This window comes from Ammospiza nelsoni, chromosome 2 (assembly GCF_027579445.1).
Source record: "Ammospiza nelsoni isolate bAmmNel1 chromosome 2, bAmmNel1.pri, whole genome shotgun sequence".
NCBI lineage: Eukaryota > Metazoa > Chordata > Aves > Passeriformes > Passerellidae > Ammospiza > Ammospiza nelsoni.
In genome coordinates, this window is record NC_080634.1 from 114,383,595 (window position 1) to 114,455,547 (window position 71,953).

The 71,953-nt window shown below is 42.0% G+C and overlaps 1 protein-coding gene across 1 annotated transcript; it reads right to left on the reverse strand.

Annotated features, from left to right (window-relative positions):
* Positions 1 to 17,483: 17,483 nt before the first annotated feature.
* Positions 17,484 to 59,769, reverse strand: PDXK (pyridoxal kinase). The gene is made up of 11 exons (XM_059493338.1): positions 59,634 to 59,769; positions 40,782 to 40,836; positions 33,964 to 34,068; positions 30,455 to 30,538; positions 28,666 to 28,712; positions 27,724 to 27,809; positions 26,882 to 26,927; positions 24,089 to 24,200; positions 22,994 to 23,130; positions 22,360 to 22,426; positions 17,484 to 21,616 (listed from the first exon to the last, which is right to left on the reverse strand). Exons 1-11 carry the CDS (start codon positions 59,718 to 59,720, stop codon positions 21,504 to 21,506), a joined length of 939 nt encoding a protein of 312 aa, XP_059349321.1. The 5' UTR covers positions 59,721 to 59,769; the 3' UTR covers positions 17,484 to 21,503.
* Between the last annotated feature and the right edge of the window lie 12,184 nt (positions 59,770 to 71,953).

The window sequence follows — 71,953 nt, forward strand, 5'->3', positions numbered from 1 at the left end:
AAACCACACAGGCTGGGCTTATGAAGAAAAAAAAATAAAATCAGGAAAAAATTAATGATAAGACCTGTTATTAAACATACTAGAGGTCACAGAAAGAGGCATTTGGAAGCTGCCCAGGCTGTCCTGTGTAAAAGCTGCCAGGTTTTTGCAGCGCCGCCTCTGCGGCTGTGCCCAAGGCACCGCTGGCAGGCTCAGCCTCCAAAGCTCATTGTGGGCAGCCTGGCAGGGACAGGGGGTTTCTGGCAGGTAAACACAGCTCTGGTGGCTGGCAGGCCTCTATCAAGAGCGTGGAAGCAGGGGATATAAAAAGAAGGATGGTTTTGGATCAGCTGGAGTCACAGGTCTGTGCCTGCAGACGAGCTGCAGGTCACCCTGTGGTGGGGACAGCTGCTCCCAGGGATGCCAGCAGGAGCAGGGTGGGACATCCCCTCTCCATGGAGCCAGTCTGGGTCATCAAGGGTTCTTACTAGGCCAAAAAGAAAAGAAAAATCCACCATATGTCTTCCAAAGCTGCTGTACCTCAAACCCAGTTATGAAAGCGCTCTTTGTTTTATGTAACAAAACCTTTTACTTTAATCTTTTCATTTCAAAGTGCCTGGGGTACAAAAAAAATGAGCTCTTGTGATAAATGCTTCAGATTTCATGGCAACTTAATTGAGTATTTAAGTCCAGCTAATTTCTTACAAGGTAAGAAAATCTCCAGTGACACTGGATTCCCTTTGTTCCCCCTCAGGCACTCGGTGCCTGGTCTGTGCTCTCACAGCAAGAGTTTAGAGCACCTTGAAAAAAAAAAAAACTCCTGCAGACTTGTGGAGGAGGAGGCAATCCTTGGTTGGAAAACATAATTTTTTGGTAAAAAGCAGCCTTTCCCCCAGCTGAACCCTGAATCAGTGGTAGTCACCATCCTGGTTGAAGAAGCCCTCCTGGGTGTGGGTGTATCATTGCCTCTGCATTATTCCTCTGCCTGATATCTTGGGAAGGGCTTGGGGTTTCATCACTGAGTAAAGCAGACTGTGTTAGCCTCCTGGATACCCAACACGCCAGGTTTTTTCCATCTTCTGTCCTTTTTGATCAAATGAGGTTCTAGGTGTGAGAAGAGAGGCAGACCAGCATCAGATGACTTTGATACCAGTTTATTTGTTAACAAATCCACACAAAGTTCTGCTTTGATGGAGAAATCATCAAGTTTTCCTGTTAAGTATCCTCTAGCTGGCATTCCTGCCCTTTCAGGAATTCTGTTCCTTGGGTCACAGAAGCTTGTTCAACCCTGTGGCCGTGTTCACAGGGGTCTTAGGATGAGGGAAGAGATGAGGATCTGACTCCATGTTTCAGAAGGCTGATTTATTATTTTATGATATATATTATATTAAAACTATACTAAAAGAATAGAAGAAAGGATTTCATCAGAGGGCTAGCTAAGAATGGAAAAAGAAAGAATGATAACAAAGGTTTGTGTCTTGGCTCTCTGTCCAAGCCAGCTGACTGTGCTTGGCCATTAATTACAAACATCCAACATGAGCCAATCACAGATGCACCTGTTGCATTCCACAGCAGCAGATAATCAATGTTTGCATTTTGTTCCTGAGGCCTCTTAGCTTCTCAGGAGGAAAAATCCTAAGGAAAGGATTTTTCATACAAGATGTCTGTGACACAACCCCTTTTCACATCATCATGTACATACATTTACACATCCCTACCTCCAAAAAACACTCAGTTAAAAACAGTTCTGCACAATGTTGAGGTTAGAATCCTCAATGTTTCCCTTAACTAAGCCCATCAAGAGGACCAGACCCAGCTGGGCCAGTTAACCCTGGATAACAGGGCTTGAATTCCAAGTCAGGAAGCCATCCAGCTTATAACAACACTGAATACTAAAAGTCCAAGCTCTCCCTGTTAATGAGCACAAGCATCAAGAGGCAGAGCAGTGACCTGTGCTACCTGCCACACTGACTGCTGCTGCTAATGAACCGATGAAAAGCTGTTCTCTCCTCTTCTGTCCATATTAACATTCTGAAGGAAGTTCCTCCAGTAAATTAAATCTTAGGGGAAATTGCCATTAGAGGGTGTTGGTCGTTAAAGTACATCAGAAATCTGCTAAAATGGGGGTAGAGTTGAAAGTACTTTTAATTAATTTAGGGTCAAATTGTCCCTGGGATGTCAAAATGGTCTCTCAGTATACCCCCCAAAACTATACTTCCAAGAGACAGGTGAGGAAGGTGTCAGGATTTCAGGATAACAAGTGGCAGGAGGTAATTAGCAGCTCCACTTGTGAAGATGAAGCAGGGAGAGCAGCACACAAACAGTCTCCCCAGCAGAAGGTGAGCCAGCGCTGACAGCTGGGCTGTGGCTGCTCAGGCTACCAAGGATTTCTTGCTTCAAAGCCTGTCAGCAACACTCAGGGTGCCAGGAGCCTCCCAGAGCTGGTTTGGGCTCACAGCAATGCAAAAGAAAAGCCTTGAAATGGTAACCTGACCCTGCAGGGGATGTGGCTGAGAAAGGCCAGTGTGTCAAGGGATGTGGTGTATGCAGAGATAACTGAAAACTCCACAACTTTGTGAAAGTTGTAAAGCTGGTATGGTTATTACAGCATTGGGTGCGTGTGGAGATTGCTCTTTTTAGAAGACATGCATACTTCTGGGAACTTTAAGTGTCGCAGACATCTTTTGTGAAAATCCTTTTCTTTAGGATTTTTTCCTTCTGAGAAGCTGTGAGGCGTCAGAAACAAAATGTAAACAATGATTATCTGCTGCTGTGGAATGCAACAGGTGCATCTGGGATTGGTCTCATGTGGATGTTTGGAATTAGTGGCCAGTCGCGGCAGAGCTGGCTCTCTCTCTCTATCTGAGCCACAGACCTTTGTTTTCATTCCTTTCTATTCTTAGCTTAGCTAGCCTTCTGAGATGAGACCTTTTCTTCTATTCTTTTTAGTATAGTTTTAATGTAATGTATATCATAAAATAATAAATCAAGCCTTCTGAAATATGGAGTCAGATCCTTGTCTGTTCCCTTATCCAAAGACCCCTGTGACCACCATCACACTTTAGGTTCTTTTTCATCTTCTTCTCAAATACATATGTATATAATTTCACAATAGGTTCATACATATTCATTTTGACGAATTTCGCCTGACATTTGCCAGTAGTTCTTCTTTATCAGAAAGAATTTTTAGGTTAGGTTGACTTACTCTCACAGCAGTCTCTTTGTCTTTCTTTATCACTTTCTGTTTTTCTCTTCTTTATCTCTGTCTTTCACTGAAGCAGTTTCTCTGATTTAGGCTTTTGCAGTCAGGCTAAATAGCTATATTTTCTAACCTCAGACTCAAAAGATGTACATTTCACTTAAATCAAAATGGATTTCTACTCTGGAGAATTTCTACTCTGTCTCAGTGGCTGACAAAGGGCCTTTTTCTTGCAAGAGAGCCAGGTGAAATGATGGAGAAGCAGGAGCTAAAAGTGACCTTTCATTCCCCAGTGTAGCCAACGCTGCCCCATCCTCTCCAGGCATGCAGTGATGGGGTGAGTTGGTGCAGACTCCAGAAGTGAAACTCACCCATCAGGCACGTTGGAGATGTGAGGGAAAGGTGATTAAAATGCCTGGATTTTTGCGGATTTGATAAAAGTGCTAATCTTACACTGCAGGATAGATGCTGGGAGCCTGCCTGAGCTGCAGCCCAGCATTGTGTTAGGGAAGGAGCCAACAGCAATGTGTGTCCCATGGCAGGCAGGGAGTGCTCCCACCCTGTGGTCCTTTACCCAGATAACACATTAATCATTCAGGCTCTGCAGAACAGAAGGAATTGACTTGCCTTGCTCTGATTATTGGGATATGCTAATGAGTTTCAGTCATAGCTAGATAATTGCAGGAAGCATCTGAGACCTTAAGAATTGCATCTCTAAAACCAGATGTTTAGATAATGAGGTCCTCAAGAAACCCAGCTAACAGTAATTAAACAGATAACAAATTTAACATTTAACAGCACCAATTACTATTTTTTTTCCTTAGCAAACTACCACTAAATTAGAAATAGCCATTTCTTTGCCCTGGGGCTATTTTTTAACTCAAAATGACAATGGGGGAAAAATATAGCATCTCACAAAGCCTTTACTTCTCTCTGTTTTCACTGTGTTTTCCCCAAAGCAGGGAAAGGAGGGAAGGCAAATAAATGTCACTGAATTAGAAGTGATGAGTGCTGGGACACAGAGAGGAGTATGTGGAGAATGTCAAATAAGAAATTTCAGGAATGTATCAAAGAATTACAGTAAATTGGGTGGTGGTGACTCAAGGAGAGCAAGGTCTCAATGCTCCTCATAGGAATTACCAGTGCCTGACAACAAATGCATCCTCAGCAGGCAAAGGTGATTGCACAGAGAGAGAAGTCAGGGACCCCTCTGAGGCTGGAGAAGCTGCAGAACACATCAGGGCACCTGCTTGGCATCAGGGTTTTAAATCCCTGCCCCCAAATACACACACTTGCCCTGGTAAAGCTGGAGGGTGGCCATGGGAGAGCAGGGATATAAAAAGTCAGATTTAAATTCAGGCTACATCAACATTACAAGGACAAAGAACTGCATTAATGCTGCTCTCTATTGACAGATAAAAGCAAAGCTCAGGGAACATGACTTGCAATTCTTTTCCTTTTTCTCTTGGGAGCCTCTGGGATGTTATAATATCATTGGGGGCTGTTACTGGAGAAGGTAACAAACCCAGGGAATTTCAGGAATGAGGGAAAGGCTGTGCTGAACAATGGATTGGAGTTTTTTTGCTGCCAAATAATCCCACAAAGGATGAGAAAGAAGCAAGCACAGGTACCTGAGTTAAGGTTTGAGTACAGCAGGGGCTGTTAATTATTGCCTTCAGCATGTCACGATCCACATTTGCTGAAATGGGAATATCAGGAGGGAATATCATGCACAGCCTGCGTTCAGGCAGCCTTTGCACCAGCTGTGAGAGCTCACTCAAGGATTTAATGTGTTCTCCTCTCCAGTTTATCTGTTCCACCAGCCCAGGATGTCACCCTGCTTGTTATCAGATTGGATGGGGTGGGGTTTGGGCTCTGATTCTCCCTCTCCACCCCAAAGTCCTGTAGTTTCTCCTGGTTTTATACTGAGTTTGGCTTCATATTCATATTATTGTCAGGGTGCCCCTCTATGTTTCCATCCATTCTTCAGGGGGTGTTATTTCTCTAATCTCTGCAGTGTCTGGGGATCAGGACCCTGCATGTTCATCACCTCAAATTTTCCTTCCAACTTTTCATTTTTTCTCCTTTTCTCCCAGTTCTCTCCTGCCCGGTTTTCAAAGACAGTGATAACTCAGCTGCTTTCCTGCCTTCTATTTCTTCCTTTAGGTCCTGTTCCCTTTTAGTATCATTCTTCAGCCGTTGGATGGCTGCCTAACATTTTACCAACAATTCCACAATTCCATTTCCTTCCTCTATGTGATCCCTGGCCACCTTTAGGTGTTCTTGCACAGCTTTCCAGCCATCACAAGTGCACTCTCCTGAGGGCTCAGGACTTGGATTCCTTCCATGCTTTTGTAAGGAGTCAGGGATATCACTTCCCATCCTGCCCACTCTGCTGACTTGTTATGCATTTGTGGTTTCAGGTTGCTCAAAGTTTCACCATCAAAGGTATTTAGCAGAAGTAGGTTCAATATAAATTTGTAAAAGTGGGACTTGAACAAAATCTGATGGCAAGGGTCACTCTATTACTGCACTGATGAAACACACAAAGGAAAATTGAGTTAAAATTGACTTAGAATGATTTACACAGAGTCTGGAGATGCAAAATGTCAAAGGCAACCCTCCTATTGATCAGAGAGGAACCTCCTTTACCCTCTAAACCCCTGATAAAGCTTACGTGAGCTAGGTCCAACCTTAGTCTCAGACTTCATCAATAGTTTTATCTAAAAAACTTTATTTAGCAGCACTTAATCATTGACTAAACATTTATGGAGTGAATCAATAGGATTTAATACAGTCACAACAGTGATTTAATTATAGATCTGGATCCCAATGCTTGTACTATACTTGCTATAGGGATTTCAATCAATTAAGACATCCAGACACACAAAGAAAAAAATAAAGAGTAATGTATGTATGAAGGATCATGTTATATATTATATACATAATAGATAATATAATATTATGTGTATAATATATAATTTATTATATATATATTATATAATATTATATATAATAAATTCTATTATATATTCTAATATATAATAATTCCTGTTAAAAATCCCCTTGAGTATAATATATATATAATAATATATAATATATATTATATATATATATATATATTATACTCAAGGGGATTTTTAACAGGAATACCTTTATATAAAGTATAATAATATAATATAATTATATATATTTATATATAATATATTTATATATATTTTTATACTTATATATATTTATGGATATATAATTATATATATATAATTATATATATAATTACATTATTATAGATTATATAAAGGTATTCCTGTTAAAAATCCCCTTGAATTCAGTTAAATATTTCAAATGTCTTGGTATTTCTCAATGGGTGAGGGTGGAGCTTTGAGGAAAGAGGAATTTCATCCCAGGCTTTGTCAGCTTTTGATGGCCATCCTCCGAGTATGGAAACCCTGAGGGTTGGAGAGCTCCAAGTGTCCTGATCTCTTGCTCTTCAAGATAATCTGGCCCACATTCTTTAATCCTTTCATCATCTTCCTCTGAAACAGGGAGTTTCCACATTTCCAGGCCTTTATCTCCTCTCTATCTTCTGGTTACTCCAACATTCTTGAAAGGCCATAAATTTAAGAACCCAGATATCCAATCTTCAGCTCCCTCTGGCTTTGTTTGTTGAAGCTTATCAGGGTTAGTTTCAGCAAACCTGAGGTTTGGGTGATTTCATGATGAGAATTACAAGAAGGATCTGTGAGAAACTCCCAAGTGCTCACACAGGCACTGGCAAGATGATGTAAATTGGGAGGATTTTTGGCTGCTCCACCTTCCCTCCCCAGGGCTTATGAAAGATTTCCCCAGGCTGACCTCACAATTCTGAGGTGGGGTAAGAGCCTTCCAGAAAAAATGATGAAGAAACCCCTAGTCATTTAATAATAGATCAAGACCAAAATAAATTTATAATCATTGAGATCATGAGGTAATGCCTTGGGTTGAGGGATGCAATGCTCCTAATTTTGGAATGGGAGCCACTTTGCAGATCTTCTCTCAGCCTTTCCTTGGCCTTTTGCAAGCCCCCCGGGCTGTGTAGCAGCTAATTTAAAATGTCACTTGGGGATGCAAAAAGGATAAAAGAGCATTCCAAGAGCCAACTCCTCTCTTCCTCCCCTGAGCTCTCATTCTGTACTGCAGCTCCTGTGCCCAGGACAGCACCCAGGACTGTCCTGTGTCCTCAAAATCAGCACTTTAGAATGAGCCCCAAGAACTGCTGAGGCACAGCCTGAAATTCTTGACTGCCCACACCCTGGGGAGAGATGAGCATCCCCAGCCTGGCACTGCAGGAGCTGGGGTCTCCCATGGGGGCTGAAGCTTTGTGCAGGCTTTGCCCAGCAAGGTCAGATCTGAGGGAGCCTATTGCTTTATTCTGATTTGTCCTGTGTTTCTGCATCAGAGGACAGTCTCCAGCTATGTCAGGGAAGGTATAGGTTGGATATTCGGAAAAAAAAAATAACTGAAAAAATAATAAAGTGCTGGAATGCCCTTCCCAGGGAGGTGGTAGAATCACTACCTCTGGGTGTGTTCAAAAAAATACTGGGCATGGCACTTGGTGCTGTAATCTGGTTGTCTGGTTGAGGTGTTAGGGCATAGGTTGGACTCGATGATTTTAGAGGTCTCTTCCAACCTCATTATTCTGTGATCTTTATTATAGTGACAATTGGCCATTTTTAGATTAATTTTGTTTAGTCTGGGGCAATTTCATCACTCAGTTGAGGCAATTTTGTGTTACAGTGGGAAGAGTCATTCACTTCTGAGGGGAAAATTCACCAGTTTCAGTCCAAATGTTTGTGAGAGACTTTGGGAGGGAGAAGGGCTAGGTGGGGTTGGCCTGGGGATGACCATTTTTAGCAAGGAGGGAAAAAACTCCACTGTCCTGTTTTGCTTTGGAAGAGTTGCCCAGCTGGGGTGCCTGGAGGGAGTGCAGCACTACCATGATAGACCAGAAAAATGCAAATAACTTCCCTGCTTTTTTCTAAAAATAAATAATAAATAAATTTTATTTTATTCATTTAAAATAAATAAAATAAATTTTATTTCAAAGTCAATAATAAATTTTAATATTAAATAATAATTTTATTATTATATTAGAAATATCAAATTTTAAGATGAAATAATAAATTATAAGTATTATAATAATTAATATTATTAATATAAATAACTATATAACTAATGATAAATAATTATTAATAAATCCTTATTTTATTAATGATACATAATTAATATAAATAATGTAAATAAATATTTTTAAATTTATAATAAAGTTTTAAGATAAATTGTCTACATTAAATACACCACAATAAAGAGAATTTTATTTTTAATATTCAGAAACAAAATTCAGATTTTTCTTTCCATTTAAAACTACCTTATATTCTTCTTTTTATATTTTTGTCCAATTAACATTGTGGATGTTTTCCTGCTCATTTCCAGTGCACCGTGCCCTTGTTTCAAAAGGTTTTTCCCACTCGTCTTCCACAATTTTGGGTTTCCAAGTAGGCACCTCTTGGGTTTATCCACAACCCTCCATCTCAGGCAGTGAGGAGCATCTCCCCCCTCAGAGGAGGAAGAGCAGCCCAGGTTTTTGGGGGTTCCTGGGGTCCCTGGGGAGGGGGAACAGAGAGGGAGCAGCTCCCTCTCCCTGGAGCACTGGGACAGAACAGGGAATCCATTCCCCTGCCAGGTGCCTTGCCCAGGTTTGACCATCAGAGCCCCTCAGCATGGCAAAGGTGAAGTCAAACATTTCCTGCAGATCTCATGAATCAGCAGCTGCCCCATTTCCCAGCTATTCACCATTGTTACTTCATGCCTTCCCCTCTCTGCAGGAATAAAACAATCCCTGTGGAGGGTGGTGGGGTAAATCAGCTCCACCAGACTCCCTCAGAATATTCCCCAAAGGCAGGGCTGGGGGACAAGGCACCTCCCTCCTCCAGAATCGTCCAAAATCCCCAAGTCCTTGGTCCTGAGAGAAAGGCAGGGACAACCCACTCCTGTATCTCATTGATCTGTCTGTATGGAGTGAGGATCTCACTCTCTTTACAAGGCCCCAAGAAATTTCTTAAATATCTGTGCCTTCCTTCCAGCCCTTTGCCCCTGCCCTATTCCTGGCAGCCTGGTGGCTCAGGAAACTGATCCAGGTGAAAAGCAATGCCATTTTTTGCTGGCTGTGGTTTCCACCAGGATCAGCTCCCTGAAACAGCTCACTGTGGGCCTCCTTAGCAGCTGAAGGAGCTGCTTTGAACTATGTGTATTTAACCTGTAGCAGGTGGAAATTTCACCACACACCTGAAAACCTTGTCTGTCCCTGTCCCTGCCCCCCTGACCCATCCAAGGCACCTCTGTTGCAGCCAGTGCTGCTTCACTGTCTGCTGCAAGAACCTGAATCGTGTCAAGGGGGTAAAAAAGCCTCAAGAGTACTAAAGAACTATTCAGATCCAGGGAATAACACAGATGGCCTCTAGAAGTGTGCCTTGGATTATTTGGGTGTGTTTGCTCTCACTGATAAGGGCACCTGGGGTTTTTTGTAGTAGTGATTTAGCAAACTGTCATTTAAATAATAAACACAAAGCTCAAGCTTTGCTAGCATTAATGGAGTTGGGTTTTGCACTCCAATAGCCTTGTTGGTCACCAGCACAGCCCAAAAAACTCAGAATGAAGAAGGAACCTGAATGCGTTGATGCTGCAACACCAGCCAGGACCCAGGTGTGAAATGCTGGATGCTGGTACCACTGAAGGGAGATGTTAAATCCCTGCCTGGTTTTCCTGCAGCTGAGGCATTGCTGACAGCAGATTTAATTGCCTTTGTCCTAGCAGGCAGCTAATGAGCATTACGAATAATGCTGTGGCTTTCCAGCCCTCCTGAAGCCATTTGTGGGACCTGACTCATAATTCAGCTTGAATCAAAAGGCTGCCAACCTCCTGTATTACCCTTCTGTTCATACTTTATGCTTATTATTCAGGCTAGTCTTTGGGGGGGGGCAATGGGATAGGGAGGTGGTAGTAGCTTTTGTTATTTCAATAAATTCCTCCTGGTTATGTGGCCTGTAATGATCTTCTGTTGTGTTTGCAATTAAACTTACTTATCAAAGGAAATCAGGGGTGAAAAGAAGTCCAGCAGGGGGTAAGCAGCCCGCTCCATGGGGAGGGCTGGGATTTGGGCAGTGCCAGTCCATGGCTGGGAAAGGATGGGAGCAGGCAGCCCCTTCCATCCTTCAGCACTCCTGGGGCACCAGCAGGGCATGCAGAGCTCAGAGGCACAGTGGGCCTTTCTGTAGCAGGTAAACTCCCTGCTCAGGGGCTGAGTTATATCCAGAAATTCTCCCCAGAGTCACACCCACCTCCTGGGTCTGTTCCTCCTTACATTTTGTACTCCCTGCTGTGTTCTCTGCACCGCCACAGCAGCATCCAAATCAAGCAGTGTTTCTCACCCAGTTCCTGATCCTCAGCTCTCCCAGCTGACTCAGGGAAAGACCTGGCTGCCCCAGTGAACTCCTTTTTTTCAGGAGACACTAATTATTATTTTTTCACAGAGCCCCTGGGGTATGTAGATAAATACAGATATAGATAGGTAGATAGATAGATAGATAGATAGATAGATAGATAGATAGATAGATAGATAGATAGATAGATGATAGATAGATAGATAGATAGATAGACAGACAGACAGACACCATATAATCTCAGAATGGTTTGGGTTGGAAGGGATCTCAAATATCACCCAGTTCCAACCCCCTGCCATGGACAGGGACATCTTTCACCAGACCAGGCTGCTCAGAGCCTCATCCAGCCTGGCGTTGGACACTTCCAGACTGGATGGAGCCCAGAGCATCCACACGGATGGATGGAGCTCTGTACAAATCTCTATATAAAACCTGATGTTTGCATCTCTTTGCCTGTGTGCACCCATGTGAATTGATTGTGATTTCATTGTTATCATGGATCTATAATTTAGTCACTGTTATAATTGTAGCTAATCCTATTGAGTCACATTTAAGTGTTAAATTAGTTGATGATTAAGAGTTGCTAACCCCCTCTGCACCCTTATCTTTTTGTACCCATATCCTCCACCCCCTTACCCTTCTGCATTTCTGGTCTCTGTGTAAATCATCCTAAATTGCCTCTAATCTGATTTTCTTACGTGTGCTTCATCCATGGCCTAAGTAATGGAGTCACCTTTGCCACTGAACTCTAATAATTAAAGTTGCACTCTCATAAATTCATGTTAAAACTTGCTTCCTGCCAACATATCAAATATTTAATAATATTTAATATATAAATACTTGCTTCTTGCCAACACCTCTGACAAAAGTGGCTCTTTGAGTGCCTTAAGTGCTCATTCTCACAGGGCTGAGGGAGGGAGCAGCTTCAGCACTTTCCCCTAAAATACTCAAATATTTTCAAACCCCTCCCCAGCTGCTGTTTGTATGAGAAATAGGAGAAACAAACAGGAAGCACTGGGCAGCTCCCAGAGATCTGATATTTGGTTTTGGAGAGACTTGGAATGTGTCCCATGTTGGAAGTGCTGGGATGGAGGGTGCAGGCTCAGGAGAGGTGTAAGGGACAGGTTGTGATGAGGTTGCAATTTGTGATGATGTGATGAGGTTGCAGTTTGTGATGATGTGGTTCAGAGCCTTGCAGGGGGATTAGAGGGGATGGAAAAGACAAGAAATTTGCAGTGGGTGTTCATTACTGATGGCCCAGCATCAATCAGTTGTTCTATAGGCACTTAGGAGAGGCTTCTGGACCTTCATTCCTGTGGAAGATTTCAATTTCCCAGACACCACCTGGGAATGTCATTCTCCCAAGATAAGTGGATCTTGGAAATTCCTGACTTTTGTGGGAGATAACTTCTTATCACAGACACTCAGTGAGACAAATGGCAAAGATGCCCTTCTAGGCTTGCTCTTTGTGGCTACCACAGGACTTTTGGGGGATACAGTAGTTTGTGGCTGCCATGGCCACAGCAATCATGAAATGACAGAGTATAAAATGTTCAGTGTAATGAGAAAAATATTCAGTGTAATGAGAAAAAAAGACAGCAGAGTTGCTACCCTGGACTGCAGGAGAGCAAATTTTAGGCTGTTTTAATGGAGCAGAGAGCTGTTTTAATGGAGTACACTCAGAATCTGCTTCTGAGGGTTTAGGGAGCCCACAAGTGTAGGTCAGACTTTAGGAACCTCTTTTAGAACCACTGGAGCAGATTATTCCACTGTGGTTTGAGTCAAGCAGAAGGAACAGGGAACTCCTCATGGAGCTCAGGAGGAAGAAGAAATCATGCAAGGTCAGGCTTTAGAAGGCACAAAAAACCAAAGCTCCATTAGAGTTGAAAGAGAAACATCACCAAGGGAAAAAACCAGAGACCCATGTTTAGGAAAGGAAATGTATTTTATTGAAAAAAAAGGTTACATTTCACTTATACACCATGAAAATACTGAGTTGTGTGTTATTTTCATAAGAAGAGGTCAAGACTTGCACAAGAAAACCACATTCTTTATTACAGCATTACTCCATGAGATGAGGCTCTGGTGGCATCTGCACTGGGTGTTTTCACTAAACAGTAGAGCAGGGCTAAATGTGCTTTGGGCAAAAACCCTAAATATTGGCCTCTTCCAGTGCTACTGCCCATTGGAGACATGGCATCCATTTGGTCAATACTGAATTATTTCTGAATTAGAGACAAATCTCATATTCTCTACTCACATAGTCCTAGGCAAATTCATAGCTACCCCTCCTCTCCATTTTTAACAATCTTGTTTAGTTTTCCACATTCAGCCAGATAAAAGCATGTTAAAGCAGAATATGGGCTGCCAATCCCCACCTCCCAGCAAGAAAACATCACTGAAAGGAGATTCATTGCACCAACAACCACTGACAGCAAATCCAGGATCACTGGATGGTGCTGAATTCTCCAGGGATTCCTCCCATCACTGCAGCTCCAGCAGCAAGCCAAGTTTCCTCCCTGCCAAGGCATGAATTCACACCCAGCACCTGTCAGGCATGTGAACACAGGTGCTGTACCAAATGCAGGGCAGGAGAGCCTGCAGGTGGCATCCCAATGCCATCTGTCACAGCTGTGTCCCAAGGACTGTGCTCCAAGCCAGCTGTGACAGGCTCCATCACACCTCTGAAAGCCCCTGTGAACTACAGACCTCTGGGGTGGAAATTCTTATCAATCTGTCAATGAAAGTTAATGCTAATGCCACATAAATTCTCAGGTAACTGTCCTTATTTATTTATAGATTTATTGATGTCATTTTTTCCTTGCTTAAAGGGGGTGGGAAGGAAAAGAGCCAGACCTGGACAACTCTGACACCATGCAAGTGCTATAAAAACAAACTGGACATTTTCTCCACCTGGATCTCCCCATTACATTCCCTGTTTAGAGCACTGATTTATTCAGTGCTATTTCCTGCTCTGATAGGCACAAGCACCACACAGATCATTAAGAACAGCCACACCAATTTTTTCAGTACTATAATATTTTTGCTACACAGGGGATGGGATGGATTGAGAACATCAAACTCTGATTATTGCATCTCTAGCTCTTCCTTTAAGTGCTTTGCTCACAAAGATTTCTTTTCTTAACCATTAACCATGCAGCTCTGCAATTAGTGCTCAGCCAGCACCTCACTGCCAGGGAGAGGCAACTCCAGTCTCCCTCCTTTAGAGCAGCTGCATTGTCCCAGACCCTCTCTAGCATGGGCACTCATCTGTTCCCAGCATGAGGGATTAAGGGAACTAAAGATTAAAACTTCAGGAGTTTTGACTGCATGAATTCCCATTGATTTTAGCTCCTTCATGTCCCTTGTTATGGGGACAGGTAAATCAGGGACAGCAGAGATGATGGGAGAGGAAGGTTTGGGCACAGTTTTGTGGTGTAGCTGAGATGGACAAGTTATATCTACCACAGCAGCTGATAATTCTCTACCTTTCTTTCCAAAAGCACAAAAGCCAAGCCTGAATCATCTGGATAATGCACTGCCAGAGTCTCTTGGTTCTCCATGGCCTGCAGGAGAAATTTAAGGGAATTATGCCACGGCCAGAGAGCTGGGGGCTGCACACCAGGAGTTTTGGGGTGCACAAGAGCTGTGCTGAACCACAGCCTTGGGACAGCCCTGCCCCACAAACCCAGCAGCTCCACACCACCCTCAGCTCAGAGCAACTCCTCCACATTCCCCCACAGGAGGATGCAGGCAAAACAGCCCCTGTGCCACCACCACGGGGATGCTGCACCCACAGATTCCCAGGGGAGGAAAGGCAGGCACAACAAACCCCCAGCACTGCTGTTCCCTGCCACTGCCTCCCTCCTCAGCATCAATTATTCATTCCAGTGACATTTCCACTGCTAACTTAGCAAAGCAGAAGTGCTTCTTTTTTAACACATCCAGAAACTGGGAACTCTCGGGAGAACAACTCAGGATAAATTCTCCTCTATTTTTGCAGCGGTGATTCATTCACAAGAGTGGTGAGGCTGCGGCCATGTTAAATTAAAAGGGACATAAGTGATCCTCAGTTTTGCCAAATCACCAACTGCTCTGGTAGGTAATGACATTTATCACAGGACAATGCTCCAAAAACTCCTTTATGATGCAGACCCTTGTGGTTTTTACAAACACCCTGAAGTTCAACCAAAAAAATGAACCTGGACTGTTGTGCTTTAGCCCTGGTCTCCCAGCCATAACAAACAAAGACTCACTATGCTTAGCAAGATGAAAACACCCCGCTCTGGTTTGAACCCTGTGAGCAGCTTTGCCTTTTGACTGAATGGGATTTTATCAGCAACTCAGCTCTCCTGAAAGGTATTTATGAATTTGAATTCGGCACAAACAACTGAAATTCTTCATGCTATTACAGCTGACAAACTACAAGGGAAAAAAATCTTTGTTCAGCAGTCTGTGCACAGGTTTAGCACAAGCTGTGAATTTGCTTGATCAGCTCCATACAATGGAACAAGCCATTTTTCCCCATATTTTTCCCACCTCTTGGCTTGTCCATGTTGCTATTAAGCACTTTTAAGACCTCCCTGTTTTATTTAATTAAATAAACAAACCCATCCCAAATTTTTTATCTTAGATGTATTTGAAACTTCTTTTCAGTGCAAAATTCCAGGCTTATACCACAAAGCTTACCTGATTTTAAAGTGGATAAGGTAGCAATATTTAGGGTTTTCTTTTTGAACAATGGTTATCTACCATCCTATTGCCTCTCTCTACAAGGTAGAAGCCTTACTGCAGGAAGGATACAACTTGTAATGGCCAACCGGAAAAATACACAAACACTAGAAAGCCTACAGTTTCATCAGAAATTAAATCATTTGCTAATACACAGAAATTCATTGTTTTTCTGGCACAGAAGTTGTTGAATTACTACACACACCTCAAGGACAATCATTTAAGATGTGTAAACAGATAACAGGTCCACCTAGTCAGTACAAAGCACCACACAAATTTTAAGTACATAGAAAGTTTGCTCATAAATATTTCTTTGTTTAACAATTCAGCACTAAAAAAATATGACTTAAAAAGGCATCTTTTATTAAGTTATTCAGTTTGTCCAGGGCTGGTGGGGTTGTACTATCCCTACTATATTACAGCCACCTGACTCTCTTTCCAAACCATTTTACTTCTCTGGAAGAAAAGGCTATGTGTGGCTGGGACCCAAAGCTTCAGCACAATCTATAAAAATATAATTCTTTAAGACCTTCTGCTCGCATCCTGAAGGCCTACTCAGCCAGCCCCCCAAATTCTGCTTCCCACCCCTACCACATTGCAAATAAAGCTTCAACATACACACACACACACAGAGTACATAAATTACACTCTTCTACACACAGATTTTGTTTTTCTAAACAGCAATGCAACCACAAGGGCAATAGGTAAGTGTGATTTCAGTGGTAACATATGGCACAGCCTTCTCATATTGCTGGTTTTCTCTCTCTCTGAATAATGTGCTGCCTTATTCACTGGGATTTATTACCATTATTTGTGGAGGCACTGATCAGGAATGGGTGCACATTTAGGAGCATCCCACCTGCCTCAAAAGCAGCAAAAGCACCAAACTGGTGGCACTGGGTTCCTGGTGAAGCAGATGGGAGTTTTCCCTGGCTGCTGGATGCCACACCACATTCCTCCCTTCTGGGGAATGCTGAGGGCTGGCTGGGTCTCTCCTGAAGCAGAGCCCTGACAGCAGCAGCCCTGGCTCAGGGCACACTCCTGCAGTGGGTGACTGAACCTTGGGGATGTACCTGAAATCTGCTCCTGCATGCATGTACAAACTCACTGGTTTGTAATAAACTCATTTATTGACAATAATGGACCTTCAAGAGTTTCCATTTCTTTCAAAGAGCTATTTTTGGGCTGTGATGGAACATGTCGAAGCTCAGTTTCCATGGCTGACAAATGTCTCCAATGGAGGTGGTGCAGAAAGCTGCAGAGCTGCTCAGCAGGCTCTCACTTACCAGGAACATGGAGAACATGTGCTTGCAGGAAGAACAGCTCTCTGGGTATCTAATCCTGGCATTTACAATGACTACAGCCAATAAGCCAGTACAGCAGCAAGGGGATGTAAAAGGGATGTGTCTCTCTTTATGAAGAAATATTTCAGTACCAGAATGACCAGAATTTGTACCAGAGTGACTAAAATTTGTAACATGTCTCAGCTTTTAAAAGCATTCTTCACCTGGACAAGAACCTTTACTTGGAAGAGATTTTTTTTTTTTCTCCAGTATAAATAGAAACCAAACCTCTGCAGGACACAAATGGAATGACACAGCACCTCCTGCTCTCCTTAACCTGGATCCCTGCTCTGCTCCTCCTGCAAACCACCAGGCTGGCAGGGACACTGCTGAGTGCTGGCAGAAGCTCCTGTTCCCACAGGAGGAACATTTGTTTCCCACTCTACAGCCCCTGTGTGCTCTACCCTACACAGTGAAGGTAAAAATTCAGTGAGTGGAGTGCAGTTAAATGCTGCACAAGGATGAGATCTCAAAATGAGTTATGGTTCTTACTCCAAGCCCCTCTTCTCACCTTGTCTGCAGGAAAAAAGAGCACAACACAACGAGGTCCTACACCTACAAGTAAGAGGAATGCAAGGGAGTGCTGCAGAATGCCATAGATTATCTTCCCATGAAACCTCTTAGGAAAATAAATTAAGACAATGATGATGTTACTTCCACATCCACATCTTACAGTAAGATGATTAAAGGGCACAAATGTGCTCTCTTCCATTAACTACCCTTTCTCTACCCTAGGACATAACTAAGGAAACATTTAATTACATCCACTTTATTCAGCAAGACTATCAAACCATTCTTGTGCTGTTTAATTCTGAAATGATTAACATATTTAAAAATAGGATCTAAACAATTTGTGTGTGCACAGTATAATAAAGGTAGATGCTTTTATTACAATCTTCCTTGCCACATATTTTAAAATAAAATTAATCAATACAATCACCATAACAGTCTCAGACAACAAATTAACACCATCCAATCAAGACACAGTTAAGATACTCAAAAGGCAGTATGAGTAGCTGGAAACCTTGGTCCTCCAATTCTTTTGTGTAACACATGGATTATGGATTTCTCCCCATCTGAGATAAAAATCGGCACACAAACATCAACAATTCATACTGCAGGTTTCTGAAGTGTTTCTATTGAGTGTGAGTAGCACTGATTTTAGCACAATGTCATTATGCACATCTCAATTCTCAGCATGTAGAGACTAATCCAGGCCCAGAGTCCATGGTTTGTAAACAACTTTTGGTCTCTCCTGCACAGGTGGCTCCAAAAACGAGTGGGTGGACTTGAGCAGTGGCCACAGGCACTGCAAATCGCTCCAGGAAGAGGGGACCTGACACAAATTCACTCCAGAAGGGAGAAAGAATGTGAGGGCAGTTGAGTGGACACAAACACAAAGCATTCTCCTCTCCCAGAGCTCCATGTGCTGCCAGGAAAAGCCTCCTGTGCCTCTGAGGTCACACAGGTGGCACTGAAGCCACCAGTGCCCAGCAGGGTCACACCTTCCATGCTCCCAGGATGGCCAGGGAAGATTATCCATCATTACAGACTCCCTCTCTGGGCTAAAGTGCTTGTTCTCCTGCCATCAATCAGGACCTAGGCTAGTTGAGATTAACCTTTTATCTTTAACTAGAGGTTTGCAAGTGAATCAGACAATGCTGGTCAGTCTCCTTCAAGCCCCTAAATGAGCAGTGGGCACTGTCTAGCACTGAGACAGCTCCATGAGACAGACAGCAGGAACTCAGGGAAAGATACAGGTATAATATGCAGGAGAGGAGGGAATGGAATATTACACAGGACTGTGCTGAGTCTTTGAATTTTGTTCTGCACATGAGCTTTGTGTAACTCTAAACAAATAAAAATGTGTACCTTGACATTCAAAAATACCTGTTAGCCTGCTGTGGCTACGGCTACAAAACATTAGCTACAGAATATATTTACAGATCATTTCTGATGTTTGTTCCTGGCAAGAGATGTTAAGCCCAATTCTTCACTGAAGATATAAACCTGACCTAATTTAGACCAGGTCAGTGGGAGTTTAGAACAGGTATCACATGAGCAACCCTCAGGGACTCAAGCAGAGGAAGCAGCAGCCCATTGCTACAGGATCCAGCTACTGTGAAACAGAACTTCTGCAAATTGAGCACATTAGTATGAATATTCTTTTTTTTTTTTTTAACATGGGTATGTCACAGATTCTGAGGAAGGTGTGAATTACTGAACAGATCCATTCTCTATGAAATGAGAAAAGATTACACCTGACAGGTGTAAACTGCTCCAACAAACATATCACTTTGTATCTCATGTTAAGATCACAGCTCATCGTGGTTTATAATTAAAATCTTCTTTGCAAGGTAGCTCCAAGCTTCCCAAATTCCAAGCTTCTTTATTTCAGAGAAAACAGCCCTTGCCTTGCTCTCAGTCCTTTGTGAAGTCTGTTTATTCTAATGGCAAAATAAAATTGTGCTGCCTCACTAAAAGGGCATTGACCATTGTCTGTACAGGCAGGGAAGTTCAGGATGTGGATCTCTCCTTCCTAAGAGGATAGCAGGGATTATACACTTCCACATGAAATTTTAAATTAAATTTTAAAAGATTAATAAACTCACAGTTATGTTTGGAATATGGCATGCAGCACTTGGTTAATCAATGTTAGAAACAGTTAAAATCCTTTTCATGTTCAACTGCTGAAACATATCACCAGCTACAGTATTTAAAATCTTTGCTGAAAGCAAGTATCTCAAAAAAGGTAATTGTACTCCTGGCACAGCTGCCCAAGCAAACAGCAGCTTACCTTAAAAGGGGGGAAATATTATTATGAGTATTTTCCAGCCCATCTGGAAGTTTGTGTTGCAGGGAGGACAAAATTTAGAACTGTAGAGCTGCAAAGAAAGGTTGTTCAGTGTGCTCAGAGAATCATGGAATGGCTGAGGTGGGAAGGGACCTGTGGAGATCTGCTCCAACCTCTGAGCAAGCAGGGCCAAGTTCAGTCAGCATCTGAGCATCTCCAAGAACAGAGACTCCACAACCTCTCTGGGCAGCCTGTGCCAGTGTTTGACCACCTTCACAGTGAATTACATTTTCCTAATGTTTAAATGGATTTTCCTGTATTTTAGTTTGTGCTCCTGTCTATTTATCACTTCCTTGGGCACCACTGGGAAGAGCCTGGTTCCCTCTCCACTGCTTCCCATCAGACACTTGCACACACTGTCAAGGGAGGTCACAGCTTTTTACAGGTTGGGTAGCAGCCATGAGCTCATATCTCTGCTATTGACTGCTGATTTTAGCAACTGTGCACAACACCAAAGTTATTGCTAGAAAGTTATTTCATTACAGTGGTTACTAGAAACTGGCAGTAGAGTCTCATTTTGTAGATAAATTCCTGCTGATTTTTTTTCCTTAAATTCTCAAGTAACATAATTTTTTTTTTCACTTTCGATGCCAAATGCAGGAGAGGAAATCAATCAGAAATTCAATTTCCATCCCCTTATGTAGTCTGAGACAAGAAAAGCTCCTCAGCTTGATCTGGATTTAACACCACACTAGACTTTATCTTGGGACAAGCAAGAACATGGATCCCATACAGAAATCCTACACAAGTGCGAGTGTCCAATACCTGTCAGCAGAGCTGCCCTGCTGCTTTGGGATGTGGCTATGATCCACAGGACATTGAAATTATTTAAAATCCCATTCTGATGCCTTATCAAGCAGAATTGTGCATTATTAATAAAAATAATAATGTATTTCTGTAATCTCTAATTGGTGTTGCTTGCAGAGACTTTATGAACAAGTTAATTTTTCTGTTTCACGGCATTTGGTAAACACTTGTAACTGACCAGATTTACTAAACCAAAAATACTACTTTTGCCACATTGCTTCATTGCTGAGGCTGCCAGCAGTGCTCACTAATGTTAAGGGAAGTGCTCATGTAGTTTTTAAGTACATCCACCCACAATGAATAAACCAAGGCAGCCAACTCCATGGTAAGAGCTGCTTTCTCTTTTGCCCTTAGTTAAAATCAAACCTGGCCTCAGAGGCCACCTTTCTAACCAGTGGTACTGAATCAAGGCATGATCTTGTTGATGAAGATGCTTCTGGAGCAGCTTTTGGAGGAAAATCATGTGGGCACCCATGGACATGAGAAATAAGCAGCCAGGACCTGTGACAACTGAAACTGTGCAGCTGTTCATGGACAAGAAACAGGAGCAGAGATCAGCAACATGAATGACACCTCAAGGTCACTTCAGAGTACTGAACATGCCAAACATCTTCAAAGTCCTCCTACACACGAGCAGAACTGTGTGTGTAGCTTTAACCCTGCTTAGTTTCATAGCAGCTGAGATACTGAGGTACTGAATACCAGGGTAGGTAACCAGGTACCTCCAGGAAAAGGGAGCATGGAGCCAGCTCCATTGGCACTAGATGCCATCTTGAAATACATTTTCCAGTCAGTCAAGCATTCCATTAGCAAATTCACATCTACAGTCTTTGGCAAGGCAGGAACATTGCTCTTTTGCCCTGGGTAATCAGACAGACTAAGTGAATCTGACAGACATTGGGATACCTGGGAATATGCTTCAATGCACACTAACTGTTCTGGATTTAAAACTGAGCAAGGCCAGCACATATGTTTGAGAGTGGACATCTGCCTATGCTGGGCACTATTTCATGAAAGTCAGGTTTCTGTCACAGATCTAAGGCAAATATTACAATTTACAGGAAAGAAATGAGGACATCGATACATTGTGCGTTATTGGAGACGTGGAGCCTTTATAACACGGTGGCTTTCACTATGATCTCTGGGTTTTCTATGTCCTTTTTGCTTTGGACCATTCTCAGTTCCAGCTGGGCTGAGTTTGGTTTGTTTCCTTCTCCAGCTTGCACTAAAAAGATGACATCAGAATGTCATTAAAAACAGCAGTATTACATTACAAAGTTACATTGTTTTGTTACCCCACGATTTTCTCTACCTGCCTCCCTTCCCCATTTTCCCTTACTGCTCCATGCTAAAAGCTTCCAATGTGGAAAATCCAAGTCAGCACTGTGATTTCTTATCACCACTGTTCCACACCTCTCTCCAGGAAAGAAACACAGCTCTGCTGTTAATTAGGAAGTCACACAGACATGCTCAGAGAACACACAGATTTCCTTAAGAATTGAAAGATGGGAACTCCAAGGGGAGAGAAGCTGAAAAAAAAAATCACTCCTCACATGGGCCAACACAGCAAAGAAACTATTATTAGTTGATAAACCCCTTTCAGTGCTAAACACACACTCATAGGGACAGTGGGTGAGCTACACTGAAGCAGGAGCTCTTTGGCACACCAAACTCAGCAAACATCTCGAGTTGTGCCAGGTTTGCAGAGCTGAGTCAGGCACAGTCAGCACGACTGCCACCCAGCACAAGCTAAACAGTGACATCTGCAGTCAGCTCTGGTCAAAAATGGCCCTGGAGGACACAGCAGGAACATGCACACAAAACTACCAAGCTCTCATTCTGTAAATCTCTGCCTGCTTCTGCAGTGAGGGGATGCCTTTAGTCAGGAAACCCAGAAAGCTCCTTGAATATTTCTTCTGATTCCAATCCAGACAACACAGGAACGAAGTCTGGATGAATTTAATTTACCTTTTGCACTCTTAATGGTCCTTTGCAGAACGTGCTGCATGGCTGACACAGTCTTTTCACATGCCACCTGCAACAACATATTCAGTGTTTAGTAAAACTTCAGCTACCTACATCAATATTACTAAATAATAACTAATGCTAGTTCAAAAATACTGCTATTAGAAGGAAAACATGACTGACAAAGCAAACATAGTGACAACTATGCAATGCAGAGTTTGGGATAATTTTTTTTTTTTTTTACTTAATTCTCCCTAAACAGGTATTAGAAATCATACTTGTATCAAGGACTCTGTGTCCTTAAGGGAAAGAAAGATGGATTTGAGAAATTATTTTCACTGCTTATTATGAAGTGAGGATAAAAAATGTAATTGTAAACATGGATGCAGTCTGTCTCTCTAAAAAGAACAACATTTTATTTGGAAAAATTAAAAAATCAATCTAACTGAAATATGACAATTTAATGTCCCTTTTGGCCAAAGGGAAATTCCATGGCTTTTCCTCTGAGGTGAGGAAAAAAAAAGACAAAACAGAAGACAATATTTAAATAATGTCACAGATCAGAATTAAAAAAAAAAAAAAACTCAAGAGAAACAAGGTCCAAAGCTGCAGAGAGATGAGATAACTTCTTCCCCACCTTCAAATTGTTTGGGTGCTTGTGTGTCCATGCCAGAAGCATAGCAGCAAACAAGTCTCCTGTTCCCACAAAGACAGCATCCACTTTGGGAGACTCCACTCGAATTCTCTGTGTTATCCTGGTACCATCTGCTTTAGCTACAACACAGATCCACAGTTAAGTGACAGACCCAGCCACTAATACAACAGCAATCACTAGAATTTAAAAAGAATTTTTTTTAAAAATCGTCATCAGATTTGAATGTTTGGAACATAAAGGAGTATTGTAAACTTTGTACCAGATCTTTTAAAAGGAAAAGCCTTCCAAAATTTGGCCAGCTTGGGACAGCATTTATAACTTCTATACTGTATATACTTTATTTGAGAGGGAGGAGGGAGTTACCACCTTCATTTTTCATCCTTCATAACTGTAAGCATCAGGTGGAAACATTGTGTGAACACACTGAATCCTGGTGACAGCACAAAAGGGGACACAGAGAAGAAGCAGGAAGGTATTTTATAACCTATCAAGGAGGGTATTTTATAACCTATCAAGGGAGGAACAATCTGCTAACAGGAAGGAGAGAGTGACTTTTCAGGAAAGCATTCAAATATGCCAAGTTCCTGTTTTACATCCTTACTACCAGGGTCAGTACCAGGGGCTGTAAGAGTCCCAAAAAACCTTGCCTAGGACATTCTCTTCCTCCTCCTCTGCCCAGGAGCTGCATGGAGCTCAGGCCTGGTGCAGATATTCCTGTGTACAGCCCTGCTGCCCTGAGACACTTACTGAATTTTCCAGATATATCTCAGACCTGCCTTGCCTCCCTGACTCTGGACTGTCACTGGGACCTGTCTGCCACCACCCCCCTGTCCTGCTGACCTTATTCAGGTCCCATGGGTGGGGACAGAGTCCTGCCAGGGACTATGATCACACTCAGCTCCTGTCCTTTCTCATGGAGCAGCCCTAGTCTCACCACTCCTGGTATTTATTACTGCAGGACAAGGGGCTCACTTAGGAATCTGTGCTCCTTCCATGCAGATGGGCCTGGTAGAATTTCTTCTTCAAGCACAGACAGGTTAGAAGAGAGCAGAGGTAAGGAAGGAGCTCTTCACTTACTTTTTTGGTGGCTTCCCAGAGCAATCAGGTAGTCATTTCCCAGAGGCGCCTGTAGATCTGAGCTTGTGATCACCACAGTCTCTGGTCCCATGGCATGGAGCATATCCATTACCTGTCCGTGTGCAAAAAGGCAGCAATCAGTGACTGCAATATGTGTGGATTAAACTTTCATTCATAGTACTGAGGATTTTTAACAAACACCTTATTTTGGCATCTTTTGTAAAGAGAAAAAACACCAGTCTCTATTCAAATAATCCACTTGAATTAGGGGCATTACTTTGAACTAGGGGAATCAAAACAGCCACATTTAAATGTACACACTTGTTAAAATATACAAGCATTTCTGTTTGTGTTATCTTTGGATGCTCCTCTGGAAAAATACTCTGTTTCAGCTGGGATCAGAATTTTTGCCTGCATCATGTTTTCAGAACATACTATCAAAAGAATAAGAGAATAAATATACAGACACTTGCAACTTATCTGGCATCTTGAAGCATTTTCTAAAAAGTCCGCAACACCAGGTAATGAAATCTTAATTAGCTACTAGTTTTAGAGTTACCAAAAATTAAAAAACCTAAATCAGAGGCAGAAGCGTGTCTATCTCAATCTTCTTTTCTCATTCTGTTTCAACCCCAAAACTACAGCTGTAAATTATATACCTTTGCAGATGTATTTCCACTCTGTCTGTTCCTCATTAAACTCATTAATACTCTACTCCTGACATCACAATTGGTTGTTACAGACAGAAGTGATTTTGATTTCACAGAATAAAGAATGACTTCAATAATGAGTTCAGTATAAAACATGGATAAAATATTAATTCTCCCAGAAGAGTTTAACTAAAAACCCTCTCAGGCTAGCTATGACTCATGAGCAGCTGGATGATAAGGATTTATTTCTGCTATTTTTTAATACTTTATTGCTTTTTTTTCTTGTCTAAGCCTCCAAGTTTCTTCAGCTGTCAGACCTCTTTGCACAGACATCAGTGGGGTTTTGTAGAAGCAGTAAATCCACCAGCACACACTGACACAATCAGTCTGTGCAGGAATATTAAACTAAATTTCATTCCTCAGTCACAATTCACCAGGACCCTAATCTCCACTGTCTCTAGCTGTAGGACTTAGTCCTTTCCACATTAATATTACATCTTGCTAAATTTTATGTCAGAAGACACTACTGCCATCACAGGTCTTGTTAGGGAAAGGAAAGCAAGCATGAAATCATGGAAATCAATGCCAGAATTCCTGCCACCTTTAAAAGGGACAAATTCCAGCATGAATGATTACTCAGACCCATATATGACATGCAGCTGGAAATAGAGACAGATTAAAGTATAATATCCTGCAAACAACTTCTTTAAAAATGTTTCCATTTCTAAGTATAATTCCACCTCTTTGGGAGAGATTTTTTTTAAAGCCCATCACAAATCAGAGCTATGGCATTAATCAGTCAGAAGACTAATTGGCAAAACTGTTTAGCACAAGCAACTCAGGTTTGCAGTTGAAATATGCAAATTTAAAACTAATGGCTGCCCAGCTAATTATGTTCTTCTCAAGACTGGTTCCACTGGTGAGATGAGAAAAGAACTGAGTTGAGGTTGCTGTTACTGGCATGAAGCACAGCTCATCATCCTCACCCAGCACAGTGGGGTAATGCAGAAATGGGGGCAGAGGAAATTCAGAGATGAGATCTCTGTAGCTGCTTCCTGCTGTGAAGGGATGGTGACCAACCTGTGGTGTTTGACGTTGCTACAGCAAAAAAACAACAAACATTTGGGCTGAGAGATCCCCAGCTACTCTCCAGGGTGCCACTGCAGCTGCTGCTTGTTTAAAGATTTTGTGTTCTTTTGAAGTTCAAAACCAAACTGGAGGGAATTACATCAGCCCATTATGAAAGCACTTGAGTAGTCAACAAAACAAAGAGCTCAGCCTTTCTCAAGACATCAATAAAACTGGATTTCTATTTTGTCCTTCAGCACCAAGCCCTACAGGTTTTTATTTTCTTCACTTTGTGTGAAAGGGCAAATCATTACACCTCCATGCAATATATTTGCAGGCCATCTATCAGCTCTGTATGGCAATGACAGCAGCTGTCAATGCTGTGGATTTATCTGGGAGAGTGAGGAAAAGCTGTTATCACACCCAGCATTGCTGAATGTGGGCAGCAGAGCCCCAAACAGGTTCCTAATGCCTGGGGTCCCCTGGGGTTTTCACCTCAACCAAGTAATATCCACAGAGTGGATTATTATACATAATAATGCACTCTGTGGATAATGATATATTATGATATGATATGATATGATATGATATATGATATAACCAACAGAGTGGATCATTATATATAATATATTTTATATAATAATATATTATATATATAATTAGATACAATAATATATAATTATTATAATATATATTATCTATCCTTGTAGATAATTATATATATTATATTATATTATTATATATTATATACACTATATATTATTATATTATACTTTTTTTTTTTTTTTTTTTTTGCCATGTGTGCTGCTGCCACTCCTCCTTCACTGCAGAAAGTAAGTTCAGAGAGATGTACTCACTACCACTGTAATCCCTTTCTCTGGAGCTCCTTTGGGAAGTTTCTTTGGAATTCTGACACTGAAGCAGGAAATATTTTGTGCCTGAAGTGTACAAGCTTTAATGATAAACACATGGCAAGGACAGAGGCCAAAGTGACTCCAAGGTTGAAGGCAAAGTGCAGCACTGCAGGCAGGAATGCAGAGATGTCACACACCCCACCCACCCTTTGCCCACTCACCTCCAGTGCATCTTTTTCTGTGTAAATCTTCCTGCCTGTGAGTAACCTGAAAATGAAGCAGAAATGTTAAAACAGCAGGAATTCTCCAGGCAGTGATTTTTTGTTTGCCCTTTCAGAGGAGGAGAGCTGGGACTGCACCAAACAGGCCAAACCCATCTGTAGCTCCACGGTCTGCTGGAGCAGACCTCAGTGTTGTACGTGCACAGTGCACTCACACCAGTCCCACCCTGCCTCCTCCAGAGACCCCTGCATCACAAAAATCCCCTCACAAGTGTTTTCTCTCCCTCTGCCATGTAGCTGCTGCCTCCCCTTTAGGGCACAGCCTGTGCTGCACCACCAGAGTTTATCTCCTGACCAAAGAGTCACAGCTGTGTAGACAGGACACGAGGAGACATTTAAATTCTTAGCTGCCCTGAGATGCTGCCATGGTGGTAATTCTGAATATATTTTTTTTTGTGGGGGGGGAGGGAATTGGAACCAAACTATTTCAGTTCTGATATTCTGGCACATAATTAAAATGTTCATACTAATGAGTAAGGATGGGGAAGGTATTTTTTAACCTGTCCAAGAAACACGCCTCTGGTGATAATAAGAAATAATCATGAAAATGAGACACTGAAGAAAACAAGAATAATCTTTTCCTCACATAACTCCTGGGTTTTTTATTGTTTTCAACATTCAGCAATTGAGGTCATCTGAAAAACACCACTTTAAACTAACAGTTAAAACCCAACACATACATACAAAAGGCACTATATTGAGACAAATAAAATTAAGGGGTATCAATGTTCCCTGCTTTTTTCCACAAGTTTATTTGGCTAGAAAAGGAAATAAGCACTTACTCAGCTTCAAACTGGTTAGGAGTGATTATATCTGCAACAGGTACAACTTTGTCCCTGTAGACTGGCAGGAGATCCTTGGGCACATACTGGGGAGAAAAAAACAGAGTCAGAAGTTCTCAGAGTGTCTGAGATGTGGGACTGCAGCTCTCCCTCCCTCACCCACCACTCCAGCTGCCACTGAGGGACCTGACAGCTCCAAGCTCTGCAATTGCAGTGGCACAGCATCCTCCAGCTGGGGACACTGTCACCATCAGCCCTTTCTTCCCTGGAGGGGATGGGAAGCACCGTTTTTAAGCAGATGGACCTAAACTGGCAGCATTAAAAGGAAATGATGTCTGGGTGAGAAATTTTTAAGTTCTTTCTCACCAAGGTGACTCAGCAGCATGAGGAAGTAGAGTGTCCCAGCTCACTCATGTCCTTACCTCCAAACCAAACTGTTTTGTTAAAAAATTTTTGATTAAAAATGAATGGTTTTTTTTGTCAGTGTGCAGCCTGGTACTGGCACACAGGATCTTTCTGTCACCGATCCCAGCTCAGAGCCCAACAGCTGTCAGATCCCACATGAAATAAATAATCTTCATTTAGGTTCCAGGGCTGTGTCCATTCCCCAGGATGACTGACAATGGCAGCCAGGCTACCAGCCAGAACACAGCTCTGGACAGGTGATGAGAGAACTCCAGAGAGACAGGGATGGGGGATATTTTCCTGTGGACAAGGTCTGTTGTCTCAGGAGAGAGCCAGAAACCATCCCAGGGCTGGGCAGCTGTCATTCTTTCCAGATACCAATCTCATTCAAAACCAAGGAATTTAAGTACTAACTTACTTGATGCTGGGATCCAAAGCACCTTTTTTTGTTGTTGTTTAAAAATAATAAATCTTTATACACCTTTATACCACAAACATTCACTACACAGAGAATCCAAGCAGAAGAGTACTACTCACCATAGAGCCTTCTCCATTCCACTTGTCACCCATCACTGGATCACACACTGGAAAAAAATTTAGGTTTAGAAATAGGGTACAATTATGAAGACCCTGGTGGGAGAGAGAAATTTTAGGTAACAGTGATGGCTACAAAACAGCATTGAGCACCTCAAAGCTTACACACTCTCACAGCTCTTGTAGCACACAGAAATTTGTATCTGGTGGCTGCCTATTTTGAAAGAGTAGGTCATGTGTCTTAAAAAGTTGTCTGGAATGGCAGTATGAAGGGGAGAAACATGGGAGAAGATAACACCTCTGAAAAGAGTCCTGTTTTTACTTTAGTATGAAAAAATATATTCCAAATGTACACACCAAAATGCTCTGTGTGTATTAAATAAAGAAACTATTATAATGAAACAAGAAGACAATTCATGCCAAAGTATTTGGTATAATGATATTTAACACATGTTTGGAACAGGTTCTGGATCACCAGCAGTACTAACAACACACTCCAAGAGTCCTCAGTGAGGATGGAAACAGCCTGGCACTGCACTTCAAAAAGGAACATTGTTCATTGTATTAACAGATCTTTAAGCAAGATCAAAAAGAAGCACAAATCCAAAGATATCAAATCAATGTCAGTATTTCAGGAAGTTTCTATGAGTAAAAAGAGGGCAATTTGTTTTACATTTTAAAAATATTTTCTTTATGTTAGAGTCTATTTATTAAACATACAGGATCTTAGAAGCCTCGTTGTGCTCTCACCACCTGACCACTTCCTTCCTGCTCTGCACAGTGAGATGTCTCTTTCTGTTCATATTCCAAAACACTTTTTAGCTTTTACACAAGGCTATGAAGAATTTGACAATCCAATAGTGTAAATAAAGGCTAAAAAGCAACAAAACCCAGACGAGATTTCTCTGCTATATTTTGCTAATTAAAACCTATGCTTTGTTAATTTTAAATCAGGATCACAGCTCAGTACAACACCCTGCAAACCCTGCCAATCATTCTAGATGATTCCTGGCCATACTGTTTACTGAGCCTGAAGATGACAGCTCAAACCATCATTCCCAGCTTTTTATCCCACTAAATCCTCACTGATTTTGCCCTATCAGCTGAAATTCAAGCCTATGCTGGTTATTCCTGAAACACTCAGGAAAGGAAGGAAGGGAAGAGAAGAAATCTTTTCTCCCAGGTTGAAGCCTGATGTGACATTTTAGTGACAACAGCTGCTGGAGCCTCCTGCTCCCTGGACAGTCCTAGGGAATATTAAAATAAGCAGAGCTAAAAAAGCCCTGGAGTTCAAGGTAAATCATGAAACTCATGAGGCAAAGCAGGACATTTCTGGGATGTGACAAGGAACCATGGCAGGGTGACATGGGAGAGCCTGTCCTGCCCTGGCTGACTTGGGAATCAAGGAGAGGCTTCATCTGCCAGCCCACACAGCCTCTGAACTGTGTTCTGTGCTGAACTGTGGCTGTTCTGAACTCTGAACAGCCTCTGTATCAGCACCAGCTGGATGGGAATTTTATTTTTTCCTGGATACAGACAACCAGTCCTCAAGGCACACTCTCCTTTGGATGGCATGATGCAAGAACCACACTGAAAGGCAGCAAATAGAGAGATAAAACCCAACACCCTGACCACCTAAAGCTGAAATGAAACATCACTGAAGGCCCAGCTGGCTCCAGACAGATCAGAAGTGTTGTGTAACATCAGAACAGTGTTTCCATCCATCCTAAAATGTGAAAATGATGAGCATACTCAGTGAGGGAGTAGGAAGGATTATAATGCACATCCTTACCATACACGAGGTTGGAATTCTGTTGCTTCAACTCCTGGACAATATCCACCACCATTGCCAGAAATGATGTGTCTCTTGTATACCCTTTCAGGAAAAGAAAAAAAAAAGACACCTTTGAAGTCCAATTTCTTGAACACTTTTGCTGTTTTTAGTTTTGGATAGGAATGCTGCATACTTCTATTCTTTGGATAAATGCATTTTTAGAACAAAGGCATTTATTTCAGTAGTTGACTCAGGAATAAAAGGTTGGAATACAAATTCAGACAGTGCTTGCACAACTACAAGTACAACCTTAAAAATCCATTTACTGAGAATGTTGTACAGGAAAGGCTCATATAACTTCACAATGCTTGAACATATATGAACAAAGGTCAAGCTAGAAGGAAACAACATTCCTTTTAATTTTGATCAGTATTATTTTTCATGCAGTAATAAGAAATTTTTCAAAATTCCATATACTTTTCTCATATTCTGTCTTGATGCAATTTTTATTATTAATAGTGTTCCTGCTGATAGAGTCCAACACATTAATGCAATAGAGATTTAACCTTGATAATTTTAGAGCGATCTCCAAAACACCAATAAAGTTCCTATTTTTCAGGCTTAGCAGTGAAATAAGCTGGAAATAAGTTTTACTGTATTTCAAGGCTACAATCACAATGCTAGCACCAAAATATTCTTATTTAATCACTAGTTTTTAAATGTTATAGATGTTCCTTAATTGATATATTTATGTATTAACTTTACTAACAACATTTATGAGTTATCTATTTGATTTTAATTTATTGTAGTTCATTTCTTGGGAACAGTGCTGTGCAGGGCCATAAGCTGGACTCAATATTTGTGGGTCCCTTCCAGCTCAGCATATTTTGTGATTCTCTGATTTAATACTATTATTTTTAGCAGGGCAGCATCTTTCAATGTCCTTGGAAATGTCCATTCTAATAAAATATTTTAAACTACATTAAAAAAGTAGATTTTGGAGATTTTTTTTTAACTTGAAAAATTGATCAGTTCTTGGGTGCTGCAGAGAAATGGAAAAGATTCTTTGCCAAAATTCTGGATTTTATCCATGAAATGCTGACAATCAGTCAAAAGAGTCAAGCAAAGATTTTTTTAAAAATAACTTGTCATGGCAGACTGGCTGGAAAATAATACTGAGTTGAATAATAATAATAATAATACTGAGTAAATAATAATACTGAAAACAATACTGTACATCACTGACAGAGGTGTTTAAAACAGTTACACTGAACTGAAATTTATCTCTTCCCTTGAGTGTCTTACTGTAAATGAAACAAATACAAGAAGATCTACAAATAGCTAACAGTCACAAAAAGCCCATGGAGTGTTACTTTGTATAATTGGCCTAAAGATAATAATTTTAATCTCAGCTGAGGTATCTATAATCATCAGACAATTAACAGTCAAACCCCATCTGCTGATAAATTGCTTTTTAGTGTTTAAATAATCATATTTCAGTGTTTAAATAATCATATCCAGCTTGTTTGAGATACAAAGTAGTTGTACACTATAGTGAATGTCTGTTTGAAGAGAAAAATCTGACTTTTGGTCATGAATGGAAAAAAAAATGGGTTTTAATTTCAGCCACAGTGCAGCTGAAGACTAAAACACAAAACGTGTTATTAGATGTTCAGAAATTACTGCTCTTTCTACTCATGCCTTCTTTTTGTTCATACTGAAAATGGCTGCAGCAAAAGAGATTTTAAAACAAACTTGAACAACACACAAAAAAATTCCTATTTTACAAGACTTTTATTAATAAAGAATCCCTTTTTCTCCCAAATTCGTTTTTGCTGAAGATTTCTATTTTCCTTCTACCATTTTTAATCTCTTAAATCCATTTTGCCAGTGATAAGAAAGGAGTAGAGGTCTTTTCCAAGAATTGGAAGTGAAATAAAAAAAGGAACATTTCTGCTAACAGAATACTCAAATATTATTTATATATTTTGCACACTTACATCTCCTGAAAATTCCTACAATACAGTGTGCTTTTCCTGGAAATATTTTCTGTGTGAGTTCCTTCCAGGAAAGAAAGGGTGCTTATCTATTTCTCAATAGCAAACAGCCCATTAATACAAAAATTAATTTCTTAACCTTAGTTCAATCTATTTGCTATTCAGTCTCCCTTATTTTGGAGATATTCCTCAAAAAACCCCTGACAGTAACTCTTTGGACATGCCACACCCAGAATGACTGCTTTGGAGTTATAACCCATGCACTTAAAATTTCCAGTTTTCCCTGTGTATAAAGAACTTTCCTACATGTGGAAGCCCTGAAATCAACCAAATCTGGTGATGTATTTCTGCTTACCTTTAAAAAGTCCCTGTCCACTGCTGTAAGAAATCGATACTGCTATGCAAACCAGATGCACAGCTCTTACTGAGGTGAAATCTGACCAGTAACCTACTTTTGAGAAGCAGGAATTGGGTGAGAAGAAATTTTTATTAAAAACTTGCAGAATCTCTCCTTTCTATGAAGTATTCTACAAGAAGTTCTCTTTGCCTGTATTTATAAACACTTTGTGCAAGCACAGGAAAACACTGCAGAACTGTATTCACTCAGATGACCTACACAGTAACTGTCACAGACATCTTTCCATGAAAAATCCTTTCCTTAGGATTTTTCCTCCTGAGAAGCTGAAAGGCCTCAGGAACAAAATGTAAACAATGATTATCTGCTGCTGTGGAATGCAACAGGTGCATCTGTGATTGGCCTCATGTGGTTGTTTCTAATTAATGGCCAATCACAGTCAGCTGGCTCGGACACAGGGCCCGAGCCACAAATCTTCACTATCATTCTTTCAGATTCTATTCTTAGCTTAGCTAGCCTTCTGATGAAACCCTTTCTTCTATTCTTTTAGTATAGTTTTAACGTAATATATATAATAAAATAATAAATCAGCCTTCTGAAACATGGAGTCAGATCCTTGTCTCTTCCCTCAACATAAGGTCCCTGTGAACACGGTCACACAGTAACAAGAGCAAAAAATCAAGATATATGACAGTCAAAGCAAAGACCCAATTCTATTCATACTTTGCTCACTGTCCAAAGCACTAAGCCTTAAAGATCAAATAAAAAAAAAATCAAGGATAGAAATAAAATCAAGAGAACTGTTTATAAAATCACACTGCAGTATCACAGAGTGCTAGCACTGCAGACTTAGGAGAAAGGGTTAAACTCATGTCTTCCTAATAAATTTAAAAATAATACTCTGACATTCCTGATGCATTGTTCCAAAAGAGGCACTCCCAAAATATGAAGTGAGCCTGTACATGCCTGGCCTGTACAAGTCTGTAAATGATACCAGGGGATCAATTTACCTGCCCAGTTACAACCTCCCAGGTGAACAGCACTGAGCCAGTTCAGATTATAATATACAGCTGAAATTTTAATTGCTTGGCTTGCAACAAGGAGGGATATGTGTTTTCAATTTCTTTAGCCCTGTTTACACCTGCTGGGAGCTGCAAGGAACAAGCTCTCCTTACCTGTGAGCACATAATCGTAGCGGTTGACCTTGTTCAGCTTCAGCCCCTCGTAGAGTTCATGCAGCTCATCTGAATTCAGCACCTGACCCTTCCAGTGGGCATAGCCTGCAAAGAAAACACCAGGGCAGCTCTCAAGAGATGGATCTTCTGCTTCAGATCACACAGATGATACACATGGAGGGACCACACATCCAGTATCAGCACAGGAAGGATTTTCACCTCCCCTCCTGTGAAATGCTGGTGCTGAGTGAAAGCTGCTGCCAGCAGAACAGGATGTGCGCTCAACTTCTCCTCAGCACCTCTGCCTCCCAAAGGAGCTGGAGTGACTACACTGCAGTCTGAGAGTGTCTGTTTAACAGCAAATCAAGCTGAGCACACACAAGCTCCTGCAAGGTTTCCCACAGAGCTTTTGCAAGTTATCCCTTTCCTGTGTGGAGGAGGAGAAACATATGTTCTAGATTTCACTGGAGGAGGGTGTCAGTATAATCTATTTTTGTTATCTTATACTATATATAAAAAAAAGGAAATATTGACAGTTAGATGACAATCTTAATAGGCTTATAGATCTGTCTGGACAGAGGCCTGCACCCATCAGATAAAGCATCCACTGGGACCTGCGTGCCACAGAGTGACCACAGCAGAACACTGCCACGGGTGGTCTTTAAATGTACAGGGCCACCTGACAGACTTTCTTCCAAAAATAGCACACATTCAGTGCTGAGGATCCTGGAGGAGGAAATGAGTAGCAGAAAGGCACTGCAAACAGATAAATAATATCCATATACTCCATATATCCTTGAATGATCTCTAAGAATTGCAAGCAAATATGCTCAGCTGAGAGAAGCAGATGGAAGGTGGAAGTTACTTGGGATAAACTCAGCTGATTTCAGCAAACAGTGGACCAAGGTGCATGGCAGCCAATTCAAAGGAAAATAAAAAGTATCTCCCTTAACAGAATCTAAACATTTGTTGAAAAATGTAAATGCACCTTGCACCTTGTCAGCAAAGCCTGCCCATCTACGTGCACCAATCACTCCTCTGTATGTAAGAATGGGGCTACCTCCAGGATATTGGATGAGACATCCACATTTTAACTCTTTCAATCTCCATAAATTCATATTTTGTCAAAAGGCTTACCTTTTTATTAACTGGAATTAGGAAAAGTGAAAGGTTAAGTGAGGTATCCTCTCCCATACCTCCCCTGTGTAAAGACAATGGTATTTTGTTTGTTTTCACTTCTGCTCTTGCAGTTAAAAAATTCTGTGATGAAAACTGTTGGCTTTGATTATCACTCCAAAGTGACTTATTAGAGTGACTGCCAAAAGGTGTCTAGAGGCTGGGATAAGCACATTTTCCAGATTTCCTTCTTGTGAGTGCAAACAGACCCACGGTATGGTGAGCAGATGGATCATTTTGCTCTCCTCAGCTCACAAAGGCCAAGCCTCTAAAACACAACTTGCTGCCAGCTGGCTGGGGGCCTGACTCACATCAGCCACCCAGGAAAATGCTACTCACAAAGTCCCTGTGAAGAAAGGGACAAAGTAAGGCATTTCTGTTCTGAAGAACACCTGAGCGCATGTAAATCCAGTGTTTGGTTTATTTAACACAAATGCAGGTATTTGTTGTGTCACATCTGCAGCATCACACAAAAATAATCTGTCCTCTCCTCTCCCCCAGCCTCTGTAGCACTGAAAATCCAGTAAAGGGACACAACAGAGTGTGGCATTCACATTCTCTGAACATGCCCAGGGTTTTTTCTCCTGGGAAGCTGAAAGGCAGCAAGAGGCTTCAGTAAAAAAGGAAAACAATCCTTATCTCATTTGCTTCTCCTGTGTTGTGCTCAGGTGGAATGTGTTTGGAGATTATTTACCCACAGGTGATTGCCTGATTGGATTTTGGTGTGAGTTGTTTTGACTCTTTGGCCAAGCTGTGTCAGGACTCTCAAAAGAGTTTTCATTATTATCTTTTTAGCATTCAGTATTTTTTCTGTATTCTTTAGTATAGTATAGTATTAATATAATATAGTATAATAAAGTAATAAATTAGCTTTCTGAGAACATGGAGTCAGATGCATTATTCTCTCCCCTCATCAGGCTGCCCACATTTACAACAACAGAATTCTTCCATTTGGGCCACCAAGGAAACTGGGGGCACTTTTCACCCAGAATCAAGGCCAAAAATGCTGATATTTATCTTACACATGGCCATAAGAATAACTATGACAGATGGCCCAGGCAACCTGGATACTTTCAGGAGCCATTTCTACAAAGACCCTGTAAATTCCCTACTCAACCAAAAGTTCACCTTCCCATGTCAAGCTGTCTTAAATGGTCAGTGCACAAGGCTCATGTTACACTGATCCTCCACTGAGGGAGAGAAATAAATACAAAAACTCAAATTCAGGCAGCAGCCCAGCTCATCTCTGGAGCTGGTGTTACCCACATGGGGCAGGGACATTGTCTGAGCTCTGCAGCAATGACTTCCACAGGTAACTTGAGGATCTTTTTAATTATCTGGCAATGTGTAATACGACCTGAAGTCTAACTACACCACAGCCAGAGTTAAAAACAAAACCCTAGGGAAGCTCTCAGGGAAGCCCCAGCTATTGAGACATTAAAAATAAAAGGGAATGACTTCACTGGAGCTGCAGAGAACTGTGATGTCACTAGGAACTGAATTATGTTCACCAAACTAAATCAAAACTGGCAGCAAGATGAGAACACCCCTACGTCCTTTCCCCAGGGTAATTTCATGTAATGTGACAAACAGAAGGGGCAAATCTCATGACCCTGCATTTATCCTACTTTCCTGGCAGAATGTAACACCAAAAAGCAGAAAGACTGAAGAAAAAGCCAGTTACTCATGTTCAAAAAGGTTTTCATGAACTGGAGGATGGGGTTCCAGGAAGAGGGACTGTCTTGAAAGGGGAAAGGCAGAAAGGAAGAAAGCTGAGTCTTCCTTGCTTTGGGTACAAAACCACCCAACAATTCCCCTCATTGCTGGTCTGAGAGAGCAGAGAGAACACTGCAAATCATGACACAGCTCTTCAAAACCCCACTTGGCTCAGACTGCATTCGTCTCCCACGTCTGTAATAATTTTAAACACACAGATGAACATAAACACCTCAATAACCTTACACCCCTTCTGCCTGGGTTATTATCTTTTATTGCAATTACATCCTATCTATTTGCTTTTAGCAGATAAGGCAATGACAAACAAGTAAGATACAACACCTCATGTCACTAAAATGATGAACATATTCATCAGTTTCCAAGGAAATGTCCTGGTTCATTGGACATTGGTATGAAAAATAAATAAAGTAGCAAAAACCACAACCAAGAGAGGCAGCTAAAACTTCCCCCAAGATGAATTTACATACTTGCCTTCCTCTGGTTTTTTTTCCCTTTGGAGTGTGTTTATAATCATCTTAATTACTTTCAAAAACAAGGAAGAAAGAAAATTAAATTACCAGGCATATCAGAAGGGAAAAAAAAAAAAACAACTGACCAACACAGCAAGAGAAAAACAAGCTACCATTTTAGTATAGCAAAGCATGTAAGATTCCTTTGTTTTTCAACCCAGAACATTCTGTTCTGAGGTTTGAGTTCTTCCTGTGGTGCTCCCTGCAAAACTATTCCAAGTGACTCCAGTAACAAAGAATTTCACATGGGAAAAAGGAAGAAAGTTGTAGTGTTTAAGATGGACAGGGAATCTGGGCCCAGCTGTGTCACAAAATTCACATTGCACACTCCAGCAGACAACCTGCTCTGAGCACATGACTCATCTGCAGCCACCAGGAGGCCTTCAACAAAAGCAGAAATTAGGTACCAAATTCCCCAGTGGATTTTTTATAGCTGGTCACAGAGTGGGAGTAAAATGTTATCAGTGTCAGGCACAAGTGGAGATCTTTTCTCTCTGCCCTGCACACACAGGGGTGAATGAATCACCTGGGTGGGCAGACTGTGCACAATCACATCAAGATATAATTGTAATTTCTCATGTCTTAGACCTACCAGCCAACCCAGCCACCTACTGCACACCCACTAAATGGAAGTCAAACGTGCTCAAGAATAAAAGGAAAAGTAACAAAAAACCCCCCAGGCTGTTAGTCCCAGAGATGTTTCAAAGGTAGGATTTGGATGGCAGAGTAAGCACATTATTGCTTAAAATTTACCTACCAATGAGAAACAGAACTGGAAATCACTGAAGAATTAAAAAGACACCCCAAAAAATATCAATTATACAATTAAAAATAAATCCAGGTTTTTATTTTTGCACATCATATGAGGTGATGCTTCTGCAAAGGGTTTATTAATATAGCATAAAGAGAACAATCTTAATAGGCTGCATGACAGCTTCTTTTATTTGAATGTGCAGCATGATGCCACTCAAGTGTGAGTCACCCTAATCACTGAAGTTCCTCACGAAGCAACATGACAAACTCTTCTCTCAGGGCCACTGATTCAAAGCCCATTTTCCAAATTTCAGGATTATCAGAGACTAAAGAAAGCTGCAATTTCTGAGCAGGAGTCAGCAGAAAGAGGCCTGTGGTATCTTACTAATTTGTAGACAGGGCAAAAAAAGAGCAATAATGATTCACCAAAGGCTGTTAGTCATAAATTCTCTCTGCATTTTATTTGCTGCTAATTCCAAATTTTAAAGCAGGGGAAGAAGGAAAGAAAGGATACTATGTCCAAACCCCACACATGCTTCCACCTGTGCTCCTCTGGCATTCTTCCAGAAACTAAAGCTTATAGCTAGATTTTGAAGGAGGAATTTGTCCTCCAGCTTTGATGATGATGACAGAAATGGTTCTTGTACAATTTCGTTTTTATAGGAAAACCAAGTTACCTTCACCCATTCATCCAGCACACAATGCCTGTGTATTGCAGGACAGTGCCAGACACAAGCTCTGCTTCCCAAAACCATGAGGTTGTGTGGCAAACTTTGGGACTTTTTAACAGATTCAGTAAAAAACAAACAAACAAAAAACCAGAACCACCCCTCCAAAAAAAAACCCCAACAACCAAACAAAAAGAAAACAAAAAAACCCCACAAAACAAAACCAAAACAAAACAATGACTCCTAAACATCAGGAGTAGTTCCAGTATTTTAAAGACTTGTGATATTTGAGATAATTTTTGGGTTTTGGATGCTCATTTCAGTCTTCATGTGGGAGGAGGAACCACAAATTTAATGTTCCTTCCACTGTCTGCCAAACCTTGAATGAAACACTGGAAACCTCTCCTTGGCTGTGATATCATTAAAAACAAATTTAAAATCTTCTTTTTTGTTTTAAGAACCTGGTCACCCTACTGATAATGTAATTTTCCCATCTTGAGACACATTCACTTTATGGTCTATAAAACTTCTATTAAGCTCTTGCAGTGCCCTATAAAGCTGATTTAATCTTGAAACAGAAAGCCAACAAACAACATGTACTCATGCATTTCAAGCACTGAATAATCTGACATGAAAAAATTGCTTAATTTTGTTTAAGATTACAACAGTTTTATCCAGCTATTGAAATTAAACAACAGAAAATCCCAAACTCCAAAACTAAATAATTTTTTTAAATAAACAGAAGTCACACCTAAGTATATTTGAAAAACACAAGGGAACCTTTGTACTGTGCCAAAGGGTACAAGCAAAATAAGCAGATTTTTGTCTAAGCCAGGAAAGGCCCCATTCCCTTGTTTAATTATTACCTTTTTTGGTTTTTTTTGTTATTACCCTTCCTCAACAAGCAGAGGTAGCTTTAAAGCCAGCTTTGAAACATTAATTTTTTCTACCCAAGGTGACACTAAATTCCCTCCATGATAGTCATCTTAGAACCTTTTGAAAGCTGCATGGACAGTCTGATCTCTGTTTCAAAATCAGTAGTTTATTAACAGAGCTGCACCTGTAGAGATACTAAAAAAGTACCTCAACTTTTGCCCTCTTTTTTCTTTGTCAGAAAAAACTTCTGCTCTTTTCCAAGATGTTAAAGCCAGAATTTGCTCCCAGATTATTTTCTGAAGACACCTATAGATTTTCTCTATCTAGAGTAGCTCTCCTCTCAAACTTGCCACCACCAAAACATGAGTCTCCAGCAATCCAAAAATAGCAAGTCACTTGGAGCTCCTTTATGGGTGAAAGGTATTGCTAAAATAAACATACATTTCAGGTTTCTTTTAAAAAATCAAGTCCTCTACAACTGTGAGTATTAGGAAGTCTGAACATATTAGGTGAGTGCATTGCATTCAGGCTTAGAGCTTAATTAAAAATACACCAAAAGGTATTAAGGCCTTTCTTCCCACCAAAATGAGATTTTGGGATACTTGATAGTACCTGAATGGGCACACAGTGAGGAAACATTGCATCTACCTCTGTGTTTTTCTGATGTTTGATTTGATAATGTGACTGTGACTTTCATAGAGCCATAATTCATAGAAAACCATTTTGAAGACTCCTTTGTTCACATGCCTGGCTGTGTAGATGCCTGTATTTGTATTATTTCACTATCTGACTTAATTAGATCACTGCCTAACAAAAGAAATTCACACTCTGAAGGGCAGAAATGGACATTACCATATCCATCCTACTCCCATATTCAGGCTTCTGAGAGACTTGAATGAAAACATGAAAATTACATTTCCATCCTCTATCATGAAAATATGAGTGAAAACACAAAACCAATATCCTCTTTAACTGGTTTGTGGCTCCCAAAGAGTTTATATCTTTACATAAAACCAATGTCCTCTCCACTGCCATGGGATGAGGGGAGCCCCATGCTGAGTGAGTTTAGGGACACTGGAGTAAATCTGTAAAATTTTACCTGTGTGGTTTGAAAACTGGACAGAGTTCACCGTGTCAACTTCAAATCCCAAAACCTGTAACAGAACACAGGAATATTTCTTTTACCAACACAACTTTGTTAATACATTACCCACATCACAAAAAAAGAGAACTCCTTGCTGTCCCATGCATACTTAAAAATCTTGGGAGCTGAGTCAACAAACATGCAACATAAACAAAGAGCACACTGCTCTACTACAGCAACAAACAGGGATCAAAAATGCCACTGGCAGCAGCACCAGAAAAACACAGCTCAGGATGCTCAGGCTGGAGTTCATCTGGGGATAAGGCCAGAGAGGCTGCTCCAGCAGCAAGCACTGAAACCTTGAAGAAAGCCTTGGCTGATATTTCTTGGCAAGAAAAGAAGTACAAGGTACTAAATTAATGCACAATATGGAGGGATGATGCTGTTGGCATTCCAGAAAACCAATTTTTCTAAAAGGAGGAGAGAGGGATCTTAAAAGGGATCAATACTACAAGCCATACTTGGATGTCACAACCAGTTCCTTTAAAGCTAAAAGAGAATAGAAAGAAGTCACAGAGAATTAATTTGTGGTATGATTAGGCAACACATGGGAGAAACAAACACAGAATTTAAAAAAGCCTAAAGCATGCTCTGAAAGCCACCTGCTACATTGCATTACCAGCAATCCAAATACTGAAATAACCAATAATTTCCTAGTGCAATCAACAAATATTCTTGTCACCCAAAAATATATAAATAACATGTAAATAAGAGCATCCAATCAGTAGAAAACTAATGAGGATTTTTAACCTGACAATACCTGTTTAACACAGACAGGCACTGCTAGTCAAGCCATTTTTAGCCATTTTTATGTGTCACGCAAGGAATTCTAATGCAAAAGTGACATTAACAGTCTGACAGCCGAGTCTTTGTTTCCTCATCCAGCTTGCTCTGAGTAAGAAATCTCCTCAAAAGAAGTGCTGCTATGTATGGCTCAGTGAGTCACACTGGAGATAACAGCAATGATGCACCACTGTGCATGATCCTCTTTCAGGCAATTTGCTGCCAGGGGGGAGTGAGCAAACAAAGCTTTTCCAGTCACGTTTTCCAGGCAGACTCACTCCTCTCCCTTTTCTGTCGTGAAGGCAACTCCTTCTCACAGATTAAAACCCTTTTGGGTGCCTGGTGCCAGACATCAGGTTTTCCCTGTGCCTGTACCTTCCCTGGGATAAACCTTCATTCCAATACCTGGCTACAAGATGAAGCTACGTGCTGTGACAAGTTGTTCCTTTCTACTCTTCTGTTGTCTCACAGCTCACATCCACACAGGTCTTCTTAGAAAAAAATCTCTTAATTCAATAGTTAATAAAGGTTTCTGTTCCTTCCTCACCAGAAAGCAAAGTAATTTTGGATTAGTGGTACACAGAATGGTGGATTACCTCAATGTGACCAGGTTCAAATTAAGCTGAGCATCTATGCTCCCCCAGGTTCTTATTTAACCTTGGTGGATTTTATTTTAAAGTCCCAGGAACATGACAACACTGTTATGACCTTAACCTTGATGTCTGGACATGCTCTTCAAACAAATAAAAGGAAACATGGCCTCTAGCCAGATTATCACCCCATAATCAACTCCCCTCCCTGTAATGAACAGACCTAGGATGTTACTTCCTAAAGTATCTTGGCAATAACTGTGAATTAATTCATTTTCTCTGCAGTATTCAGATCACATCTCTCCAACTACTTAAACCCTAAGACTACAGAACACCCTTGCAGTGATTTACTGACTAATCAGGTTTTCACTCAGTGCTTTAGGGATGGAGAGCAGGCACAGCTGCTGCAGGCAGGGCAGTTCGACAACACTCAGATGTCCCAGATGATGGCCACCAAAATGAGCAGCCCTTCTTTTGTGTCCTCCCCAGCACCAGTTATCATCTGATTTCCCAGCCAGGTTTTCCACAGGATTAGGGACTTTTGGTTTGTTTTGGCCAGTTAATCTGCTTCAACCAAAAGATGGAAAAGTACAAGGAGGCCACGTCTCTTGGAGATAGCCAGGTGCCAGGTTAGCTTGGCTGTACACTTGGTAAAACATTAAATAAAATGCTTTGGAGAGAGGATAAAAAGCCACAGACAGCTCAAATTCTGCAAGGGACCTTGATATTCTCCCTTTTCTCATCAGTCCAAAACAGGCTAAAAAAACCTTTCAAAGTCTCCAATGAAAGTCACTTACTGGTATTAGTCCACTCTGTCACAGTTTCCAGTTTCCTCCAAAGTTTTGTTTTTAATAGACATGTATGATTGAAATCTAACACATCTAATTCTGAATCCTGATTCAACTCTTAAAATAACTCACAGTTACTCCAAATCATTTCCTTTTATAAAGGTGCTTGCTAAGGCCTAGGCTTAGCATTAGTAGTAGAATAATCAAAAAGAATGCTGAAGCCATTTTAAGCCAGGTTGTTTGTTTTCAAGGCAAACTGCATTTAAAAGTCCTGCAGAATTTAGTCACAGAGAGGACAACCTGAAAACAGGACTGAGGTGATAAAAGCAGCTTTTCACAGCAATCACCTCTTCTAGGAATAGAGAAAAAACTGTATCTTTATTTTGGTTTGCATAATTCATTTTAACAACTTGATAGTTTTTAGTGGACAAGGAAGTGCTGTTTTCTCCCTTTTAATTGTTATTTAATTGCTTTTATTTGTTGTTTCCAACGAATAATTAAAAACCAGTGTTAGTGACTGTCATCCTTCACACCTGAAGGACATCAGAGACAGTTTCTGATGCTCTGAATGATGAACACTTTCCTTGCTTACAAAGGGAATTTTGTTCCAAAAATATCTTGTTAATCCTTTTTAATACATACTCACACTTTTAATTCCTTGTGCAAACCTAACTAAAAGCACTGGTTTTTAGAGTTTTTTCAATTATTAAAAATTTCTGCTCAAACCAGAGGTTAAATAAATATTAAGTGAAAGTTAACTAATTAGAAATACATTATTTTTGTATGTACAGACCCTTGAAAACTGAGATCAGAGCAAATTAATTGAATGAGACAAATCATACTTAAAAGAGTCAATCTATCATATTTGCACACAGAAGTAGCAACTATGACCTGAAAATATATACTTAGTAGGATATAATAATTTTCATACTGTAATAAACCAGTAAGAAGCAACCTTTTCTTCAGATAACCACCAGAAAGTAAAAATTCAAAACAGAACTAAACTCAATATATAAAATTTCTTGCTTGTGTATACACACGTGTTCCTGGTACCTGTGTGTAAATAAACTGAAGGACTCACCCCACTTGGAGTTTGCCTGTGGCAGAACAAGTCCTATTTGATCACACACATCCCCTGACCTGCATGATCTGCTCTCCCAAAGCTCTCCAGGAGAGGACAATTCTGAATTTCCATGCTCTGCTGTCACCCTGTGTAAGTATCATTTGTTCACAGAACAGGAAACCTTGGGCAAATCCAAACCCAGAGCCAGTGTGAGTAAGGATGGTAAGTGTTTTTCCAAGGAAAAAAGATGGATGAGTCCATCCTAAATCTCTCAGCCTGCAGTTTAAGCATTTGTCAAATGTTGTGCTTCCTAAGACCCAAACCGTATTTGCTTGGATCACATCATACAGCGATATTTGCAATTGAAATCTTAAAGGAAAATGGGCAAATTCAATGTATTTTTCAAGTATCTTCAAACAAAAGAGGCAGAACTGTTATACTTCTAAAATTAAATCACAAAACATTAAAACTGGAGGAGTTCTGTGCTTGGAAGGTCTGGCTGGCAGATCTGAGTGACCCATTTCAGAAAAATATTTGCAAGACTAAATCTAAGTACACACAGCAGAGCAGAACCCATGAGAAGAAACAATCAGCACAAAGCACATTATGCATGACATCAAATTCAGCTGAGTTCTTCATCACAGGTAACTGAAGGGAAGGAGAAAAACCTCATCCAGTTCTTCCCCCAGGTGCTTTCTCTGCCTTGCAAAGAGAAACTGGGACCAGGGCAGAGCTGTGGTCTAGAGAACTACCCAAATAAAAATAGCAAATATTCAAGGGGAAAATCAACACACAAGAAAGGAAGAGACTTCAAAATACATGGACAACCTCTAAAGGTGTTGGCTCTTTTGGAAAAGAGGATAGACAGCCTAGTTTTCCTAAAAGCACAGAAGTAGTCTGAACTTATATCCAGCCATTATGCTCAAAATAAAAAGCCAAGAAATGGGTTTCCTTCAGGTTTAAAATTTTCGAAGAGATACCAGTTGTTTCAGTAGTGGAGCAACCTAAAGGCCCAGACAGACAGAAAATGTCTTGAATTGGGTAAATTCCATAAACAGCTGGATCTCAGCTTTGGTTCACTCTAATCATGCAACCCTCTGGACTTTGCCACTGCCCTAATCTTAGCTTTGTTTAAAATTTACAGTTTCTCTTCCCATTCCTTCCAGAAAACATTCCAACCACATAAACACTAAAATGTGTTACTTCATCACCATGACAAACCATTGCCTAAGACTGTTAGAAATCAAGTATTACAAACATACAGTCCAGAGGAGAGCCTCAGATGTTATGCAGAAGGGAGGCTGAAAAAGAGGAAGAAAACCATTTCACAGTATGGAAAATTGTGAGTGTAGCAACAGAGAAATGAGCAGGAAGATTTTGAAGCAAATGCAACATCTGAAATTCAGTTTTAATGATTGCCAACCTTTATGTTTATATCTGTGTAATCTACATTATGTACCAATGGCCTAGAGACAAATAAAGGTACTCACTTCTACCTCCTAATCCTATTTGGGATCTGATTATTAACACCACTTGAGTCAGAAAACTGTTAACTTCAAAGATTAGCTCTGCCTCAGAGTAAATATTAATATAACTTCTCATTTAATAATTTTATTTACTCTGAGAAATGTGAAAAGCTGTTACTGAACTGCTTCTGTTTAAATTTGTTTTGCAGCTTTACTATGCTCCTGCAGGGGAAAAAGGCATATTTCCAATGTCACACTTTTTAATAATCAGGAAATTCTCATTTTTTTCATTGTTTATATGCAGTTTGGGGAGGAAAAAAAGTATTATTTTTTTTTAAGAGAGAAATATCTTGTATCTCCTAAGTGTGTGAGAAAAACTGTCACTTGAATTACAGGAACATTTGAACTGAAATAAGTTTTAGTGGTTTTCAGGGTACTAAACATTAGAAAAAACAACAACAACAAAAAAATTCCCAATTTCCAATGGATTATATGTACATATTCAGAGAAAGGGAGCTTAGAGGGGGCTGAGATGCTCTGGGAGTTGCTGTCATTGGAGGTTTCCAAGACCCAAGGGGGATAAACCCCTGAGCAGCCTGGGCTGAACTTAGGCCTGCCCAAGCTTTGAGCCAGAGACCCCTGAGGTCCCTTCCAGGGACCACTTCTCCTCAGTGACACAATTACCTACAAAAACCTCAGTTTTATCCATTGTAGAGCTCCATGTGTAAAATCACACAAAATTCCCCCACCAGCTCCCCAAAATAAAGCTCTGGCTCTAAGGATAAAGCCCAGGGGTACTCTAAGTTTACACTATTAACTATGCCAGCTTTGACAGTAAAAATAATACATCCTTTGCTGTTAAATGACCAGTGGACCAATTTAACTAGAATGCTTTAGTTTGTACTTAATTTAAACAACCTTAGAGAACAATGACCTAGTTCTGCAAGAATGAAATTCAATTAAAACCACCTCTCTGCTCTGCAACATGACTGGTATATATTGCCCTCTTAGGGCGCTTGCTTTGTGCGTCCAGTGGTGTTTCATTTTCAGGTTTGAAATTAAAACCATGAAGCAGTAATGCAGCTCAAGTTAGAGGAAACATCTGGAATGAGGAAAAGGCAGAGGGAAAAAAAAAAAAACAAAACAGTGTAAGAAAAGAAAAAAGCCGAAGTTTGTTAAAAACCACCCTGTGTAGACCTGCACACATGTTTCTTCCATAGCTTTTATGTTCCTGATACATGGTCACAGGCTGCTATCTACCTTTCATGGAATGAAGGCAAGACCTTCACCCAAAATCTTCAGGTCCTTCAAAGTTCTTAATTTTAGAAAACATTAGCTCTACCATACCAGAACACACCCAAACCAATTTTCTCATACGAGTCCCCAAACAAAACAGTCTGAAAACCACAAATCTAGGAAAGTGTCAGTAGCTGAAGTTGTAAATCAAGCTCAGCCAGTCATTCATGCAAATTCTTCTATTGTAACCCAAGGCATCTTGGGTTTTTTATTACCTGAGCTACAAATGTGCCACAGGTTAAAATCTCACAACTCTAAAAGATGAGTTTATCTCTAAGGGAAACACAGTTTGACAGGAAAAGGGCACAGAAAAATGGTTAAAAGGTAAGAAGGAACAAAGTTCTGCTAATCAGGAGAAGAAAACTTTTGAGACTCCACTGCTGAAAGGAGGATTTGACTTTCATGCACCCAGTTGCCCCCAAAATATATGCAGCCTTGTATTATAATACCTAAATTCCTTAAATTATAACACTAAAATTCCTTAAATTATAACACTAAAATTCCTTAAATTATAACACTTAAATTCTTTGCATCTCAACTCCTCTGCTTTGCAGCAGGATACTTTTTTTGCAAGTAAAACTTTTATGGGGAAAAAAAACCAAACTTTGCAAAATTTTTGCAAAGTAAACTTTGCAAAACTTTGCAAACTTTTTACTTTGCAAGTAAAACTTTTATGGATTCTTCTTCTAATTAATATTCAAATGATGAAACATCCAAGCCAGGCATGTCCCACCCTTTGTGCCAACAAACGGTAACAGACTGATGAGTTAGACCACAGTAGGAAAAATACTAAAAAAAGTATAAAAAAGATAACACACATTATCAAATGAACCAAAACCACCCAGCTCCCTCAGCCTGTCCTTGTAAGAGAGATGATCCAGCCCTCTAATCACCACACTGTGAAGTTGCCTCTAATTTTCAAAAATTAATGGCTGCATATGACAAGCCATGGAGCTCTACAGAAAGAAAAAAAAATGTCCTCAGCTTCAAAGCCAAACCTTCCAAGCACTGGGAAGTAGTTTGATTTTTCATCATTTAAAGCACACAGCAGCATTTAAAAAAACAAGGGATTATTTAAGGGCAAATCCCACATCTCAAATATATACAAAAAGACAAAACACAAATATTTGCCCCCACCCCAATTATTTTATTAACAGCCTGTGAGGTTTATCCCAACTGTGGCATCAGTCAAAGGACAAATTTTTATAGCACAAAGATGTACATAAACCATGGGGGTTACCAAGACTTAACTAGACACAATTTATTAGGAATTTTCAAGAAATATTGTGGTATGGCTCCAAATTGCTGATTTTTAGCAGAGAATGTGTACAGTTCACAAACTGAATTAGCCAGTAATTTGTGTAAAAAAAAAAAAATACTGTATCACATAAACCAAATCCATTCTATTTCTTCCAACTTCTTTATATATATTAAACCCAATATTAATTGGAAGACATTAACAGAATGAACTTTATTACCACTGTTAAAATTGCCCTGTCAAACAAGGTAATTGAGGTTTGGGGTGTTTTTTGCCAAATAATGGCAATACTTTGCAATAGGAAAGCCTCTGTGTCAGGCCATGGATTGCTCTATGTATCCATTGTATCACAAGCTGTTTGCATTAATATCCTACAGTTTGGAACCTCATCTCACACAGCCATCACTGCAGCTCCAGTGAACATCATTGGTGCACGGTATTCCTCTGGAGATGGCATAGAAATGTGTTTTTAAAGGCTGAATTTCTGTAATCAAACTGATTTGGAGTGGGAGAAAAAGAAAAATTTCCCAGTTGCAGCTTGTGCCTCTCGCTATGTGCCAGCTCTTTCCCTTAATTGCATCTCCTTCCATTTGCTGCTGAACCAAAAAAAATACATTGTACTGGCTGCAGAAAAGTAAAAACACTAATTCAGTTTGAGAAATAGGAACTTGGGAAAAAGAAAAGGCATGTCCTGACAATTAGTGAACAGGAATAATTGCTGGCGTGGGCTGATAAACTGAACTGAAACTGCTATTGACTAACCCAATCTCTTTTTTCTCTGAGCTTTTAATAAGGCACGCCAAGTATCTGAAGAGAATTCTGTACTTATAATATGGTGATATTTTTGTGCAGTATTTGACAAGGCACTGCAAAGAAAAATCATTAGGATATTTGGGATATAGTGTATAAAATACTAGAGCAAATAAACTGGGGACAGGGATGCTGGACATATTATTGTTGATTTATGAACAGACCAAATTCTGAGGTTAGAAATAGACAATTACAAAACAGACAGTAAAAATATACACCAGATGACCTTGAGAAAAACGCACCATAATGGAAGAAGGATATTAAGCTATTAGAGAGCATCCAAAGGAGGGCTATGAGGATGGTGAAGGGTCTGGAGGGGAAGCCTTGTGAGGGGCATCTGAAGGGAATGAGGTTGTTCAGCCTGGGGGAGACTGAAGGGAAACCTCAGTGAGGGGCAGGCACTGATCTCTGCTCTGTGGGGACAGTGACAGAACCCAAGGGAATGGCCTGAAATTGTGGTTTAGGTTGGATATAGGAAAAGGTTCTTCTCCCAGAGAGTGGTTGGGCACTGGAACAGGGCTTGTTTCTGCAGTGACACCCCTTTTTTACCTTTGATCAACTGCATACCCATTTTCAGGATTTATAAGCTGACTTCAGCACTGAGGACATTGTAAAGACTGGAGCAGAAAACAAATCCTCTCTTCTGCCAGAGCAGACTACAATTTTTGTCACAGTACTCTGGCAAAATTGGAACTCACTGAGAATTTGCTGATGGGCTGATCTAGCTGTAATATCATGACCAACTGAACAGAAAAGACTAGAACAGCCTGAGACTGCAGTGAATCTGTTCTCAAATAATTTCTTGATTTTTCTGAAAAGGCTTGTAATGCAAGTGCAATCTGAATGACAATTAGGCCAAATTCAAGATTATCCAGTAATGCCTTGAAGATGCTTTTCCAAAGAAGTCTTGGAGCCACAGGAACACTTCAGAGCAAATACCACAATGTCATTAATTTTTCTTTGCACCTGGACAGATTGATTAGCATGCATTACTAACTGTTCAATGCAAGATACTCAGATGACATAAAATAAATCCCTTTATCAAAATTCCCCTCAGCCATTTTATTCAGCACTAAGAAATTCCTTGTTCTACATCATGACCATTTCCATAGGCTACTCAGACAAACAGCCTCTTGTGCCTGCAAGACACACACCCTCCTCAGCACTATCCCTGCATCACAACAGCTCTAGTTTGGGATTGAGATGACTGCAGGGTCAAAAGATTTGTGGTAGAGCTGCTCTGTTGACCTTTCCATGGGCAGGAGGCCATTGCTGCCATCTGGAGTGGTATTAAGTGATGGACCTGCAAGACATCTATTTATAAAGGTTAAAGCCAATGAAAGACAAAAAACCAACTTGTTTCTGCTGCTGTTTTCCCCTTCATTCTTCCTACTAAAGGACAAACATAAAAATAGCAGAACAAGGTGGTGCTGGGGGGGTCTCTGCCTGCCTTCCACCCAAGAAACCCATTCTTTACTGTCAAGCAATGACTTCAGATGCTGATTTCAGATGGAGAAGTAGGTTCACTGCAGATTTCAGATTCATCATCTTCATGCTGCTTCCTACTACACTTGGATGTAATTTGACAAAAACACCATACTGTCACTGCAAACTCCTGCCAGCTGGAATCCTGCAGTGCTACACGAGGAGGTTTGCAAACACTGATAAGGAGAGGCAGACACAGACAGCAGCAATAGGTTCAACAGGCATGGGAATTATCTCTTTTAGTTCTGTGAATGAAATGGTGGAGGAGGATCCCACAGCACATTCTTTTCCTCTGATTTTTCACTTTATTTTTAGTCCTGTTTTTCGTATTTTGGCTAGCCAGGTCCTACAAGGGAGATTTGTTTTATCCAGCACATTCCTTATGTGGACTCCTTAGGTAGACTATGAATGGATCCCACTCTCCTACCAAAGGTTTAGACATTAAATTGCATGGTAAGAGATACTTGAAGAAACAGAACAGGAAACAGCTCGCTGAAGGAGGTGCCACATTATGTGAAGATCAGATTAAGGCCATAAACAGGAAGAATGAAGCTGGTAGAGGGTGGGTGTCGCACCACTTCCTTCAAAACAAGCAGAAGTCTTAGAGAAGAGCATTCTAGAAAATGTTTCCTTCAGCAGACAGCAGGTGCAGGGCCCGGGGCTTGTTCCTGCCCTGGCACCTCAGCTGTGCCAAAAGAGCTTTTCTGTGGGGCTGTGTTTAGGAACTGGCTCACAAAATAAAACCTCACTTTCTCCTTTTCCACTTTGGCCAAGTCATTTATAACCTGGGTGCCTTCTCAGAGCAGTTTACCACATGGCCTGACAAAATGACTTTCCTTGGAGCACTGAAGTTGACACAAAATAGTGCAGGTGGAAGGAGCAGCTGGCAGCATTTCTCAGTCTGGCTCCTCTACTGAAACCAGCAGATTTCAGTACCCCAGAGGGCAGGTGACAATATAAAACTTCTCAAATTTAAACACTGCTTGCCATGGGTTTGTTTGGTTGTTGTATGAATAGGCAGAGGCACAATGTTACCTCCATTAACTACAGTAAGTACAAAACAGCTGGGTTTTAAAAAAAAACTTATGTTTTCCTTTCTGTTAAATGCTCAGAGTTGTGTTGATGGTTTCTCACAGGTAGTGTGATACTCACCCAAGTGAGATACACCCAGGGGCTGTATCCTGCCAGAAAAATGAGAGTAACCACAGTGAAGATGAATGGAAAAAGAGTTTTCCTTCATTGTAACCTTGAGCAGTAGTACTCACCATCCAAAATAAGTAATAAAATACACAGGTTTGTAAGGTACACAGATTGGTAAAATATTTTTTTTCTAGATTTAGGCGAGACTTTACTAAATACATGACCATAACCTCCAGTGTACAATTCTGCAAAATAGTATTAAATTTTGACATTTTTCTGCTGTAACTAATTTTCTTTTTCTTTCCCCTCAGAGAAGATGGAGACAAAACTGCCATGTATGAAGAAACGTGGTAAAATTTAGGAAAAAGAACCACCTAAGCTACTTAGTGTTAAAAATAAGAGATGTATGAAAGATAACACTCTTGGCTTTATTGGCTAGCAATCTGCTAAATGAAGTAAGAGAAAAAATGTTGCTGTATTCTGATATTGTGGGACAGACCAACTTTGGATGTTTCCAATGAACACTGTTCTTGCAGACTGCCATGGACTCCTCCCTTCTGTTTATTAATGTCATTGATAGCTGTGCCATCCCTGCTGGAGATTTCCACACAGATCCTCTTCTAAGAGCTAAAGAGTGAGTGGACCCCACAGCAGAGAGAAGGGGAAGAGCTGTGGCCAGACTGGGAGAGTTCTGCAGGTCAGAAAAAGCATTTACTGCTGGTTTTGGGAGCGACTGCACCCACAGATCAGAAAACAACCCTCCAGTTTGTTTTGCCACAGGGGAGAGACTTTCCATTTTCCAGTGTGTGCTCCAGCACCTCCTCAATCCCACACATGCAGCTGGGAAGAGGTGATTTGCATTCCCAAGACAGCAAAATTAAATCACCATGCAAGGATTTCTACTCAGCCCAAAGTACTCCATATGCTTAGAATTTACAAAGGACGACAGAGGGTGAAGAGAAGTTTGTTTTGTTTTTAAATGAAGCACAGAAGAGGTTTGGGTACCTCAGTTCTCTCTCCTGCTCTATGGATAATTGCTCCAGATGCTAAGCGAATGGAGCTGGGAGGTGTCACGGATGAATTAACATGAACAAATATGAGTCCTGAACAAAGACTTGAAAAATTTCAGGTAGTTCAGCACAGCAATATTTTTTTAGCTATGATAAGTCACCCCACTGCTGCCAAGCCACAAGATGATGAACCAGTCTGGCTTCTTCTGGGGCTCATATTATCCATCAGCACAGACCTTCCTGGCATCTTTCAAACATTAGGCTTATCATATATATATGTTTTTTCCCCTCTGTACATATTACTGTGCAGCTGAACACTCTAGTGCATACAGTAATTTCAGAAGAATGGACATTTTATGTCCCAAGACTAATGTCCAGCTCCTCACATTAAGCTTGCCTCACCAGCTCCAGCCTGTTTTCCATCCAACACGAGCAACTGAAGTGGAACTTCCATTGCATCCATTCAGCCTAAAAAAGCTAAAAATACCTGCCTGGTATGTGCTCAGTCAGCCATGGATAATGCTGTATCCCTTATCTAAAATGACTAAATTTGCTTTTCAAGGAAAAGTGACCATCATTTTTTGGATATAAATAGAAAAAGTGAACAGTAAAAGACAACTATTTACTTAAAAGAGTATTTTAGAGAGCTGTCAGTAACTTTGTATGTCTCCTGTTTTTATCAAGTGTACCTTTTGTATATATATCCTGTTTTTATCAAGTGTACCTTTTGCATATATATATTATTATTCATCTTATTATTTCAAGCTATACTTTTGTTTTTAATACATTTCCATACATTTTAACATGAAATTAACTTTAACTTGAAACTTTTTTTCTTTCCCCAGAAACCTGATCACTCTCCCTCTGTTATCTGTCCCTGTTTGTTTATGCACAAAAAAATATTCTCTCATCTGGCGATTTAATTTGGAGCAGAAATAAGACATCAAATACTCAAAAAATTTAAAAAACCAAACCTCTAAGATTTAAAGACAGAAAATAAGGCCGTTCCTAAAATAAAAATGCCTTCAGCAAGTAAACACTTGCTACTGAGTCTCTGAGTACATTATACTCCCCGCACAAACAGTGCAAATCCACCTCTAGGCAAGGTTTTCCAGTCTTTTAATAAGATTTGCAATTTCTTGACAGCTCAATTTTTTTCCCAAAGACAGTGGGTGAATCAGGGTAAAGAATTTTTGCTTCATCTCAAGTCAAATATTTGTATGTACTTGTAGGCACCAAATGGGATCCTCCTTCATCTTTTCCCTTTGCTGTGTTGAGACAGATGAAAAGATAACATTTCTGTCAGAAACTGTTTGTTAACTACACATCACAACACACACTCCAGTGTAACTATTGTGTCAAACACCAGCATATGCATCTGCATGGCTCAAACTTCCACAATTTACTATGAAAAAAGTCAGCAAATTATCAGAATCATCAATCACTATAGATATTTACCACCATCTTTTTGAAAAATTTAAAATGTAACTGGTCAACTGCCCCCATACACACACTGCATATTAACTTGAAGCATATCTTAAAATGCTGTTTGCAGCTTTACAGGTGGGTTATACAATCAGCCTGTGTGGACATCCCTCAGCATGTCTGTATTTTCATGGCTGTATTTTCATGACAAAGGCGTATTTAACAAGCTGCCACCACTCAGTGGCTTGCAGGAAGAGTCAGAAGCCACACAGAGCTGACCCTGGATGAGGATGGTTCAGCCAGTCCCACTCTCTGCTCATCAGAGGCTCTGCCCAGCCCTTCAGAGTCCACAGCACATCTGCAGCCACAGCTGCACTTCTTTTGGGCAGGTTGAAATTACTCTGATTTTTCAAGCTGATTATTTTGCATTACTAGCTGAAAAGATTCCATTAGGAGTTCAAAGAGAAAATTGAGGTCTCTTTGTTTAGAGCTGTGCACAAACATAAACTCCTATTGCTAGGTAAAAGTGAGACCCCAGCAGCCTCAGTTTTGTCTATCTCAAAGCAATGTTAGGAGCTGAAAGTGACACAGACACCCCTTCTTGTTGGCTTTTGTTGTTATCTTTTGAGTAATAATCTACTTTCTTATCTATTGTATTTGCAGGGTGCCCCGTGGCAGGAAGGAATGATGAATCTGACTCCATGTTCCCAGAAGGCTAATTTATTATTTTATTATACTATATTAAAGAATACTATACTAAACTATACTAAACAATACAAAAAGGATACTTACAGAAGGCTGAAAAGATAATAATGAAAACTCATGACTCTTTCCAGAGCTCCGACACAGCTTGGCACTGATTGGCCAATAAGTCAAAATAATTCACAGAAACCCAATGAAACAATCACCTGTGGGTAAAAAATGTCCAACCACATTCCAAAGCAGCAAAACACAGGAGAAGCAAATCAGATAATTATTGTTTTGCTTTTTCTCTGAGGCTTCTCAGCTTCCCAGGAGAAAAACCCTGGGTGAAGGGATTTTTCAGAAAATACGAATGTGACACTTTATCCCTTCCCAGTCCTGTCCCACTCACCTTCCCTCCCAGTTTACCATGCAGGTGGAAAGTCCATCTCCTACAATCTTCTGACAGGTTCAAAGTTCTCTCAAGTGCATCTGAGCTGGGTTCATCTTTCATCTGGAAAAGCACTTCTGGAAAGGTCTGGCAAAGCCTTTCCCCAGAAATCCACACTGCCAGGTTGGGGGAGCCACTTCCTCTGGACTTTTTGGATTACAAGTCTTTTTCAGGGCCTCGCCTTGTGCAAGGTATTCACCTGGATTTTGCAGCTACTTGTGCTGGCATCCACATAAGAAGCAAATGCTCTTTACACAGCTTTGAACAAGCCGTCCCAGAGAGGTTGACAATTTTTTTATGTCTTGGGTTGTTTTATTTTTAATTCATTCACCTCTTATCTACCTTTATTAAAAGAACAAAGGCAGAAAAGAAGCATGCTTCCACAAGCTTCATCTGAAGTATGGTTCTAGAGCAATAATTGTTGTTTTAGATATGCAATTTAGGACAATCTTTGGGTATTACAAAGACCAGATTCATTCTTTCATCTTTGTATTTATTTTTTGTTTAAGGTTTGGGTTTTTCAGCCTTTGATCTGTAACAAAGATAAGGGCTACCCAGCAAGAACATTTCTTATTGTTACTCTGTAAAGACACTTGATTGATTCATCCTTCTTCTGACTCATACTATTAACACAATAGCAGGGCTTGAAAAAGAAAGTCATCTTAAATAAGAGAGGCACTTATCTTTCTACACAATCCTTAAGTCATTTGACTATACTTTTTAACAAAATAAAGAAAAAAAGTCTTTAATTTTTTTGCCATGTAGATAGTCAGCAAAGATTACTGATACTGGTTTTGGTCTCAGCACATACTGGACAAGATAGTTCAAGACTATCCATAAATATCAAAGAAATTACCACCTGTGCTGACCAAAGTTGTTTTCCCATCTTTTCTACAATTAAGAAGGAGCTAAAAATGTAGACTTACTTACAGAGGAGAATTACTGAGAACTGGTCAGAGAACCATCAGTCCTTTTTAATACCTGGACAACTATCTCCATTTAGCAGGAGGAAAAAAGTTAAAAGGAAAACAAAATAATTGAATAGATTTCAAAAGGCTATTTAATCCTGTATTGTAGAAACTGTTTATGTTCCTACAGTTTAGGACAGACAATTTCATTCTCCAGATACAAACAATTAATGGGGCTTGTTTCAACTTTTAGCTCTCTCTTCAAGGTAAGCAGATAGAAAAGGAAGCCAGGAATTAAATACTCAAAACAGAGGCATGATTTTCTCAAATTCTATGAGTGTTAGGCAGACAAAACAAACAAACAAAACCACCTCAAACCATCACTACTACTGAGACATAAGCAGACATCAACATTTTCTGGTTTGCAGACAGGGGTATGAACTATTCCAGTGGCAACCAAATGTCCAGTGCCCAGGTAAAACTGGCTGGGATTTTCTCATGCCCCTTCCTTATACTTTCAAAATTCTTTCTTGGAAGCTCATGGAGGCCCCAAGAACTGAGCACACAGACTGACACACTGATTCCCAAAAGCTGGTTTAATGATGGGTGCAGTATATGAATCCTAAATTCCTCTGCCAACCAAAGTTTTCCTGTTGGTCAGGATGAGAAATCACCTTGTCCTTCTGGATCCTCTGTGGTTTGAGGAGGACTGTAACTCTCTACTTGTAGTTCTGCTCCCCTTACTTATTGCCACATTCTGCCTACCTAAAAGGTGGGGCAGGAAGGGCAAGATAAAATTATATTCAAAATTAACAGCTAAGAGGTTGTCTCTAAGGAAAACAAAACCACATACGATAAAAGTGAAGCTGAATGCCATGGTGATAATAAGAAAAACTATGACAAATCTTGGTAAACATTGGAAACATTTAGAAACTTTTTTTGTGTTTTGAAATAACTTATCTGACTCCCAGTGGCAACTCCCCAAGTTAATGTACACTCTACTGCTCTTACTGTCTTAAATGCTGGACAGTCCTGAACCATCTTGAACCAATTCTGAGCTTTTAGTATCACTTCCTGATACTGAAAGCTCAGAATACACAGCTATGGAACAACTTAAGACTATTCTAACAATAATTCAGAACTACTTTCAGAACATTTGAAAGAGATAGTAAGATCATGCAAGTAGAAACTATTTAAACTCTTGACAAGGCAGAATTCAAAGCTGAGGGCAGTTCACTCTCTGGCAAATCCAGGTGCACATTTCCTCTATGACCTATTAGTTAATCTAGACTGTCTAATTACTTAAATTTATTTTAACCTGAAATGATGTAAAAAGTTCTAATATTTCTCACTTAGCTCTATTATTCCCATTATTATAACTGCTCTAATATATGGTCTAACTCTGTTTTGCTGTGTTTGCCTTATAGAAAGCATTTACAACACACTCCACAGAGCAAGTCCTACCTACATTTTAAATACTTAAGCTTTTACTCTAGTGGCAGCCTGACACAATACAACCAACTGATTGAAAAAAGACCTTAAAAATTCTCTTCTGTGCAGATTGCTATTGATAGTAATGTCACAGATTTCCACCAAAGATCAGGTCATGCAAACATGAGTGATGTTTTTTGGATAAGTCTGCAAAGAGCAGGTGAAACCATGCCAGGTTTTCTATTTGGATGCTGCTGTCCAAATGTGGATTCCTGAACTGTTGTGTCAGGATTTCAACCTCACAAGCACACAGGCACACATATCTACATACACCCTGCCTTGCTAACTCAATACAGATGAGCTCCAAAGGGAGCCTCACTTAACTGGTTCAAAAAACTAAAGTAAAAAAAAAGAGAATAGGAAATAAAAGCATGCCAGACTTGCACCCATCCTCAAGAACAGATACAGGTTATTTTCATGGCTATATAAAAACAATATAAGAGAAAGACTCAGGTTTGTGATTCTCTTCATAAAGAAAAGCAAAGTGACACTTTGGGGCACCTTGCCCCATCTGATGTTCTAGCAAAACCAGGCTTTAGGTAACTTTCCAACGAGCACAACTTCACTAAGGGCTGCCTACATAGGATTTGCAAGTGCAGCCAGCAGTGGCAGGAGTTTGGCTGCTCCCCAAGTAAATTTCTTTTCCTCCCACTCCAGAAACTTCTTGTTACACTATTCACTGAGAAATACTACAGAGTGCGAGTGCAACAGCCTCCTGAACAAAACCCAGCTACACCAACAACAGGGGTTTTTTAACTCCAGCAGTATTTTATGCCATCATAGCCAAGGAACTAAAAACACTCTCCAGGAACCCATTTGCCAAGTTACACAGCTCACTTGCCACAGAAAGGTTAAGCTACAGAAAAGTAAAGAAAACCTTTGACAGAGAATTAGAATGGAGAGAGAGAACAGCTTAAGAGACTGGAGGTTTCTGGAATAAGTACTGCTGCATTCTCTTCTGCTACACAGAAATTGAAGGGAGAAGCACAATTTCGAGATCATTTTGCTAGGAAAGGAAGGACAGGTGACCTGCAGCTCATGATCACATTTTTGGCCTGGAGCTCTACATACTCGTATTTTTCCACAATATTCGGATTACACACGTACATCACCCTTCACCACACATTAATTTTTAAGAGACTTGGTTACATTATAACTGGATGGTGCTTTGGGGGTGTGCCAGTGGCTTGTTGCAGACCTGATCTCACTTGCATCATTTATCAGAGTACATCATCTCTCCTGTCTAGTCAAATGAGCTACACCATTTGTAAGCACACGCCAAGATAACCGATGTCACACACAGTGTGCACTGGTAATGAGGCTCTTAGAGAGCTCCACACCGACATTCCTGTTTAAAGGCACAAAGATCTCCCGATGGGCAGGCCCAAATCCGCCCTTTAGGACACAGACCCTCCACAGGAGCCAACAGTGCGATGTGCAAAGGTCCGCCCGATGTTTTCCCAGCACCGGCGAGATCCAAGCAAACAACTCCGAAGGCAGCACATGACAGGTACGAAGGCCAAGATCCAATTACACCTCCAGCCCCGGGCCATGTCAGGCAGCTCCTCTGGCCCTGCCTGCCACATGCATTAAGTGGCCCCTACACCCCACTACACCCTCCCCAGACCATCCGGGCTGGGGGATCTTCCAGTCTCTGCCCCTGAGGGCCGGCGGGGTTTAGCTGGGTGCCAGCACAAGGACACCGCTGCCCCGGGTCCCCGACACGGGACACGGCGATCACCCTGCCTTAAGAGCAGCAGCCCCGGCTGGCTGCCCCTGCTGGCGGCAGCGCAGCCGCCCTCAGCCCGCAGGCAGCGAGCAAACCCATGGGCAGCACCCCCGGCTCGCCTCCCCGGGCACAGCCCGCCGTGCCACAGCCCCCGGAGGAGCTGCGTTAACGGGAGCGGCGCGGAGCCGGCGGGAGGCGCAGCCGCAGCGGCCGCGGGGTGCGCGGAGCCCCGGGACGGGCACTGCCGCCGGCAGCGGAGCGGGCGGGGAGGGCGCCCGTGCGGGCATCTCCCCGCCGTGCCCTTCCCTTACCCCGGCTTGGCAGGAGCCGCTTGGGCACCCGGAGCTCGCCGGGCAGCGCTGCCGTCACGCCGCCCGCCCGCAGGGAACAGCGGCGGAGGGAGAGGAGGAGGAGCAGGTCCGCGCCCGCTCACCTGCAGGGGGAAGGTGGCCGCCTTGTTGCCCACGTAGCCGCGGACGACGTGGCTCTGGATGGAAAGCACCCGGCACTCCGGCTCCATGGCTGCGCCGCGCGCGCCTGCCCGCGCCGGGCCGAGCTGGCGGCGCCAGGAGCAGGAGCGGGGGGCGGAGCGCGGACGGCGTGACGCGCTCGCCCTGCCCGCCTGTCACACACCCCCTGCCGCACGGAGGCGGGCGCCGGCCGGCTCCCAATGGCCGCCTGCCGGCGCGCCCGCTGCCCGGGGCTGTGGAGGGGACACGGCTCCCTGCACACCCACCGGCGTCACGCGGTCACGCTCCCCGCGGCCGCCCCGCCCGGCCGAGCCAACGGCACCGAGCGCCGGGCCCGGCCCGATCCGCCCCGGGCTCGGACACGGCGGGAGCGGCGAGCGCCGCGCCCCGGCACTGCGGGCGGCGCGGGATGGGGCAGGCTGGAAGGGACCGCGCTGGGTCACCAGGTCCGGCCTCCTGCTGAGGCAGGGCCAGCCCGGAGCACTGGCACAGGGTTGCTACCGTATGGCTCTGGAATATGTCCAGTGAACATGATAGCCTTCCATACTTTGTCTGCCCAGTCACTGCCCAGTGAAGTTCTTCCTCATGCTCAGGTGGAACTTCTCACCATTAGTTTCTGCCCGTCGCCTCCTGTCCCCTTGCTGGGCACCACCAAGCAGAGCCTGGTCCATGCTTTGACAGCCCCCATTTAGATATTTATATCCATTAATGAAGTCCCTCTCAGCGGTTTCTTCTCAAACCTGAGCAGGCCTCAGCCTTTCCTCATAAGAGAGATGCTCCAGTCCCCCACTCGTCCTCATTGCCCTCTACTGGAAGTGCTCCAGGAGCTCCTGTCCTGAGGAGCCCAGAACTGGACACATTAAAGGACCATTTTCTACCTGAAAAGAGACTGTAGTCAGGTGGGGGCCAGTCTCCTCCCCAGGCCTACAGTGAGAGGACTAGAAGAAGTGGCCTTAAGCTGAGGCAGAGATGAGACAGATTTTTTCACAGTTTTAGGGTGCTCAAATATTGGAATAGGTTGCTCAGGGAAGTGGTGGAGTTACCATTCCTGCAGGTGTTTTAGAGACATCTGGATCTGACACTGGGTGATGTGGTTTAGGAGTTACGGTGGTAGAGTGGGGTGGACAAACCATGCTCCCCTGTGCCATGCCATGACCCACCCACAGTTGCCCACATCCCACTGGGAAGCCAGGACTGGCACAAACTCCCACCTGTGTGACAGCTTCCCTTCCCTGAGTGTTCAGAAAGCCTTGTGGAGCCACAGATGCCACCTGTGACAGCCCCACAGGCAGCAGTGCCTGGAGGTGGCACACTGGCCCAAGCTGTGGGTGCCCTGACGGAGCACCACCCTTGCAGCTGGGTTCTGAAGTGACTGCAATTGTGTGTTATTGACCCAAAAGCAAAAAAACCCTTCAGAGAGCTGCCAAAGAGTAAAAGAAGATGTATGCGTTGGCTGAAAAGTGCTACAATACATCAAGACTCTGCTGAGAGTCTTGGTAATGTGTTTGGGAATTTCATCTTCCTCTGGCCATTTGTCATTATTGACCATCACAGCTCCAATCACAGCTCACAACAAGAAATGGCACCTGATGCCTCTTGTTCTTCTTCATGGATAGCTTTGAATTGACTCTTGAAATAGTGTGATTATTTCTTAAAAATGTGAAAGAGTATTTTCTTCATCATAAGTAATCTGTTGGAAAATGACAGAACATACTGTTCTCTCTTCAGTTGTCACTTGCATTAAAAAACTTAGGGCTTATTCTAGGCTGGCCTTACAACTGCTGCTTCAGCACTTCAATACATAATTTTTTTTAATTGCAGAGATCACTGCATCTCCATGGAGGGCCAGAGGAATGAATTATCTGCATCAGGTACATTCCCGCTCCTCTAGCTTAGAGGACAATTGTTGGAATACAGATTTTTTCCCCCTTTTCTCTGGTTTTCATCCTTTGCTCAGCATTAGTGCTCATTGCACCACTTTGACCTTGTAAGCAAAGATACCAGCTCTATGCAGGATTGCTACTTTCTTCCTAATATTCTGAAATGTCCAACAAATTAAGGATTAAGGAGTAGAACCTGCATGCACAGGATGTGTGTGACTCAGTATCCAGCCCTAACATTTTTCAGAGTATGGGGGATTCTATATCTCCATACCCTAAAAAAGTTGCCACAAGCAAAACAAAGGCCAGAAAACAATTCTCCTTCCCTTCCAGAAAGCTGCTAATCTAAAGGTGAATACACAATTTCTGAGCAGTGTTTTTTTTTTTTACAGACTTTGCTATATTTATTCTTTAAGAAGTCAGGCCTCTCCCTCATAAAAAGGACTGTGTGTCTCAGAAAAAAAGTGAAGATAAGCTCCAATTTCATAGTGATTGTGCTTCCTACTGCGCTATCCTTCTCAAAAAAATAGCTCCCAGGTACTCCTCCAAATTTGGGGATTACTCAGACTGTTCAAGGAGTAAATAACTGTTCAATGGATGACAGAAAGATTCATTAAGAGAAAAAGAAAAAGGCAGGGCAGGTTAGATTAAAATGTCAGCAATGAGCAGCTGTTCTCAGCTTCCCACAACAGCTGCTGCTGTAAAACTGCCTGGATGATGCTTCCTCAAGCTCCTGGCCTCTCCATGGACTGGGCATAGAGTTATACAGTTTATTTTCTTTAAGGTAACCTGACCTCTCAAACTGGATCCCCTTGGTCAGAGCAGAACGTTTGTTGGAAATAATGAAATTTGAGGAGAAGTTTATCAGAATTTGATCAAGGAAGAGTATAGTTCAAAAGACCACTGTTTATCAACAACTGGCAATCTTCCACAAATATTCCTCCTATGCTCTCCTCCTGCAACTCACCTAAATGTTTCTCACATCTCCCTCACTCTCTGCTCAGCCTGGCAGTGCACCACAAACACACCCTGTGGCAGACCTGAGGCAAGAATACACATGAGAGTTGCCCAGAGCAGTTCTGGAAGATGGACATCTTTCCCTGCCCTCCTTGCTCCTGGGCAGACAGGACAAACATCCTTCTGGGCCAGTTTGCACAGGCTGCTGCCTTCCTACATCTGTCTTGTTACCCTTTGGAATTCCAGCTCACTATGCATGAAGAAATTGTGAGATTGCAGTGATTAACAAGCTTAGCATGGGTCTACAATGTCACAATATTGCAATAAAGGTCATCACCTTTTGGATTGCATAAACAACAGCAGAGTCTGCCAGATATGAGAAACCATCCTGGACTCCTCCAGTCATGCTCAGCACTGGTTGGGTCTCTGGGGAAGTGCTGCCAAGTTTTTGGGTGGTGTTTTATTCAAAATGGAACAATGGCACAGTGCAAGGGGCTGTGAGAAGGGTCCAAGGCTCAGGACACACAGCCAAGGAGGAAATGGTTTCTTTAGTTTAATGAAAGCTCAGCTCTAATCACAGCCTTCAAATACATACAACACAGAGCTGGGAGGGAGCAGAAGGGAATAAACAAATTTCCATAATGGAGGCCTTGCTGCCATTATGAAAGGGATTATGAAAAACACAGGAAGAGATTGCTTTAAAAGATTGAAGAGGTTTCATTTTCAGTTTGTTTGTTTTTCATATCTACTGGAAGAAATATTTTATAAATATTGATAACTATGTGTAAGTTTGTTTTGGAACAGTTGACTTTATCTGACAAGGTCTCCTGAAGCCCAGATTTTTGATATAAGCACAATGGGAAAGATATGGGCGTGCCAAGATTATGATCCACTGAGCTTGATAGAAGATGCATAGAGAGAGGGCCTTAAATCAGATTTTGTGGATTGTGTATGGATTCTATAAATCATCATAAATGTGACAGAAAATAAAATAATCATGGTTATGTGAAAACAGTATCAATACCCACTTCTTTCCTCAATAACTCTTGAAGGTGGAAGAATTGAACCATCAGAGATTAATAATTAGAATCATATAATCTTTTAGATTGGAAAAGACCCTTAAGATCATATAGGCCACCACTAAATCATGTCCCTAAGCACCACATCATAGCTCTTAAATACCTCCAGGAATGGTAACTCAGCCACAAGCAGCCAGTTTCAGTGCTTAACAACCCTTCCAGTGAAGAAATTTTCCCTAATACCTGTCTAAACCTCCCCTGTTTCAGCTTGATGCCTTTTCCTGTTGTCCCGTTTCTTGTTATTTGGGAGAAGAGACCAACCTCCCCTACAATTTCCTTTCAGGCAGTTGTAGAGAATGATAAGGTCACCCCTGAGCTTCCTTTTCTTCAGGCTGACCACCCTCAGTTTCCCCAGCTGCTCCTCACAGGGCTCATGTTCCAGACCCTTTCCCAGCTCCAGTGAACAGTGTACCAGTCCAAGCCAGGTTTTTTCCAGAAGAATTCTGTGGGAAGTGGTGTCAAAGGCTTTGCTCACGTCTAGACAACATCTAATTGTGCATTCCGGAGTCAGCTGGATTTAAGATACTAATGTTTGTTTTTCAGTTGAATATTTGCTAAGACAGATTGTAAAGTACCAATTTATGATTGTGATAATTGCCATAAAGTATTAGCAACATTTGATGTAGGAGGGCACTGTTATGCTTGTTTCATGCCAAATTTTCCCTTGGCCTCATTAAAGTGGTTAACTTTGTCAGGAATTGTCAGTATTAAAGGAAAACACGATCAGAAGATCAAGTGGGCTGTGTATTCACTTACATTTTGACTCAAACCTGTTCTCTGTCACTGACTTGCCAAAGCTCCATGTGTTCTAAGCATTCTTGCCTCCAAATGTCAGGCCCAGTCTTGCAATCCTCACATCCATTGTTTTACTGAGGTAAATGGAACTGCTGGTGGGATAGCACCCAAGGGGCTGGGTGTCCAGGTGTCACTGTCATATTTTCTGGAAAATCCCTTCCCTAGGATTTCTTCTCCTGGGAAGCTGAGAAGCCTCAGAAAAGAATGTAAATAATAATTATCTGATTTGCTTCTCCTGTGTTTGCTGCTTTGGAATGTGGTCTGGACATTGTCTACCAACAGGTGCATGTTTGAGTGGTTTCATGTGAATTGTTTTTACTTAATGACCATCACTCTTCAGCTGTGTTGGACACTGAAGAGTCAGTCACGAGTTTTTATTATTCATTCTTGTTAAGCCTTCTGCCTGTGTCCTTCTCTTTCTTTGGTATAGTTTTAGTACAGCATTCTTTAATATAATATAAGTACATAAAATAATAAATCAGCCTTCTGAGAACATGGAGTCAGATTCTCATCTCTCACCTCGTCGTGGAAACCCCAGCAAACACAACATCCAGGTGAGAGACAGGTCAGTGATAAAAAAGTTCTGTTTAAAATACTCCATTGCTGTGACAAGTTGCCACAGCTGAACAGCACTATCTAGCATGGCATTCTTGATCCTTATCTCCTTCAGAAACTGAAAATACAGCTTTTTTATTGAAACATGCAACACCACTATGCTGGGCAATTCTAAGCTAAAGCACTCCTTACTCTGGTACAACTCCCCATAGCTATACACAAAATATTTTGGCTGGTGCTGATGTCTGCATATATTGGTTCCAGTGTCCATGAAATAAAATAGTCAAAGTTAATGAAAACCAGGAAGCCTCCTTTGCTTGGCTAAGGGAGCTAAGGTTCTTTGTATTAGCTTGCAGTTTTGTCCTGAGTGCTCACGCTTGCACCCTCAGGAGCCAGTTCTATTGCACTCAGTATCCACTACCTAACACTGGGGAAAGGAACTCATTGTCAGGAGTTTAATTCCAGTTGTCTCTTTCTGTCCTTGAATTATAATAACTATAATTCATATCATTTAAGGGGTAGCCAGGTAAGTGGAAATACCCCTTTGTCAACAAGTGTATTTCCAGCAGCAGAGCAGAATCTGGGAAGCAAAGATGTAGGAGATGCAAGCAGTTATGGGGTGACACAGTACAACATGTGTCAGGATACCAGCTTTAGAGAAATGCATACAAATGTTTTTGTTCTGCTTCATTTTTAAGGCAGTTTCGGGGAAAACATGAAGAAATTGATGATATTTCATTGCCTTTAATTCTTTGATTTCACAGACACTTCTATACCTGTTTTTTCCTATTTAACCTTGAAAATTGTTTGACTTAGGGTCAGAAATTCTGCACACACTGCATATTTGTTTTATGAAACCTGATAACAGCTGGAAAAGACCAAGGCCTTCCCTGGCAATGGGAATAAACCTCTCAGTCATGAACTGCATCTCTCAGCAGTTTGTCCTGTGTGTGTCTTGCATCACATGCTGTCGTCTTGCAGTCATGAGTCACTTGCTCAGCTCCCACTGCTCAGGATATCAGCTTGGCAAAGCTGCACAGATTATTCCCTGGGGAAATGTGCACACAAAGCAGTGGGGAGCCAGGCCACTGCAGTGCTGGAAACAGAACAGATTTGCATTTGAGTTTTCAAGCTGCAGGGTGTACATGCTAAGTTGACTAATACCACATCTATTTCTAGTCCTGTTACCTGGGTAATGGTGATTTCATTTTGTTCTTTTCCTTCAGTGGTTACAAAGAGATTTTCTACTTTAAATTAACCTTTAAAAATCTGAATGAAATACAGTAAGTTGAGACACGAGCTACATAATTTTTACAGCTGTTGTAATTTTTCACTAATTAGCAAAATAGTAGTAATAGAGGACAGATTTCAGGAGTCTGAGAGAGGCTGGTTCTGTCCCAGGCTGGAAATTCCTTCTAATTTGCTCTTGTTTTTGTCTGTGTTATTAGGGGACAACCCTCCCTACTCTTGTCACTTTGACCATTGTAATTAGTAGCAAAGTCTAACCTATGTAGTTCTGAAAGTTTCCTGGGTTTTTCTCCTTAGAACAAAAATAAAATGGTAGAATTAAATCAGCAGACATTATTAGGATTTAATACCAAACTTTGAAACTTGCATTCTCAATGATTTTTCTCCAGGACAACTATCAACCTCTACAATTAAATAAGCTAAACCGATAAAAAAGATACAAAAATTGCAGGAGATAAATGGGCAAAAATGAAGAGTTGTCATCTGGTTCTCGCAGATATTTGAGCTGTCTAACATTATCAGCAGCAGTGGCAGGTTCCTTGGGCAGATTACATCATTGTCCACAGACAGTTAGAGATAATCAGCAAAAATGTGTGCGCAAGCCCTGAACATGCCAGTGGCCAACTGCAAATTCCTGTGCCTGGCATTACAATGCAATACAATACTTCCTACTCTTGGCAAGCAACTCTGTACAGCTCAGGCCCTCAGTGGCCAATTTTGCAGCTTGGGAACAGCAAAGCAAGTCTTACCCTCTTGCCAGAACAGGTTCCCAAGCAGATTTCTAGGGGAGAAAGAGTTGGCTGGAAGGCAGTACAGACCTTGTGAGTGATTCCTATCAAAGGGGCTAATTAAAGAGTTGAAGGCTTTATTTTCAGAAATAAAATTATTCCATGACAATATTCTGCAAAGGCAAGTACACATTATTGGATTAGACAAGTGTTTACAGTTCAAGCCTTAATTTTATAGTAAATGTCTCCCAGATGTTTATCATAGTGGCAAAGCCTATAAAAACATGGGGCAGCACTTGATGGAGATCTGCTCCCTAAACTGAGACTGGAATTCATTTTCCTGAAGGGCCTAGCTCTTGGCACTTCCAAGTTTTTTCACAGACTTGTCTCAGCGAGGTAGGATTTAGTCAGGAACTCTCTCCCCATCCCCATTCCTTGCTAAAGAGCAAAATCTCCTTGTAGAGAGCTATGTTAGTATTGTATCCTCCTTTGAGTATGATCACTGAGAGGGTCCAGGCTGGAACCTCACCAAACCTTCACTGACTGAAAGCATTCAACAGCAGAAGGGAACTCTAATGAATGACACACTCACAAATCTTACTGGACTAAGAGAAGTCTGGCTTTTTTGTCATTAAGAAGATCTTGAACAATTATTTCAACCTTTTCCTGTTCAGTTTAATTCTTTATTTCACTGACCTAGTACGCATGTTTTTGTGCTGCTCTGCCCACAGGAGAGCTGTGAGTTTGGAGGGTGAGCTGTTCTGCGGATGAGGAATTGGCTGGATGGACGCAGGAGTCGTGGGCAGTGGCTCCATGTCCAGCTGCAGGCTGGGATGAGGGGTGTCCCTCAGGGCTCTTGCATGGCTTCCCCAGTGGCACAGACAGTGGATCCAGCTCACCCTCAGCACATTCGCAGGGGATGTTAAGCTGAGAAGGGGAGGTTGCACTATGGAAGCATGGGACCATGCAGAGGCACCTGAGCAAGCTTGGGAAGTGAAAGCACAAGAATCTCACGAGGTTCAACAAGGCCAATGGCAAGGTGCTGCACCTGGGGCAGTCCCTGAGTCACAGAATCATCAAGATTGGAAAAGACCAGCAAGACCATCCAATTCCATCATCATCCCAACAGCACCATCACCACCCCTAAAGCACATCCCAAAATACCACATCCATCCAGATGGCTGGGCACAGGGGTCGGTGCCATGGCGATGTGAGCGTGGAATAGGTGTGGTGGGCACAAGTGTGAGAGTGCAGAGGGTGTGTGCAGAGCAGGAGTGTGAGCACAAGTGGGGTGTGCAAGCAGGGCACCGTGGTGGGTACAAACAGGCAAAGCCCCATTGCAGACAGCTGAAGCAGCACTGCAGTGGGAGTGTACAGGGCACCACTGGGAACGTGCAGGGCACTGCCCTGAGCTTTGGAGGTACTGGAATATCCAGAGCTGCAGTTGGCAAGGCCACCTGAAAGCCTCTGGAGAAGGACTGAGGGACAAACCAAGGGAGAGGGTGTTACCGTGGGAGGCTGCTCTTGGCCACCCAGTCAGCAGGTCAACACCAGCAAATGATTGTTTAAGGAACCAAGGGACACCTCCAAACCAGCTGCCCTTGCCCCTGTGGGGGAACTCAGCTTGCCAGGTGCTCACTGGAACACCACACAGCTGGGCCCAGCAGCCCCAGGAGGTTCCCCAAATACCTGGACCACAACTCCTCGCTGCAGGGGCTCGGGGGCAGCTGGCAGAGGCGCCCTCTGGGATCTGGTGCTCGTTCCCAGAGGGGCTCTCGTGGCTGCTGGGGGATTGTCTGGGCCACAGCGACCGCGCAGCCGCCGAGTTTCAGATCTCTGCTGCTCTGCCCGTGCCCGGCTGGCTCCGAGATGGGCCGGGCACAGCTGAGCCTGCCTGGAAAAGCAGCAGCTTTTATCCATGTGGCCATGGCAAAGCTGCTGTGCCAAAGGGATCCTTTGACCCCGTGTGCCAGAAGCCAATCCCCACACAGAGTTCAGCTATTTCCTTTATTTCCAGTTCTGCATAGGAGGAGCTGCTGGGTGGCAAATCCACAAAGGCAGCACAGCAACTATCAAAACTTTTAACTATTTATACATTTTAGTGAACAAAGGCATTCGTGCTCATTGGCTACCAGTTATATGGTTCTCTCACTGATTTCACATATTATTTCCTTTTAAAATTATTTTAACATTGTTATAGTATAATTACAAAATACTTATATATTACATTCATATATATGCACTATATAATGTTCTATATCATATATACATGATAAATATTATGATATTCAAAATATAATCATTATGAAAAGTAGATGTAGAGGTATTATAAATATTAAATAATATGGAATATTTAATTTGTATGTTATAATAATGTTTTTGCTATTTCTTACATATTAATATAATAGTTTCTGTTATTCTGTTAGCTATTATTATTAACTGTAATTTATCATTAGCTAATATGAATATCATGATATTTTCTTCTACTGGATATTAGATTTCTTTGCTTCTTAATTCTAACCAATCTTTCTCTATGCTCAGTCTTTCTTTTCTTCTGAAGAGGTTCCTTTATGTGGTATTCACATTCTGTGAACAGAGACATAATTCTCTCCCCCGGGATTTTTCCTGGGGAAGGCAGTGAGAACCTCAGAGAAGAAAACAATTCTTATCTCTATTCATTGCTCCTGTTGTTTTGCACATATGGAATGTGTTATGGAGATTGTTTACGCAAAGTGATTTGTTAACTGGATACCAGTGAAGGTTGTTTTGATTCCTTGGCCTATTGGGTCAAAGCCATGTCGACTGTCTGAGACAGTCATGGGTTTTTCTTTAGTATCTCTTTAGAGTAATATTCTGTAGTATAGTATAGTATCTTTTTAGTATGTAATTTAGTATAGTATTAGTGTAATATAGTATAGCTTAATAAAGCAATTGTTCAGCCTTCTGAATCATGGAGTCAGAGCACATAATTCCCTGGCTGGGGGATCACCTGTTTCTACAGTACTTTTTTCTCACTGGGTTTCTGGTGTCACTGGGCCAGGAGTTGATGGTTGCTGTCTCCCTGTGCCAGAAGTACCTTTTACCCAGCTGGAACTGATTTCAGCACAGCTGCTGGGTTGGCTTTATGAGTTTTGTCCTTATCTGGGAAGTTGTGCCAAATGTCCTTGTGGCTGTCACTCTGCATCCTTGGTGTCCCCGCTGAGCGGGAGCTCCTTCTCTCCAGGCTTTGTGCCCCTGCCCTTGGCTCTGACATGGCTGGTGCCTCTCAAGCCCTAAGCCTCAGCCAGGCCATTTTCCCGATGAGGAGCGATGTCCCTGAGCCCTGGAACATCACAGGCAGCCCGTGTGGCACCGGGCAGGCTCTGGGCCTGCGGGACCAGGCCTGGCGCTGGCAGCGGGCACTGATTTTCCGGCTGTGCCCTCAGGCAGGGCCAGCAGAGCAGTGCCCGCAGCGCCCGCCTGAGGCGGGATGGGTGTTTCTTGGGGGGAGCCGGCTGCTCCCTGAGGGCCTGGGCTCCCTGGGCAGCTGAGGGGCCTGGGGGGCTGCTGGGGCTGTGCAGGGCAGGGCCCCGGCTCTGTGCCCCTGCTGCCTTCACCTGCTCTGCCAAGGGAGCTGAGGGGTCTGGGGGGCTGGTGGAGCTGTGCGGGGCAGGGCCCTGGCTCTGTGCCTCTGCCGCTTTCACCTGCTCTGCCAAGGCAGGAGAAGCTGCTTCCTCCGCCCAGTCCTGGGGAGCAGTGTCAAGGTCCTGTAGGAGCTGTGGGTACTTGGGGTTGATCCAAATAGTGTGGATGGTGATGCATTCCAAGTCCTTCTGTGACTCCTTTTTGTCACTGTCATCTCTCTCTTGGGACAACTTTGGGTATCGTCTGACTTCTCCTTCGGACAGCTCTTGGTCAATGGAGTGTTCCCATTGGGGAAACATTTTGTTGCTGTTGTTTTCTTCTTGCAGCAGCTCTTGGATTCTCATGTCCAGCCATTTGGATAGCTCTTGGTGTCTCTCAAATTCCTGGTGGCACAGGTCTGGGTGTATCTCACCCTCTGACAGCTCCTGGTCTCTTTTGTCATCCTGCTTGTACAGCTCTTGGACATTCACATCTTGCTTTTGGGAGGGCTCCTGGCGTGTCACAACTTCCCCATTGGACAACTCTTGGTCTCTCTCAAATTCCAGTTGAGACAGATCTTGATATTTATCTTCCCTTTGGGACAGCTCTGGGACACTCTTCTTTCCCCAGTGGGCCAGTTCCCAGCCCACATAGGGTTCCCTCTCTCTCTCCTTCCTGTCCAAGTCCCACTCTACAGTCTGTGGCCCTGGCAGCTCTGAACCCCCTACTGCCCCCTGCCCCTGCTCCCTGAGGGCTTCCAGCCACCCAGGGCAGGGGCTGAGGGGGCACCTGGGGCTGGGGGGGCACACAGGGCTGGGGGAGAACCTGGGGCTGTGTGGAGCAGGGCTTTGGCTCTGTGCCGTGGCTGTGGGGGAAGGAGGCGACTGCCTTGGCACATCAGGGGCTACAGGGCCCTGTCCTCCAGGCAGCTGCTCTCCAGCCTCATGCCAGCTCCCTCCATCCCCTCTCCCTCCATGGCTGGCCATCACCTGGGGTTTCATGCGCCGGCCCCGTTGCTCCGTGGCAGGGGAGGAGTTGGGGTTCACCTCCTCTGTGAGCGGCTCTGTCGTGCTCTGCCACAGAAGCGCTCAGGGGAGCTGCTGCCTCCTGGCAGAGCGGCTCTGCTGGGACTGGGCACCCCAGGGCTCTGCGCCCCTCAGACACTCTAAGGCACCCCTCAGACACCCCTCTGGCAGGACAGGGCTCTGCCATGTCACAAGGGCTTCTGGGTGCCACCATGTCCTGCATCACCACAGGCCCTGGCACCACACACCTGTGTCACAAAGGGCCACACCCCACATCCCTTCAACTGCTGACCCCACTGGAACTGGCATGGAGCAGCCCCTGATGTGCCCAGGCCCCTGTGAGGCTTTGGACAGGTCCCACATGACAGCCCCAGCCCCACCCTGCAGAACCCTGGCTCTGGAGGCTCCTCAGG

Excerpts from the sequence above, each read along its gene's own strand:
- PDXK (XM_059493338.1), bottom strand. The coding sequence starts at position 59,720 with ATGGAGCCGGAGTGCCGGGTGCTTTCCATCCAGAGCCACGTCGTCCGC. Across the intron at positions 24,201-26,881 it reads CAGAAAAAGATGCACTGGAG|GTAATGGATATGCTCCATGC; the intron begins GTGAGTGGGCAA and ends GCACACGGACAG. Across the intron at positions 23,131-24,088 it reads TCTGGGAAGCCACCAAAAAA|CTAAAGCAGATGGTACCAGG; the intron begins GTAAGTGAAGAG and ends TCTGTGTTGTAG.